Consider the following 72,089-nt stretch of genomic DNA (forward strand, 5'->3'; position numbering starts at 1 on the left):
TATGTGTGTGCGCATTCGCGTTGGAGGATCTTATGCGTTCACACAAGAGTAGTAATATCGTAAACCCGACCAAATTGAAAAGTCAAAAAATGTAAGAAATATAGATTTGATTGGAATCGCAATATTCTTTCTTTTGTTTTAGTTTCGGAACGCGTCATAAATTGCATCATTTTCACGTCGTTGCACATCTGTCAAACAAACCGCGTTAAAAAGCGTTTTCTTGCTTTTTTTTTCTGTTACCTTATCTACTCAGTTTTCTTTTGTCAACTTGATAAACGAAACAAATTCTTCAGTTTTCTTCGATTTATTTTTGATTGATTGTGTTATATCGTGTTTTGTGCAAAATGTTTTAATATCTGTGATTAATAATTATTAAGTATATTCGATATGCCTCCTATAAGACGAAGTAATTTAGGTATACGAACCCGAAATGCTACAAACCAAACTAATTACCGATCTAATCATACTGCACAAGAACGTGACGACCGAAATGAACGTGAAAGAATTCGTATAGCACGAACGCGGGAAGCGAAAGATTCAACTAATAATCGCGCTGGTTTCAATTACGATTTGTCAATTGACTACAGTAACTACCAATGTGTTACTCTTGGATCTAAGAACTTGGTTTGTTCTCATTGTAAGGCATTGGAATACAAAAATGAAGCCAATGGATAATTGTGTTGCGCAAATGGGAAAGTGAAATTGATACCATTGGATCCACCAGCAGAGCCATTGTACTCATTGGTTTCAGGAATAGGACCAGATTCCATACACTTTTTCTCAAATATCCAAGAATATAACAATTGCTTTCAAATGACGTCATTTGGGGCAACAAACGTAGTTCGGGAAAATTTCATGCCAACATTTAAGGTATGTATTATAGCAGTTAATCATTCAAAAGGTGTTTCCAGATGTTGCTCAAAATTACAGAAACCATGATTGGTTTAGCAAACGGGATATATTGGCTGCAAAAAACATAGATGTAAATGAATTAAATTTCAAAATTCAAGAACAAATTACAGGCGAATTGAGGATATATAAATCAGTTGATTCGGCTACTAACCAAGATGATGTCGTCAACTATCCGCCTGAATTTTTAAACTCGCTGGATTTACCAGCATTGCCACCTCGCAATCTTCAATTAAAGGTTGGATCGGTAGTTATAATGTTGAGAAATATCAACCAACCGCGTCTTTGCAACGGCTCACGGTTAGCGATAAAAAATTATTGAACAATGTGATAGAAGTAACTATACTGAAAGGAAAGTATAAAGGAGAAGACGTTTTGATACCACGTATCCCAATGATTCCGACTGATGTACCATGTGAATTTAAACGACTACAGTTTCCAGTGCGACTTGCTTTTGCTATGACCATAAATATGTAGGTCCCAGGGGCAATCATTAGGTGTTTGTGGTATTAATCTAGAAAACCCATGTTTCTCACATGGTCAATTGTATGTTGCGTGTTCCCGTTTTGGAAAACCATCAGATTGGTTTTTATATTCACCAGGTCAAACAAAAAACATTGTAAATCATAAAGCACTACAATAAAAATAAAACAGATTTCTGTTAATAGGTTTTAACCTTAAGTTCCCCTTTTAGTTTGAAGCCCTCTGGCAGACATCCCAATCGGAGTTTTTAGTGGGTCCAAAAGGGTGGCCAAAGTTCATGGAAGCGAAGATACTTAGGTCACCCGAGCTGACCCTCACACACCGCCCTATCATCATGGTGACGGTTCTGTTCAGGAGAATTAAAGAAATAAACTGTCACATTCCAAATCTATTTGACAGAAAGAAGTCTGTGGGTCCGTTAGTTTTAAATAAAATTTGTATTAATTCGACGATAAACATTCGATATCTTTTGATCAGTGTCCTATCGACAAAAATCAAAAAGCGTTTTGAAAATGAAAACTTTTTTATGCAAATTTGGCCGCAATTAAAGCCAGTTTCTAAAAAAGTATTAAATAAATGAACGTTGCGCGATTTTTCCCATTTTTTACAATTCTCATGAGATCATTAAAACGAAAATCATCTTCTTCTTCTTAAAGTTCCATCTCCTATCGGAGGTTGGATATCATAATGGCTATGGTCACTTTGTTGGCTGCTGCTCTGAAAAGTTGTAGTGAACTACAGTTAAACCATTCTCTAAGGTTACTCAGCCAGGAGATGCGTCTTCTTCCTATGCTTCTTCTTCCTTGGATCCTTCCTTGCATAATAATTCTCAGCAGCTCATATTTTTCTCCTCTGGTTATGTGACCCAAATACTCTAGTTTTCTTCTTTTTATGCTGTTCATAATTTCTAACTCCTTATTTAGACGTCGTAGTACCTCAACATTGGTAATCCTTTGAACCCACTGATTTTTTAATATCCTTCTGGAACACCACATTTCGAACGCTTCTATTTTTCGTATGTGTTGTTTCTTCAATATCCAAGCTTCCATTCCGTATAGTAAGATAGAAAATATGTAACATCTTAGAGCCCTCAATCTGAGATGCAACTGAAGGTCTCTGTTGGTAAGAACTGTCTTCATTTTCACAAATGCTTGCCTTGCAGTTTCAATTCGAACTTTGATTTCTCTGCTTTGGTCATTTTTGTCATCAACCCAGGTTCCCAGATATTTGTATGTCTCTACTTTTTCTATTTGGGTTTGCTCTATCATTAATCTTTCATTTCCATGTTGCGTTTTTGAGACAATCATAAAATTTAGTTCTTCTCTTATTTATTTTTAGTCCGTATCTAATGCAATAAGCGTTAATTCTATTTACCAATTCTTGTAGAGATTCCAGGGTGTCTGCCATTATAACGGTGTCATCAGCGAATCTTATGTTATTTACTATTCTTCCGTTTACAGAGATTCCATCACCCAGATCCGCTATCGCTTCCTGGAATATGGCTTTACTGTACACGTTAAACAGTAATGGTGACAGAACACAGCCCTGTCTTACTGCTCTCTTTATATCTATATTTTCGGACTTTTGTTCTTCTATCTTTATATTGGCCTTTTGATTCTAATACAGATTGATAATGATTCGTAAGTCTCGTCTGTCTATATCTTTGTTTCCAGAACTTCTATTAGTTTTTCATGTCGGACCCTGTCGAATGCCTTCTCGAAGTCTATGAAACAGGAATAAAAATCTAGGTTCATATCTAAGCATCTTTGAGAGAGGACATTAAAAGCAAACAATGCCTCTCTCGTTCCCAGTCCCTTGCGGAACCCAAACTGAGTATCATCAAAATCATCTTCTAGTTTTCTATATAATCTTCCATGAATCACCTTTAGAAATATTTTGAGGGTATGGCTTATTAGTGATATTGTCCTATAGTCTGAACAATCTTTGGCATATACTGTTTTTGGTATTGCTACAAAGGTGGACACCAACCATTCCTGTGGGATTTTTCCAGTTTTATATACTTCATTAAATAGGTCCAGAAGTATAGGGTCTGGACCTACAGTTTTTCCGTTTTTTGCGTTTCGTATTGCTTGTTCGATTTCCTCTATTATGATCTCTGGTCCCGTTTCGCTGTCGATTTCTTCCGTATCACTTTTATATTAACCGGTCACTATGGAATTTCCAATTTTCAAAACCTATGGCATGAAATTTCGGTTTTAAATTTTGGCAACAAATGTGAGGCACTTGAAAAATGCCGAATTTAAACTTTCGTCACGTGATAACGGCTGCATGCGCAAGAGCATATATCGTAAGTTCTATCAATTGTGGTTATGTCACTTTTAGGACAATTTAAACTAAAATACAGTGAACCTCCCTTAACCGAAACGGCTGACAGTTTCAATTATTTTGTCAATAAAAAGTAAATGTTTATCGCAAAACGTAAACAATTCCTTTAATTTCACTCACTGATTAATGTCTAGATGTGTTGGGAAATCACAAAAACCAAGAGCTCTAAAAGATTTTTCCGAAAAAGCACTTTCGGTTATAGAAGCCAAAAAAGGTCGTGGATGTCGACCACTTTATTTTCCACCGACTGTCACAAGCTTAATTCAGCTGTTAGACCAGGGAGTAATAGAGACATTATAGAGGAGCATTCTTAAGACATCTGTTATTACAGGAGACGAATTAATCCAAAAGTATTCCCGAAATTCTCAAATCTTTAACAATGAAACATGTTTATTGGTGAGCTGTCTCGTGGGCGAAGATCAAATCTTCAACTTTTAAAAAATGCTGGAACAAACTTTTTGATGGGATTTTGATTGACGATCCTGAAAAAGAAAATGGTAAGGAAACGACAGAAGAAATTAAAGCTTTCATAAAAAATTTGTCGGAATCTGACGAAATTAACCAAGAAGAGATACGTGAGTGGTTAGCAGTCGATGACTCAGAAAGTGAATTCATCGACCAGGACATCATTGATATGGTTCTTTATCCAGACAACCTGAGCATATCAGACGACGAATATGACGAACCAAAAGGCAACAGGCAGCAAGAAACCGCCGACGAGATTTTCAACGGCTTAGAGATAAGAATTTTATACAGTAGGCCTAATTAGTTAGGTACACGACCAGGTTCTTAATTTTTGTTGTCATTGCATAAAGTTTTGTCCTTTTCAGATTACTTTACGTTTTGTCGAACAATCGAATGAGGCAAACTCATGACGTTCATGAGGCAAACGATGGAGAGAGAGAAAAATATTATTGTCAAAGGAAAACGCAAAAGAAAATAGAAGATTTCTGTAAAAAACATGTTAAACTTGTTCATTTTCCTTGATTTTATTACTTTATTCTGGATTTACTTAGAAAACATTACGAAATCAACTCATAGTATTTTTTAATACCATTTGATCAAGAACATTATAAAAGACAATGTTATTTTTAACCGAAATTCTTGTTATCCGAAACGACCTCCCCCCCAATTATTTCGGTTAACGGAGGTTTTACTGTAGTAAGAGAAAAAAAAAAAGGAAAAATATGGAATAAAAAAATAAACATTGTCGAATAATTTATTTCTAAAAGAAATCGTTATTAACTAAAAAAAATTGTTTAATGGTGGTGTCGTAATAAAATAATGGACGCATCGTAAGCTCCGTATTCCAGTCTTATACAGTGTTGATATATCTGGTTGGCAGTACTGGCTATAAACATCGGATGCTTCACGTTATTAGATAAATCCAAGACTAATTTCATATCTTTCTGTAAATTGGTCAGAGACTGCTCTACATCGCGGAAGTTTTCTTGTTGCAACAAGCCGCATTTTCTTAGAAGATATAAACTGGACAAATTGGTACGCTCCAATATCTCACATATCCTTTTTATGCCCACACCGTTACGTTCTGCTAAATTTAGAGCTTCACATAGTGCAGCCAGGTTAACGCCTTTTATTACTTGTAGTATCAAGTTAATTTTAGAGGCATATCTGAAACAGAAAAATTAAGTTAAAACACTGGTTTTCTAATTTGTATCGTGCAATTATGAATATGTCGGCTTTTTGAAGAAGAAACGCATGTGTTTTATTACTGTAATTATTTAATTCATTTATGTATGTTTGTCATCATCATCAGTTGGCGCTACAGCCCTTCGTGAGCCTTGGCCTGCTTCAAAACATTCTTCCATCCTTCCCTATCGAGTGTCTGTCTTCTTCACTCCCTCACTCCAATCTCCCTCAGATCTTCCTGTACATCGTCTAGATATCTGAGTTTAGGTCGCCCCCTTCTACTTCTTCCGACCGGCCTGTTTAGCATAGTTATTTTAAACTCGGTTCGCTATTCCCAGTCCAAACTGTCTAGTGCATTTAGTAATTATTTTTTTGCGAAGTTAGTTACTTTTTGACAGACTAAAAGTGGCTGGAAATTACTATACAACCAAGCACACGTACTCACAGCCAATATTAATAGTAAACAAACTAAATAGTAAATAAAATAGAACTTTGCGAATTACCGACAATTAATATTTATTTATCTGCACCATATAATAAATGGTTATTTTAAATTATAACGACTAAAATATATTTTTTAAATATATACTACCCAAAATTTGATGAGTTTAGTATACACTTCCACTATTTAGAATAATTCTTCTTTTTTTTTTAAGAAAGAAGTCTGCAATAGTAGGATACTTGAGCTATTAATACTGAGAAGTAGGAATTGTTGTGTTGTAGGTTTCCGACAATGAATCTGTCAAAATATGCCCGAGCTAAGCGAATGGAGTTTAGAGGGATCACTCTTATCCATCAGCATAACGTGGCCCACCCACCTTAGGCGGTTTATTTTGATGGTCTTCACAATATCTGCATCACCAAAAAGTCTATAGAGTTCAAAGTTATATCGCCTTCTCCACAGACCCTGTTCGTTTACTCCGCCATATATGGTCCTCAATACTTTTCTTTCAAAGACTCGCAGCAACTCTTCATCTCGGGTCGTCATTGCCCATGTTTCCGATCCGTATGTGAGCACTGGGCGTATTATTGTTTTATAAAGTTTGCACTTCGTTGCTATTGACATACTTCTCGCTCTTAGTTGAGGGCCCAGGCCAAAATAACAGCGGTTAGCCACGCATATTCTTTTTTTTTATCTCGTTGGATGTGTTATTTTTGTAGTCTACCAGTGATCCTAAGTAGCAGAATTCTTCTACCATTTCTATCGTTTCGTGTTGCACCTCTAAGTTATTTTATTGAACTCCTGATATGGCCGGCATATATTTAGTTTTCTGTATGTATGTTTGTAATATGTTAAAATAAAATATTAAAAACACTTTGTCACCGATCAGCGCAATACACCCCAGCCGTGTTGTTTGTTTCCTTCTCGGTATCGATGACTTGCTGTTATGACAGATTTAGCGTGTAGGTGGCCGCATTATCCGCATCTCATTCCTCAGTCTGTTCTTTGCGATTCAACAGAAATTAGAGGCTATCCGAAGGATTCAAAATGGAGAGATTTTACGGACAGCCGCAGCAGATTTTGTCGTTGGCGTTTCTACAGTTTCCGATTCGGTTAACATGAAAAGCAAATTTGAGGAACATACTTCGAAAATGACAAACAAGAAAACTATAAAACTAAGTAAAATTAGAAGGTAAATGAAGCTGTCTATTTGTAGTTCACACAATAAAGAGCCAAAAGAGTAGCATTATCTAGACCAATAATTCAAGAGAAGGCGAAAATGTTATCCGACATGATGGGCGATGAAAGTGGATGATTTAAAGCAAATTCGAAAAAAAAAAATAGCTATTCGTTAATTGTGGAGAAAAAAAAAACTATCTGCTGACCACTATGCTGTAAATATTTTTAAAACTTAAAAATTTTTAATACCAAAAAATTTAATACCAACTTTAATATTGGATTTGGTACACCCAAGAAGGATGCCTGCTCTACCTTAATAAGCTTGACAGAAAATTAAACAAGAATGCGATGGTGCTAAAAAACAAGAGCATATTACAGAGAAACGAGTTCACCCGTTAAAAGCTTTAACAGATATCTTAAAAACAGACGAGAATGTTATTATTTTCAGTTTCAATTTTCAAAAAAACTTAGTACTGCCAAAAGTGGCGGATCAGTCAGCATATTATAGCAGACAACTTTCTATTTACAACTTTTTAATGATTCAAGGATCGTCCAAAGACCAACTGAGTCAACAAAATGTATTCTCATATTATTGGACTGAGGATGTGCATAGCAAAGGATCCAATGAAGTAAGCTCAGAAGTTTAACACAGACTTAATGCGACGCATTTTGGAGATGCAAAGATATTAAAGCTGATAGCGAATGGATGTGGAGGTCAAAATAAAAAATCTCAGCGAGAAGATATATTAGTGCAAGAAGAAGTAACTTACAGAGTAGAGCTCGGTATACATATCTAAAAAAAGAGTAACACCTGTAAAAAACTGGAAAGAAGATGGAAGATTAAGTTATTTTGGAAATATCATAAACCCATCAAATCCTCAAACTTCTGAGAGCAATACTAGAAATGAGAACTGTGGCTTAGAGAATAGGGAAGAATTTTTTATATATCTTGTATAGAATAAAGCATTTGTCAATTTACAACTGTCTTTCATCATCATCATCATGCAACCTCCTCTGTCCACAGTTGGACATAGACCTCTCCCATTCTTCGCCACTCTTCACGGTTCTGTGAGTTTTGTTGACATTAGTTGGATATTCGTTTAATGTAGTCCATTCAGCGTGTTGGTGGTCGTCCTCTGCTGCGTTTGTCTTCTCTTAGGCGCCAGTCAATTAGTTTTCTGGTCCATCTTGAGTCTTTTAGTGTCGCTATGTGACCTGCCCAATTCCATTTCAGATTGGCTATACGTTCGACGACATCAGTGATACCTGTCCTTTTCCTTAGGTCTTGGTTCCTTATTTTGTCTTTTTTTGTCACGCCTAGAATTGATCTTTCCATGCGCCTTTGTGTCACTCGCATTTTTAGTGCTGTTGTTTTTGTGAGAGTGAGAGTTTCTGCTTCGTATGTCATAATAGGAAATGTCTTCCGTTTCATAGCTATCGGGATGTTGCTCTTAAAGATGTCTCTTAGTAAACCATACGCCGCCCAAGCAAATGTTATTCGTCGTTGAAATTCACAGATCTGATTAGCCTTGCTTATTCTGATTTCATGACCAAGATATATGTACTTTTCTGCCAATTCTAGCACTTAATTTTGGATGGTTAGGTGTTCGCTGGGAACCAAATTTGTCATAAATTTGGTCTTACTGTTGTTCATTTTTAAACCTATTGTTGAAGACACGTTATCTAATTCTTGTAGCATTTGTTGTGCTTCACGCAGATCTTCGGTAATAAGTACTATATCATCGGCAACACGCAGATGATGGAGAATTTCCCCGTCTATTTTTATTTCTCTATTTTCCCACTTTAGCATTTTAAAGGCGTATTCGAGGACCGTTATAAATAATTTAGGTGAGAGAGTGTCGCCCTGTTGCACACCTCGCTTTATATGAATTTCTCTGGTGGTATCATGTAGTTTTACACGCATTGTGGCGTTTTGGTACAATGTACTAACTTTGTAAGCCGGTAATCTATTCTACTATTGTTCAGAGCAGTTATAATGCTGTCTAATTCCAGGGTATCAAAGGCTTTGTGAAAGTCTATGAAGATAAGTACCAGTGATCTGTTATATTCTATCGATTTTTCTATTAGGGTTTTTACTGTTTGTAGGCGATCGTTTGTTCCGAATTTTGAACGGAAGCCAGCTTGTTCTCGGAGTTGGTAAAAATCTAACTTTTTTTCTAGTCCTTTCGCCGGGTAAACATTTTATAGACGTGGTTCAATAAGCTGATTGGTCTACAGTTTTCTAGGTGCGACTTGTCTCTTTCTTGTGTAGTAAAATTGTTACTGCATTGTTCCATATTTCCGGTATGCAACAATCTGTTAGACAAAGATTAAACAAAATTTTTATTTGGTTGAGAAGGGCACGTCCGCCCATCTTTATGGCTTCTATTACGACTCCATCTTCTCCTGGTGCTTTGTTGTTTTTCATCTTTTTCATTGCGTCTTGGATTTCGCTTAGTGTGATCTCTGGCATGAACTCTGAACCCTGGTTGATGATTTTGTGTGATGTGGCGACTTCCAAGTTCGTTTGGTCTTCTCTTTGACTTGTGTATAGTTCTTGATAGAAGTCTTCGTCTATGTGTAGTAGTTCTTCTCTATTTGCTATGGGGACTCGTATGTCCTTTAGTTTGTGTATTTTACATTTTCCATTGTTTAGCCGTCTTCTCAGGAATTTCTTAAATTTTTCCTTATAGCTTTTGATACTTCTTTATTTATTTTTCGTAGTTTTTATTCATCAATGCTTTCGTTTCCTTTGATTTCTCTTCTAGTTTCCATTAGTTGCTTTGTTTCAATGGTTATTTTTTCATCTTTAACAACAACTGTCTTTAATTTTATCTGTATTGTATATTGATACACATAATTTTATCGCCCTGAAATGATAATAATTGTTATAATACAATATTCCATGATCAGATTTAGACATTACTTGATATCAAAAACAGCAGTCTTTACTATGTTTTGTTTCATAACCAGAAAACTCCAAATTTGACTATCAAACTCAGAAATCTCCATTTTATTATCAAGAATTTTTGATTTAATTGTAACTAAAACATGTTACAACTAACGAAAATCGTTAAAGCAATTCCAATGTTATGCCCTGTCAAGAAATTTTTAATAACAGTAAGTGATAAGTTGACAATATAATTTATACTTCACTGTGGAAAATGTCATTGTGAGAAGTTGTTGACTTTGATAATAGATGACTCAAATATAAAATGAGTGTTGTGATAAATCAAATTGTTTTTGGATTTTCAGGGTTTAAAATTATTACCAAAAAATAAATAATCCATTTGAACACCCCAGAATTTTCCTAAAGGTACGCTCGTCAGTCTTAAAAGGGATTAAAGTAAGAATCAGCTATTGTTAATAAGGGTCAGCTATTATTAGTCTTAAATTCACAACATTTTTAGCTACAGACTCTATTAAAAGTATTGCATTTTTATTGCATGCTTTAATCTAGAAGAGCTAGAAGATACATACCCAACTTCTCCTAAAAATATAACAGTATTTCCTATAGCTTTAAAAAATGTAGGGCATTTAGAAAACAGTTCCGCATCACCGGCCACTAGTGTAATGAAATTTCCATTGGCTGCTTCCGTTTTACTCCTTTGAATTTGAGCTTCCAAATATTTACCTCCTTTCTTTTCGATAACTGAATTCATATCTTTTGAAAATTCTGGACCTGTAGTAGTCATCTGAATTATGCCTGTGAATTTGTAGGATAACTTATTAGCCTAAACATACAGTACAAAAGAATATGTTAGAAAACAGATATAGAATGATCTCTTGTCCAAATAAAATGAAATAAAATTTATTGGGTAATGGCCTAATTACTTTGTGCCAGGCATTAATTTTTCTTTTTGTTTGTTTTACAATTGTTGCAGTTAATAAAAGTATTAGATATTGTTGATTAATTGACAAAATCACATAGTAGCAAATAAGGATATCTGTTTATTTAAAAATTAAACATTGTAACAGAACAAAAATGGATTCTAACCTAGAATCTGGAATGCCAAAAGGTTTTATTTTATCATAACTTTATATTTATATAGATTTGTGCAGATACAGTTTAATTACTGAAATAAAGAATTAGTATATAACAAATACCTTTATTTTTTAAAGATACATCTTCTGGTTTGTGTATACCAAAACTTTTTTCAAATAAAGCCCTCACTGCTTCTTTATCTGATAAACAAACTAGTATCACATCAGAATTTTGTAGAAGTGCTCGTGGAGTATAATAATGTGTAAGCTTTTTCTTGAATTTGGGATCAAATTTGTTCATCAGGGACTCACATTTACCAATTGATCTATTCCAAATGTTAACCACATGACCAGAATGGATTAGGTTACTGGCAATATCTGCTCCTAAATTACCTGCAAAATAAAACAAAATTTAAGTTTTACAACTATATTGCCAAAATACATAATTTGTAAAAATATTACTGTATCACTTACCAATGCCAAGTACTCCAAAAACCAATGTTGAGGTAGTAATATTTCTATTAAGGGGTATTTTAGATTCAAGATCTTCATCTGTACTTACACTTACAGATCTTGATCTAACCATTAGCTTTGCTCTGTTTTTCATTCTACTTTCACTTCTTTTAAGTTTCCTCTCATACTCCTGTATATTAAACTTTTCTTTAACTGGTACTTGGTAGTTTGAATTCAATTTTTTACGTTCGAGGTGCGTTTCAGCCTCTTTTATTGCTTCTGAAAAATTAACATGTCCTTGTTCTTGTCTGTATTTATACCTGTTACCTTCATATGCACAGAGTCTTTCTCTAGATATCCAAGAATAATTCTTAGAGCCAAAAAAATATACCCAGTAATACTTTGTATTCGGATCTTTGGAAGGTTTTGGCACTTTAACATCTTTCAAAACTACACAGGGCCAATACGGAAACCCAACCAGTTTCCCCCATGCAATATCACCTACATTTATTTCAGCCATGTCATATAGAAAAAAAACCATTGGGATTTTATAAATATTAATCTAATTCAACTTATGAAGACATATAAACAAGAACACAAACAAAAAACAATAATTAACCAACATATTAAGGTGTAAGTTGTTTTGATTTCTGATCTGTCAAATAAAAAATAAAACTGTTTTAGGCCTAAAATGCAACCGCCTTTACACTTATCTCTATGATTTTATTTTTAAATATCCCATACACTCTGAGCGTCCAAATCCTTGTATGTGCAATGTATATAACTCCTATGAGACACGTCTAGATTCATTACTCGTACTTAAGTTGATTAAATTGATAGTATTTTCTTTTCAAGTCGTTTACTTTATAAATTTCGCCTACCATTACCATGACAGCTTAAGCTTGTGTCACAGAATAAAGAAGCAATTTGTCCATTGTTCTGTGCCTGTGCTTGTGTTCTATAAATAAAAGAAAAAGAATTTATTACAGCTGCTATAAAAGTGCTATACGTACATCAGCTAGTAAAGCCACAGAATAAATAACAATATAAATACAAAATAAATAAATTGTTTATTATTCTGTGGTAAATCTGTATAGTCCATAGATACTTGTAGAGATTGTAAAGCTTTTATGCATATTAAATTTCTTTGTGGGGTGTGAATAAAATAATTTAGATATCGTCCAACAGGACCGAAATAAATTAACAAAAATTGGGTATCATAAAACATAAAATTGCGCTACTGTTCGTTATATTACCGTAGTAACTGCAGTTCTATGTTCTAACGTAGAAATTATTGCTGTCATCTGTCACTACTGTCAATAATCAGCTGTAACTGTAATGGTTTTAAAATGCTGAATTCAAAACAATCCTTTAAAGAATGAAAAAAATTAGCATATATGTGTTTGTTTCGTTAATTTTAGCATGTAGTTACATTATCGGCATTTTAAAGTTTTTGTCTGAAAATGAAGAGGATAGATGTGAAATGACATATATGTTTGAGTATCCTCAGTATGTGGTGAGTTGGGTTATCTTTTTATCATTTAATTCAAACAAATCAATCAAATTCACGTAAGTAAATATTTTAAGATATGATTTCATGTGCTCTATTTTAAGCACAACTATTGGCACAATTTCCTCAATTGCGGCAAGTACAAATTTTATGATCTGTATTTTTTTTTTAGAAAATTTCAAACAAAGCTGATAAAGAGTTTAGAAAATATGGATTGTACGCTTATAGTGAAGGTAGACTCACTGAAAGAACGCGAAATATGTATTTTGATGGAATACCGGTACTTTTTATACCGGGAAATGCGGGATCGCATAAACAAGGTGAATATATTTTTTTAAAAACTGTTGGAAAATTATATGTATTGGTCATTTTCTGGTAAATCCCTTGCATGTCATCCAATGTTGATCTCATTTTCATACATGCCTGAACATAAGGGATTATGAAACAATAAATTAGTCACTGGATTTTAGTTTTAAAACTGTAAAATGTATTTGAGAATGCAATGCAATTAAAATGCTTTGGACTAATATGTATAGCCGACAATAGAGATATAATGTGTATGGTAACAAGAAAAGTTGGGAAAAATAGAAGACACTCCTAGAATAATATATGAGGGATTTCGACCTTCATCTAATCTAAATAAGAAAATATATTTTATAATATTGTTTTCTACCTGTATTTAAAAATTAAAGAAAACTAATGCTAGATCATCTGAACTGTGTATAAACTTGTATGTATATATGTAGTTAATTTTTAGATAATTGTAATAAGGGTCCACAGCATTGTCTCATAAGCTCTGAATATTAGTTTTGGTCAGAACACTAGCTTGCAATAACAATAACAATACTTTTTAGAATAAAGCAATAAAAAAATAATAGTTTATATGCATGTACTTATCTTGATACACTCTTTGAATGCTTCATAAATAGCATTGCCAACTTAAAGCGTAAATATTAAAATAGGTTGCTAAATAGAATATTATTTTGACAACTTTCAGAAATGACTTTTTTACTAGTTTGCGCTTACTGACCTTATAACCTAACCTCCATATGTTAAAGGCCAGACATTTCTGTTAGGGTTTATTACCCTAGCCCAAATGTTAAAGTTTTTAGGTGCCAACGATTCACCTTATCCTCTATCTCTTACTGCTTGACATACACCCAACATTGTAAGAGTAGAATTTCTTTTTAACATACATTTTCTTGTAGTTCGCTCTCTATCCTCGGTAGCATTAAGAAAATGGCTGAATTCAAGGACATCTTACCATTTCGACTATTTTGCAGTTGATTTAAATGAGGAATATAGTGGCCTGTATGGCCCTTTACTTTTTGACCAGTTGCGTTATGTTAATGCTTCACTACATAGAATTTTAGAGTTATATGAAGACAGGCAGCAACCTCCTGAATCTGTGGTGGTAGTTGGACATTCCATGGGTTAGTAAAACACTTAATACTCCAATCTTTCACTGAATGAACGTTTATATTTTAATTATTTAAATTTTTAGGTGGAATTATTGCAATGAAACTGCTCTCTGAACTAGAACAACCCGAACTTATATCTGTATTAATAACCTTGGCTTCTCCATTGAAAAGACCAGCATTGAGCTTAGACTACCACATGAACAAATTCTATGAAGGAATATTTGACGAGGATTTTAGTAAAACCACTATTGTTAGTTTAGGAGGAGGATATAAGGATATTTTAATGCATCCACATTTTACTAAAAGAAAAAATAATGATATAATCCACGTTTCAGTAAGTCATTATCATCATAAACACAGTACATTTTGAAGGAAGTAATAGTTTTACATAAAACTATAATATGTATTTGATTTTTAGACATCACACATTCCAATGTCTTGGACTGAGAGCAATCATGTACAAATACTGTGGTGTAAACAGGTTGTTATGGCTCTCAATAGAGCTTTATTTGATAGCGTTAACATGAAAACACGACTGATTTCAACAAATGCCACATACCGTAAACATGCGTTCAAACATCATCTCATTAAGGTAAGAAAAACAAAGTAAAATGTAAATTTAAGTATAATAATAGATTAGGTAACTGGATGTGTGATAATAAAGGAGAATTTGGATAACATGAATCTATACAATCAAATCAAATATGGTTTCGTCTGGCAGTTCTTTGTTAATGTAGTTTATTTTCTACTGGCAGCAACTAAACCTCTCGCCCTTCCACAATCAAACCCAAAATCAAAGTATATATTTAACCATGTTAATAAACCATGATTAATTTTGGTATTTCTTATTGATTTTGTTCTAGAATAGTGGAACAAAAGTTAAAGACAGCGAACAGTATTCTAAATTGGTCACCATTAATACAAAAGGCAAATGGATAGATGATATACGTAAAATGTACTCGATAGAGCACGCACGAGGACTCAACGAACCTCACTGGAATATGATAGCGCTATCCGACCTTCCTGGTTACGAGATTTTGTCCATATTGGCAGTTAACTTGGAAGTTACTGATTGGATCTTCGCATGCAATGCTTACTATATCAAACAAACTTCTAGAGCTTGGTAAGTAGATCTATTATATAAAATTAATCTCTATCATGTCATGCCATAACGTGAGGACGTGTTGTGTGGAAATTCAATACAAAATCAGTGCAAACTCGTTACTTGGGGTTTTTGGGGTCATTGAACATTAATATCACGTCGGCGATGATCTGCGAGGTACCTTTTTACGGTTTTGCGAGGCACCTACGATTTACAAATGTATCATTTTTTATCACTTCGAATTACACTTTGGAAGATGCATTTTCCTTGTTCAATAATGTAATTTTTATTTCAACACTCATAAGAATCGAATGAAGTTTCATTGAGATCCATCCTACTGCAGAAATTTGGTAGGTTTATTGCTTCATTGCCTGAAAAAAATATTTTTCAAACTGAATAATTAATCAATTTTACATAACTTACTTTTACTTAACATCAGAAATGTCTGAGTCATCGCTATCTGCACTAAAGTGAACAACAATGGGTTCCATAATGATATCTGCCTGTATATCTAAATTCCACATCTTTTCTTCTTTTTTTCTGCGTGTGAAAGATGCACTTTTGCCAGTTCTCTGGGGTAACGTTATTTAGGTCTTTGTGGAAGCCATAGATCACGTAATTTAACGTTAGTCTTTCGACTTGCTACTTCTTATGCCCAGATTAGCTCAATAGGATTAAGCTCACAATGGTATGGTGGTAATTGGTGAATAAAAACCACATGGTTATGAGCCATTTCATTAGCAACTTCTTCTTCTTCTTCAAGTGCCCTGTCCGTTGCGAACGTTTTCTATCAACATGGCAATTCTGATCTTGTTCGTGGCGCTTCTGAATAGTTCGACCGATGTGAGCTCAAACCACTTCCGCAGATTTTGGAGCCACGAGTGTCTTCTCCTGCCTGGCCCTCGCTTACTGTCTACTTTCCCCTGGACAATCAATTGCAGTAGACGGTACTTATCGTGTCTCAATATGTGGCCTAGATATTGAAGCTTTCTTTGTTTGATTGTGCTCACGATTTCCTTCTCCTTTCCGATTCTTTGGAGTACCTCTATGTTAGTGACATGTTCGGTCCAGGATATACGAAGAAATCGTCGGTACACCCACATTTCGAATGCTTCTAGTTTTCTCGTGAGCGTCTCTGTCAGCGTCCAGGCCTCCATACATAGTAATATCGGAAAAATGTAGCATTTAACTAGACGTAGTTAAATATTTATCGCCTGCCGATAATGCACCTAACGTAGGCACAACACTGCCATTACTTCAATCCAGTTGTGTTTAATATGTTAAATCCCAGTTTTCGTACTCGTCACCGTTATAATATATTATTATATAGCTAATGGAGCTTTGTTTTTACCTAATCAGTTATAAATCTTCCTAAGTACGTTGTTTAATTAATTACTTTTAATTTTAATTAATTAATTTTTTATATTTTCTATATCTCTCTTTTCAAGAACCCCTTTTTGTACCTTGTATAATTAGAAGAAATTATTTTTCGGATTATAATAAAGTACATCTTAATATTTATAATTTTATTTTAGTGTACCTACAAGCCATCACATAGTTCTAATACTAATAATTTATGTCCTTCTTGAAAAAAGTATCCTTCAAAGTATCCTAGGAAGTATCTGAATACATTTTTAAATGAAAGTATTCGTACTTTTTTAAAAAGTATCTGGATACATTTTGAGTATCCGTATCCGGTATCCGGATACTTTTTTTCAGTATCCGACCCAACTTTGCTGCCCAGTTATGTATTTTCATTTGGATGGTAATTCTTTATCTGTTGTCTGTTGCATAGTGATTTTCTGTAGCATGCACCTCTGCATCTCTGCATTTTTCTCAAGCACATGGCGAAATGTATGTTGAACTTAATCATCATCATCAATCCATAGTCGTCTACCGCTGAATACAGGCCTCCTATAAAAATTTCTATTTAGACCTATCTTGCGCTGTTGTAATTCAGTTGGTACATATCGTCAGTTCATCGTGTATGTGGTCTTCCCGGGTTTCGTCAATTCGCTGTCAGTCTCCACTCAAGATTTTTTTGGTCCATCCATTATTTTTCACTCTACAATGTGTCTCTCATTTAATTTTAGCTATGCGTTTTATAATTTCCTCTACATCACTTCTATGAATTTCTTCATTTCCCTCTCAATCTCTCAACGTTATGCCCAACAATGATCTTTCCATTCTTCGTTGCATCACTTGTAATTTAAGTGAATATGTTCTTATGAGAGTAAGTGTCTTTGCGCCATATGTAAGAAAATCGGGTATGATACCTTTAATCGAATAACGGAGCCGGGAAACAATATACAGTTATATCAATTGTTTTATTCGACTTCCATGAGTGTAAACTAACATAAGCTGACCACAATTAACCTAGATTTAACAAATTATATGCATCTCTATTCTAACTTCATTTTAGCCAAGAAGGCTTTCATCTGAGCCACAAATCCGAAATAGCTCCTTCGGTAAAGTACAAAAGGAGGTTTTTACACATCAATATGAAGTATCTGAAGCAGTACCGGAATGACCTATCCCACATAGTTTTTAGAGCGCTGCCGACAAACGAGCCTGTAAGTAAACTGTTATTATTATATCAGTGATCTTTGTCACGACTTTAGTAAGTCGTATTCATGTTTTACACAGTTTTTTATGATATTTAAAATTGTGTTATAAGTATGTTGTTTAGAAAAATCTGTAAAAAAAGACTATATATCGAAGTTTGACTAATCTAGGTATCTGACCTTTTGATAAACTCTTGCTACAAGTAAACAGTTCTTCATCTAATACCCATACCATGTCTACCAGCTTTTCATAAAATACAAAACGGCAAAATAAGCATATCTGTCAACGATAACCTTGTTTATAGTTTGATTTCAATATCTCTTTAACACTTACTTTAACAAATGACGGTAGTATCTAGGTTCAACATATAATGAAAAGAATATTATTTAGTTGAATATACTATGTAGTAATTAAGCACTAAGTTAACATTTGGCTTCATTTTTAAAACCAATCATTTATCCATTCACTCATATATGAATAAAAAATCAGTTATCAAGATTATATTTTAGTAAATATCATAAATTTATATATAATTTATTTTAATTTTAATTAATGTCATCAGTTTATGTTCAATTCAGTATAAATCAATTATACTACTATATTGTAATAATTTCACCAATATTTATTAATTGTGAAAATTATGTTTTGATTTGAAACCGGTGCAAGAGAGTATAGGAGACAAATGGATGAGGAAATAGAGAGACTGGAACCAGGGGAAAATGTGAAGGAAGTGTAGACAAAACATAATTGTAGAAACATAATAACTGAGAAGGTATGGGAAATATTGGGGAAAACCAATAGAGTTAGACAAAACGAATGGTTTGACAAGGAGCGCAAAGAAGCAATAGATAACAAAAATAGAGAATACCTAAAGACAAATCAAGCTAGATACACAAGAAGAGCAAAGAGGAATACCGGACCCTAGAAGGGAAGAAAAAGATTACATAGAAGACAAAAAAGGCAATTTGAAGAAAAGCAGTTAGAAAACATAGAATGGCTGAAAAATCAAAACGAAACTCTAAAGTTCTACAGAAATGTAAACAAAATGGCCAAGAATAGGGAGCTGTAAGGATAGAGAAGGAAATATCTAAGCGATATGGCTTCAATCTTGAACCGATGGGTTGAATTTTTCGACACAAAATTTATATCGCACAAGCAGATAACACCGTAGCAGATCGAAATGATTGGAATCTATTCAACCAAAACGAAAGACCACCTACCACTGAAGAGTTTGCCCAAAGAATTAAAAAGCTTAAAAATAATAAACCACCAGGAACTGATCAAATTTATAGTGAGCTCTACAAGAATGGTGGCGACGCCCTGCTACAAGCAATGCATAAACTTTTACTTCTGGTCTGGCAAAATAAGACCATGCCCTGTGAATGGTCTCAAGGCGTGATGTATCCGTTACATAAAAAAGGCGATCAGCTCCAGTGTGACAACTACAGAGGTATAACCCTGTTAAGAACTGCTTACAAAATTCTGGCCTATCTTCTCTATGAAAGGCTGCAAGTTTACACAGTTGGCATAATTGGAAAATACCAGGCTGGATTTTACTCCAGAACAATCAACAACTGACCAGATTCATTCAATAAGACAGATCCTCGAGAAAATATTAGAATTTAACATTGAAACCCATCACCTATTCGTCTACTTCAAGGCCGCATACGACAGTGTCAAGAGAACAGTACTATACCAATCAATGCGTGAGTTTGGTATACCAGAAAAGCTTATCCGATTAACGAGAATGACAATGTCTAACTTAAAAGCCAGCGTTAGGATACAGGGAGAAAATTCTCGATCTTTTGAGATAAAGAATGGACTCAGTCAAAAGGATGCCCTGGCTTTCCTCTTATTGCCTTGGAAAAGGCAGTCCGAGACACACCAATTAAAGATGGCGGTACTATTTACAATAGATCGATACAAATCTTAGCATACGCCGATGACATTGACATAATAGGGAGTAGCAAGCGAGATGTTGAGCAATACTTCCTAGAATTGGAAACGGTGGCGAAACAGGTCGGTCTAGTTATCAACGAAGACAAAATTAAGTACGTGTTGCTTACTAAGGACCCTATAGCAAATGAAGAACGGGAAACAGCATTTGGAAATCATATCTTTGAACGTGTTGATAGCTTCACATACTTTGGCTAGCTAGTGACTACTACAATGGGATTTGTTTTACTGGTAGTTGTTATTTTAAAACAAGATTAAATAGTACCCATACAGCGTAAAAACTTTCAGATAGACTATTCATTAAAAGTTACTGTTAAATATTTCAAAAATAATTCAGGAATGCTTTTAGTTGTTATTAAAAAATTATGGATGAAAAGATGCGTCGAAATAGAAAATTTCAAAATTTAGTAAAAAGTTTCATTAAATACTTTTTTGAACAAGACAATTGTTCAATGAAATAATTTAGAAAATAGTCCAAAAAGTTTAATGAAAAGTCTTGAGAAAATTGAAATTTTTGGTTGAATATATTTTAAAAATTGTTTAAAAAGTTTCGTAGATTTTTGGGCAGGAAAACAGTTTAATAAAAAGTTACGTGACGGTTTTTCATTGTGTTGATACAAACCTATTTTGAATTCAAAGTTATAAAATTTTATTTACATGTAATAAAAAAAAATAAATACTTTTAATATTAAAAATTTCATACCCTTTTAAGTTTTAAAATTAAAAATTTAACAATTTAATATATTAAAAATAAAGATTATATTGTAAAAAAAAACAGTTTGTAAATCAATGGCATCGAAATTTTATTAAGCCACTTCCCGCTACCTATATCTTTCATTAAGCCGACGGCCACGGTTTGAGTTTATGCAATCGCCCTCTTCAGCAGTGTTTTGAAGTATAATAACCGTGACCAAATCGCCTATTTGAAATGTCCTTCTATATGCATCTATATTCTTTGCCCAGACCTTCCTTATTTTATAAAAGTTGAAAATTGTACCCCTTGGGGGTAGTGCTCGGCTTTGAAATCTTAAATGAGAACCCCCATTTTTTATAAAAATATATAATTTTCCCCCTCATAAAAAAGTAAGTACCTTTTATAAGGAACATTTTTTTAGAATTTTTAATAGATGGCGATATAATCGGAAAAAACGATTTATCGTGATACCCTAGGAAAATTATGGAAACGGTTTAATATCTCGAGAAATACATTTCCAAATAAAAAACTAAAAAGCACTTGTTTAATATTTTTCAAAAAATTCATCTAGTACATACCCGCCAAATGCAACGATAACCTAAACTTCATGATGGTCCCATCTTTCGTATCTATATTGGGAGTATGCACTGACAAATTTTCATCTTTTTAAAAAAAAACCTTTATTAGTTTCAAGTACATTCGTATGGCTATGTCTTACCCTTACCTGCTGTTTTAAGATTTGCATTTATAACGAGCTGCCAAATGCGACCATCTAGACCAGCGGTTCTCAACCTTTTTTACTCAGCGACGCACTAACGTTCTCCTTACAGATTCGTGACACCCTTATATGTACATAATATAAACATATTATTTTTTATTTCGTAAGAACGTAACAAGCAAAAAACAAAACAGAAAGAATACATAAAATTAGTGTGAAATTTGACCCTGATGACTTTTGCAAAGTATATCTATCCGAGGACGAATTGTAGACAGACACACTCTCATCTCGCTGTCCACATCAAGTAGTCGAGACCGGTAGCTAGATTTTATATTTTTCATCGGCAGAAAATGCATATTCCCATAAGTACGAGGTCGAAAACGGCAGTAAAAGTGATACTGCTTTCTTTGCTAATTCTGGGTATTCATCCTTAACTGAAATCCAAATAACATCCGGAGCTACTTCTCTAAATTTTGATTTTAAAACTGTGTCAGAATACACTTCAAGAAGTTGTTCCTTTTCAGAACTGATTAATTCTGCCTTTCTTACGTTGTTCTCGTCAAATGCAATTAACCATTCACAGTTAGCACTCAAGACAGAGGGAAAGTATTTATTTATCCCTTCTTGCAACTTACATAAGTGCTCTTTCATCCTCTCCTTTAGTAGAGTTTGTTCTTCAGATTTCAAATTAATTAAAGGTATAGAGGTTTCGGGAAAAGCAGTCAAATCAAAAGTTTTTTGGAGAAATTATTTTATCAGTTGATGATATTATGGTTTCCTTTCGTCCTTGGATAGTGGGATTCAAAGAAGTTAGCTTATTAAAAATGTCAGAAAGGTAAGCCAACTTAGCACACCAAAGAAGGTTTTTACAAAAACCACTTTGTCCATCTTCTGTTTTAAAAAATTCGAGTAGTTCGTCTTTAAGTTCTAAAACTCTGTTTAGTATTTTTCCTTTCAAAAGCCAACGAATTTTACTATGAAATAACAAGACTTTATGATCTGCGCCCATGTCTTTACAAAGTTTCTCAAACACCCTTTATTTCACCGGACGAGTTTTGATATAGTTGATCATAGAAACAACAGTATGAATAACTTCACCCAGTTGGCTTCCATTCATAGTTTTTACTACCAGAGCTTCTCGATGTAAAAAGCAATGAGTAATTATTATTAACTGGTTTTTAACTTAAAAATCCTTTGACTTAAAAATCCTTTATTAACTTAAATTAAAATAATTAACTTAAAAATCCTTTGACATTTCCGGTCACTGCAGCAGCACCATCTGTACATATCGCAATACAATCCGTCCACTTAAGTCCGTGATCCTGAAAGAAGGTGTCAACAGTAGAAAATATATCAGTTCCAGTGGTTGTTGTTTCCAATTCACGACAGAATAGGAACTGTTCAATAATTTCCGGTCCGTACACAAATCTTACAAAAGATATCAATTGGGCCTTTCCCGAAATGTCCGTGCTTTCGTCCAGTTGTAAAGCAAATTTTGTATTTGCCAATACCTCCCTAACATTACTTTGAATATCGATTGACATATATCTAATATACGTCGATGGACTGTGTCATTTGATAAAGGTACCTTTGATATTTGTTCACCAGCTTCCGGGTCTAACATTGTAGCAACTAATTCTTTACATGCCGGTAAAATAAGCTCTTCACCAATAGTATGGGCTTTCTGTTTTTTGGCAATCAATTCAGAAACTTTATATGATGCTAAAAGTGCCTTATCTGGGAGTTTTATTCGTTTTTCCATTATAACTGAGAATGATTGAATGGAACAACGTAGACGTTGAAACGCTTTGATGATTTTGTTTCAAATGTCTTTTCATCAAACAATTACGGATTGGCATTTATTGATTGGTATAACGTGGAATATACCTAATAGTTAAACAAAATGGTTGAATGCATGATTGGTATATTATAACAAGTAAAAAAATATAAATAAAAATATCGTATTGGTAAATCTCGTGACACACCTGATAGGTTCTTCCGACACACCAGTGTGTCGCGACACGGTGGTTGAGAACCGCTGATCTAAACTATAATTAAAAAAATTGTAGATACCTGGATTATTCAAATTCCCGCAAAAAACTTAGTTTTCTGCTGTAATACGTTGATATAATAATTAAGCTAAATACACAATTTTTGAGCAAAAAGCCAAAGGAGTCTCATGTTTGGCGAAAAGTTGGTAAACGATTTAAAGGAGTCGGTTCTGAGTTGTATCGAATCATCAAACGGAACGAATAATTATTTTTGCCTTAATTTTAATCAATCATTTGCAGGTAAAGTTCCACGTTGACATTCACGGTGTAAACGACAGGAATATAACAGTGAGTCTGCCTGGTATGTTCTCGTTTTCGAAACAAACCATACTAGAAAAAACTCCCGAAAGCGCCGTCTATTACGAACTGGCTCTGCCGGCGCTCAATAATATTATTCAGTATTATAGATTGTTTTTAGAACCGATAGAGTGCTTGAAAAGCGATCATCATGCTTCTATCACATTGACAGTGCCTTGGAGCAATGAAGATTACCATGGATTTATAACGTAAGTTAGATTCGTTTAATAATATATATACATATCGCTTTAAAACATACAACAACGTCTTGAAATTCCTAAAATCCATTCCTTTATGATTTTCCACATGTCATCTTTCAGCTCAATCTCTCTTATCTCTTTGTCAATACCTTCTCTTTATCTTTTCCCGCTGTGTTCGTCGATTTTTTTTCCTTTTAGGTTTCATTCTAATCCCTTACTTTGCAGCTATACATTACTTTACTATAGTATTCTAAACTCGCTTTTTATTATTCTATCCCATAAGACCCTTTTAATATTGATATTTCTGTCCTTCCTTTCATATTTCTGTCCAATATTGCTTCTTCAAAAATTACAGTTTTTGTTATTTTCATCACCAGGTATTTTGTACATCGATCCGTTTATAATTTTTTAATTGCTTGCTGGTTCCCAAAATTCTAGGCCCCAAATTTTATATTTCTCTGCTATCTTGCGTGTCATATCTTCTCTAAATCCTGTGCTACCATAATTTGATCGTCTGCAAATGATAATGTATATATTCTTGAATTTAAGTCAACGCATAAGATGATTCTCTTCTTGTGCCGATTCTTCCTATTTCTTCTATAACTTTTCGAACAAAGTATCTTTGTTGTGTACTACTTCATCATCATTTATTTCATATATTCCCAATAAACCAATTCTGTATCTCTGTATTGATTGGTTAATTTTTATTATTCGCTCACTAATTGGTTCCCAAATTGTTATGTATTTTCTAAACCTTCTGTGTACAATAATTGATACTCCTTGTTTTGCTTTCTTGTCTTTAGGAACCCCGCTATAGAAGTGATCATATTTTCCCCAACTTTTTGATACTCTACCATTTTTCTTTCTGTTATTGCAACGCAATATCAATATTTAACATGGCTACTTGATTTTTCACTTTGTTTATTTTCTTTGAGATACCCTGTACATTCCATGTTCCACAATTCATAATCCTTTTCCATGGCTTAGTCTGTTTTAAAGTATCCTGTCTAGTCCTATGCTTTTGATTAGGTGTTTTAGCAATATTTTTACATAGAATAGGGTGCTGGACTGTCGCTATAACCCTCCTCCTTTAGCAGCGCTTGGTAACTGTTGTACTGTGTACTACTCTTTAGTACTACTACCACTACTTTAATAATAATACTGACAATAAATGTATATATCCCTAATTACGAGGGCGGATTGATATAAAACTAGCCTTTGATTGAAAAAACAAGTTTTTTGGAATTAAATCGATGTATTTCTCAACATAGTCCCCTTTTAGCCCGATACACTTAGTAAGACGATGTTCCAATTTTTTTATCCCATCCGAATAGCACTTTTGCTCGAGCTCTTCAAAATAGGCCGAAATTTCAGCGACGACTTCATCATTTGTTGCGAAACGGTGTCCTCAGAGCCATTTTTTTTACCGACGGCCGATCGGTGAGCCGGTGCATTGTCTTGGTGAAAGAGCACTTTTTTGCGTTCCAAACCGGGGCGTTTTCGACGCAATTCGACATCGAATCTATCCAATAATGCTGCGTAGTACTCACCATTGATTGTTTTTCTTTTTTCCAAGTAGTCGATGTGGATGATGCCCTCCGCATCCCAGAAAACAGTCGCCATCACTTTGCCGATCGAATGTGCACTCTTTGCCTTCTTCGGCGACCCTTCGCCGCATTTGCGCCACTGTTTCGACTGTTCTTTGGTTTCCGGTGTGTAATAATGTATCCAGGTTTCATCAGCGTTGATAAATCGGCGAAAAAAATCCTTCGGATCGCGTCGTATCATCGTCAAAAGCGTCTCCGAAGTGGTTACTCGTTTTTGCATTTGATCGATTGTCAGCAAACGCGGCACCCATCGCGCGGATAGCTTTTTCATGTCCAAATGATGGTGAATGATGTTGTGTACGCGTTCGTAGGAAATGTTTAGGACCTCTATTAACTCGCGGAACTTAATTCGACGATCTGCCATAATCATGTCATGGACTTTGTTGATCATTGAACATCGTACGACCACGAACAAATTCAGCTTTCCAAAATTTTACTGTTGCTAACGAAGGTGCAACCTCACCATAAACTTCGTCCAGGTCGGCTTTGATTTGCACATTCGGTTTACCCTTTTTGTGAAGGAACTTAATCCCCGAACGATACTCGACTTTTTCCATTTCTCCGAAAACACAAAATTTGCTTGATTTTGACGGCTGTAAAAACCAAAGTAATTGTTTTTAAAACTTAAAATTTTGACAGACGTCATGTCATGAATGGCAAATGTCAACACCGAAACCAATTCGGTGTCAAGTAGCGCCATCTATCAAATGCTAGTTTAATATCAATCTATCCTCGTATAAGCCTATACAGGGTGATCATAACATATATTTTTTTACTTTTTTGTGTAGTGTGCGAAAAATGTATAAGCTTAGAAATTTTACAAAATAATTGTACAAAAATGGTACCTCTAAATGGTACCATTAAAATACAAACTTTTTAAAAATGTTTAATGAGCTATAGTTAAATTATTAGACAAGCTGTTTTATATCAAATCCACATAAAATGAACTTTGAAGCATTTACAATTTTTGTTTGTGGAAAGACATTTCTTTTATAAAAATATGTGTGAAGTACCCTGGATATATTTCTTATATTATATCTTATTTTTGCATATTTTTCATACGTGTTTTAGGAATAACATGAAAAAACCGTTTATCATGAGGCTATATAGTTCTAAACCTTCTAAGAATTTCGATAATGCAACAGCAAAACTAAAATTAATTTTAGATCCATCGTGTAGATATAAAATAAGGTAAGCAAACGTTATTATTTAATCGAGAACAACGCATCTTGATGCTACGGGAAGGTTACAATAATTGATAAAGCTGTATTAAAATAAATCAATAGGTACTGGAAGTGACATGATTCTCGTAAATCACTATTTATAGGCGTACAGTTTAGTATATTAATTTTTATAACTAAAATGATCTATATATATATATATATATATATATATATATACAGGGTGGTGAATTATCAAACGGGTCATAGGAAACTCAATGGAAAATGCTAAATTGTTGAATTCCTGCTTCCCTAATTATTTTACACCAAAAGTCAACAAACACTATTTGTAGAGGACTGAAATCTGAAAACTTATTCCAAAATTTTGCAAAAATATAATACATTTTTCAGGCCACCCCTAAAAGTCAGGCCACACACAGTGCAAGACTGTGTACGACGTATTGCGTTTGGTCATATTAATGTTTCTGATATTTTTATTTTGTGATTTATTGTTTTAAAAAATATATTCAGTTGAGGAGAAAGTAGCAATAATAAAAATGTTTTATTCAGGCAATAGTGCGCGAAGTGTCAGCTCTTTATGTTCTGTCTAATACCGTCATTATGTTTTATTACTTACTTCGTTTGGAGTACCAGAAACTGAATTCACTACGAATTTTGACCAGGATGAACGGCATGTGGAATGCAATTTTAGATTCCCTTACCGAGTAATTTATCCAACTGTTTGTTTCGCAAGTTTTAGGAAACACAGTGGTAAAAATTTGAATTCGGTTTCGCTAGGTAGAAATCGTTTGATTTCTCTTTTTGTCAGTTCTTTATTTAGCGTAAGATTTCCCAACAGACCAATTCAAAGTCGTTCAACAATTTAAAGGATTTTACAAAATTTTGAAAATACTGGGACTGTGATTTCTAATTGTACCTGTACCTTAATATTCATAATTAAATGGTCTTAAACATTTTGACAAGGAATAAATTCCGTTCATATAAATTTTAATGTCATTAAGAACTAAGAGAAGATGCTGAGAGACGAGCGGAATTTTGTTATGAAATTCTAGAGAGGGCTAATGCAGACAGGAAAAATTCTATGAAGAACTAGAAGCTACATACCATTCATGTCCAAAGAATGACATCAAAATTATTTATGGTGACCTCACCGCAAACATAGGGAAAGAGCAACAATACCTACCAACTATAACATAACAGAGAGGAAAAATAATGCATATCAACGACTACAACAACGATATAGAACACGAAAGGCAGAGGAGGAATATAGAATGCTAAGGAGGGAAGAGAAGAAAATACATCGCAGAAAGAAAAGAGAACACATAGAAAAAGAACTCCAAGAAATGGAAGAACTAAATAAACCACCAGAAAACAGAAAATTCTACCAAAAACTTAACAAAAGTATAAAAGAATTTAAACTAAGAACAATGATGTGCAGAGACAAAGAAGGAGATATAGTAACTCAACAGAGTGAAATACTACAAAGATGGACAGCATTCTTCAAAGAAAAGTTTGAAAAAAACGAAGATCCACTATATGATGGAATTATACTGGATCAAACAGATACCAGAGAAACAACCCCTCTTCAGTAGCTGAAATTGCATTGATATACTAAAAGAAACACTTAAAGTACAAAGCAAAATTCGAATTCAAAACGCACTAACAGATACAATCCATGTGAGAACGGGCCTACGACAGGGAGATGCCCTATCCTGTATTCTATTCAACATCACATTAGAGAAAATAATTAGAGTCAAAAGTGAACACCAGGACCAGAGGAACAATAATAACAAAAAGTGTACAAATATTGGTATTTGCAGATGATGTTGATATCATAGCTAGAAGCGAAAGAGAGATGATAGAAACTTTTAATGCGATACAAAGAGCGGAACAAAACAGTGGCCTAAACATTAACAAAATAAACACCAAATACATGAAGGCCAGCAAATCGACAGGCCAAAGAAACCTACAGAATCTGACAATAGGAGACTATAACATCGAAAGCGTGAAACATTGTACATATCTAGGTTCACTAGTTACCGCAGATAACAATGTCAGTGAAGAAGTTAAGAGAATACATATCGCTAATAAAACATATAATGGACTAATTAAACATCTAAGATCTAACATCACAAGAAAAACCAAATGCAAAATATATAAGACCCTGATAAATCCGGTCCTTGAATATGCGATGAGAACCTATTAGGTACGTTTGAACGAAAAATCCTTAGACACATATATAAGGGGATGAAAGAAAATGACATATGGCGCAGAAGATATAATTTTGAACTATACACAGCATACAATGAACACGAGGTCATAACATCCATAAAGATCGGACGTCTGCGCTGGATGGACCATGTTGAACGGCTGTTGGCGACCACCAAAACATATAATGAGGCAAACACCAGTAGGGAGAAGGCAAAGGGAAGACCCAAACTTAGATACATGGAATAAGATCTGAAAACACTTAAGACTACCAACTGGAAAAACAAAGCAAGGAACAGAACAGAATGGCGGAAAATTCTAGAACAAGCCAGGAACCAGAAAGGGTTGTCGAGCTACTGATGATGATGAATGCAGACAGGCGATGTTTAAAAAACATTTTGTTTAGCGATGAATATACATTTACAGTAAAAATGAACCAAATGTTCAAAATTATAGGATTTGGTTGACAAGAAAGCCTGAGGATATTATGGAAAGCCATACCCAATATCGTCGAAAAATAAATGTCTGTTTAGGAATATTTTGACACAACATTATTGGACCATTTTTCTATGAGAAAAATTTAAATTCAAAAAAGTTTTTAGATTTCCTTCAAGAAGAGATTTTACCGAGACTTGCAGAAATAGCTCTAGATGAAGAAGAAATTTGGTTTCAAAAGGATGGATGCTTTGCGCACAATGACTGGAAAGATAAGGAAATTCTTAAAAACAGCTGTAATAATTGTTTAATTGGACCTAACTGTAACATTAAGTGACCTCCGAGATCGGGAGATCTAGCTCCAAAAGATTATTTTATCTGCGAGTATTTAAAATCAAAAATTTATTCTGAACAAAAATTTGATTGAATCATTATTAAAAATGTTAATTATTGAAGAGTGTGCAAAAATAACGAGAATTTTACAATTGATTGGGATACTGTTTAGTACAAAATAGCGGATTGTTTGAACATTTGTTATAGTTTTATGGTTAGAAATTATCATATAAATTATTTTTAGGAATAAGGATCACAGTAAAACTATATTGAAATTCTTTGAATTTTTGTGTAACCTGGAATTGAATTGGAGTGTATTAGAATATCTTACGTTAAATAAAGATTTGGCAGTGCTCGCACATTTTTATGTGTAATATTAACAGTGCAAAGTTCTTTATGGCATGTCGCTATTTTTGATTTTTCTTTGTCATTGTATTCTATTACTGTTAAATACTGCTATGTTACATATCGCACGGTCCTGTATGTTAGATTGTTTAGGTAATATAAGCTTAAGGTCTTTTTGACAATTCACCCTCTGACCCCAACCCTTTATTATTTACTTCTTAAGCTACTTTCTTTCCAACGTCAGTGATGTCACGATTCGTCACAATCCAACTAGCCCATCTCGAGCCAAACGACGTCTAAGTGGAAGTTGAGGAGGTGGCCCAACCGCTGAACATCTACTACAATAATTTAAACAAATTAAGCTAACTCCACTTCTATTAGTTGTAGAATTTTTTTTTAAATCTTTGTCTTGACTTAAGCTATAAGATTCAATAAGTTAAAAATATGTGTAATGTATAGTGAGCGCCGTAGCTTAATTAATTTATAACATAAAAGTCTCCCATCCCTCCTTCAAAGAAATAAATAAGTGGTGGAAAAATTTTTTGAGCAAATATTTTTATTCCTACATAAAAATATAATCGACGAGAATCCGTTAGAATTAGTTCTTTATTTTTTTTTAAGATCTGGCCATGCAAAATTTATAAACATTTAAGAATTTTGAACTGAATCCTTGGGAATAAAACTGTCAAGCTACGGAAAAGTGGAAGAAGAAGTACAAAAACAAGTCAACATGGCAAACAGAGCAGTAGGATGTCTCAAGAACACAATCTGGAGAAACAAATACCTCACAACGGAAACGAAAACCAGGATATATAAATCAACAATAAGACCGATAATGACGTACACAGCGGAAACAAGAGCAGATACGGCGAAAACACAAAGACTACTGGAAACAACAGAAATGAAAGTCTTACGAAAAATAACAAACCAAACTCTAAGAGACAGAGTAAGAAGTGAGGAAATACGAGCGAGATGTGATATAGAGGAAATAAACGCGTGGACCAAAAGAAGAAAAGTGGAATGGAATCAACACATCGAAAGAATGACAGAAAATAGAATAGTGCACGAATAGCAAGAGACAAATCGCCAAATGGAAGAAGATCATTGGGCGACCGAGGAAAAAATGGTCAGACAACGTCAATTGAGGCTAAAAACCGAAGTAAAACAGGCATTTTGCCTATTTATAAAGTAGGAAGAAGAAGAAGAAGAATTTTAATAAACAATTAAACGTCTCTCAAACAGGAATTGATCGATCGGATGTTACGATTAATGCTTTTTTCATAAAAAAAAACGAATATTTACGAAAGTTATTTCAAAAATTTAAAAACCAAAAATTTAAATTTTTGAACATTCAATCGTTAATATTGCATAACTTATTCGCTCAAATTTAATTTCTCACAGCTCAAATTCAAGCTTTTTTATCTACTTTCATAATATTATACTCATTTTGCCCTAAAGTATTGATTTGATACAATAAAAATAATCAAGACACATTGTTGTCGTTTAAGTACATTAAAAAAATTATAACCAACAATTTGGAGGTTAGTTCAGGCAATGTCCTTCACAACGCTGTGCTGGTTTCAAAATTCACTAATTTATGCACGTTTTTTTCTTTCTACAACTTGGACTATTAATAATGGTCAGAAATGTACTAAAATAATGGAAAGAAAATATCTCATTATCTAACCTTTCATTATTAACTAAAGCAATATTTATTTATAATTGAATTATTTTGTAGTGTCCAGTCTTCTTTGTTTGGTGTTCTCGGGCAACTAGCTAGGACGTACACACCATTGTTGATAGCCAACCTGGCTGTAATAGCTTTGATGTCGTTGAGACATCAACTAATAACTTTGGAAAACGGATATTGCTCAATTATATTTACTGCTATTCAAGAAGGCGCAAAACCTTACTACGTATTTTGCGCTTACGTATTGTTGACCCGTTTATTAAGGTAATATCTTTGTGCGCAGACCTCATTGTAAACTAGTAAATATTTATTTAAACATTGATTCAAATTAAGCTTATATTTATTTTTAGTCTTCCCTTTTTGCCTGATATTCTGCTCAAACCGGACCATATACATCTGGTAGGCGATGGCGTTGATTTTTTCCTGGTACCGTTGTTTCTTTACACATGCAGTGTTGGATTTTTCTGGATACTGATCGTGCTTTTCAGCATTTCTTTAATTGCCATGGAATCTACAGTACACAAACTTTCATTAAAGTAAGTATTTTCAAAACGTCAGAATCATCTTGACAAAACAATTGTAACGTAGCGCTGTTACCGATATAAACTATGCTATAGACCTACCAGAGATCTAAGAGAGTCATTAAAATTTATTATCGATAAGTGTCTACCGCAAGGCAGTGGGGGATCGCCTCTGGACAGGACCGTACTTTTATTTTCGATTTGTATTACTTATTCGATTGTTAGGTGTGTTTAAAAGCCGGTCTTTATCATTGTCTACTAAAAGTTATAATAGTTGCAAAAATATTTACATACACTACATTCACATATTTACAAAACTTTATCATTTCTAAATTCAGTACAAAAAGAACAGAGGCAAAAATATTTTAAAAATTTATTTTCAAAATTGAGATATGTCTAAGAGCTGGTTTTATACAGGTATCAACTGAATTTAAAAATATTTACATAAATTAAATTTAAAAAATTACATTCACAAGTCAGTTTCACTATCACTGTCGTTATCTAGATCTATAATAATTGTTTCTTTGAGCAACCTATCTGTATTTATATAATATCTTTCCATCTTTAAAACATGGGCAACACTATTTTTCCAGCTGCCATTGGCTATTTTCTCCATTTCTAATTCAATTAGACAAACCACAGATGAATTCAGGGTGGGCGAAACATTACTTCTCCTTATCGATGCTTTTAGCTCATGCCATATGTGTTCAATCGGATTAAATATGCAATAGTAAGGAGGAAGTCTTAATACTGTATGACCCATTTCTTCCGCCAAACTGTCGCAATAATATTGTTTTCTGATGGAAAATGATTTTAAAGTTTCAAGTAATTAATCCGTAAAGTAATTTTCGAAACCAAATTCAGATTTATGCTTTAATATTTACCTTCTAAGAATTGCAAGGCAAAACAGACGTCGATAAAGATGTTATTAGAGACATGGGGAATCTAAAATTGCATTTCACAACATATCCCCTCAACTAAGCAAAAATCCTTAGCGAATTGTTTTCTAGTACTCATAAAGAGTATACCGGAATAAAAGCAAAAAGACAGTTAAGATTTGATTTCACGTATACTGCGTCTGTATATCCGCTTATATGTATTTCACCCTAATAGGGATTATCAGAGACGGCTATTCACAGACGCTCTGAACGTGAAAATAAATCTTTCCTGTCTTGGGAAGCAACGTTGAATTTCACTACAGGATAATTAACCGGAGAGTTGAGCGATGTTCTCAAAAGATCGAAAAATGGTAGAGCAGCAGGACCTGGAGACATTCCAATTGAGTTGTTAAAGTATGGACCAAAAATATTACATGAGATGTTGGTTCAACTATTTAACAAATGCTTAAAAGGCTAAAATATACCTGATGATTGGAATGTTGGATACATCAGCTCAATATTCAAGAAAGGGGATAAACGCAAATGCTCTAATTATAGGGGAATAACTGTTATCAGCTCAGTGGGGAGATTGTACGGTCGAATAATAAAAGAAAGAATAGAATCAGAATATGAAGACATAAAAGAACAAAATGGATTTCGTACAGGAAGATCGTGCACTGATGGTATATTCGTTCTGCAGCAGGTAATCGAAAAACGGAAAGCAAGGAACCTATCTACCCAGTTATTGTTTGTAGATTTAGAGAAGGCATACGATACGGTACCTTTGAAAAAAACTGTTTCAAACATTGACGAAAGTAGGTCTCAGTAGAGAGTATGTGGATGCTATCGCAAATATATACAAAAATGTAAGAAGTGTCGTTAAAGAAGGAAACTTTATATCTGAATCATTTCCAATAACAAACCGCTGCGTTGCGGTAGACACTTACCGATAATAAATATTAATGACTCTCTTAGATCTCTGGTAGGACTATACCTGTACTATTTAAACAATTCAATCCAATATTAAATAGTATAATGTTTAGTTCTTTGACTTCTGGCGATGTAGAATTAACTATCTGTTTTTATTTCAGGTTGTTGGCTCGTAGTGTTAGCTTCAATATGGCTTGGTCCGACTACCTTATGAGCTATTTACATAAGGTACCGGTCGTTGTAGCTCTAACGTTAATTTCTTTGTCTCTAACCACGTGTGGTGGACTCGCCCTATTTTTAGGAGCAGTGTTTTACTTTTTAAGGGTAGGTAAATGAATCTTACTACATACTGAATCATTTAAAAAGCGGTTTGCCAAAAAATATGAAGTGTATGTTCATATTTTTTTGGCAAACCTCGTATATGACTGAAAAAATTTATTAGCTGATGATTGTACTTTAGATTTTCGATCATTCAGAACTTTTTATAAAGATTAACTTTTTTCAGAAAACTAAAAGTAAAAAAGTTTCCCATATGGTCGAATTAAGTCGAACATTGTTTATTAGTTTTTACGGCCTGTAGTAGAAAGATGTAAATTTAAAGTTGCAACTACACGCTAAAATAAGAATATATATATTTTAAGCTTCTTCTTCTTCTTAGCCTTCTGTCGTCCATGTTTGGACATAGGCCTCTCCCAACTCCTTCCATCGGTCTCTATCCTGAGCAACATATTTCCAATTTCTTCCGGCTATTCTTTTAATATCATCAACCCATCTCATCTGTGGTCTTCCTCTTGGTCGTTTACTTTCGTAAGGTCTCCAATGTTGTAGTGTAGTATTCCAACGTTGGTCTTTTTGTCTAGCAGTGTGGCCCTCGAAGCTCCATTTAATTTTGGCAATTTTTGTTGCTATATCCTCGACTTTTGTTTTGGATCTTACCCAGTCGTTCCTCTTTTTATATGACAAATCGTATACCTAACATTGCTCTTTCCATTGTTCTTTCTGTTGTGGCTAGTTTATTCATGTTTGCCTTGGTTAGGGTCCAGGTTTGACATCCAAATGTCATGATAGGAAGGATGCATTGGTTGAACACTTTGCTCCTCAAGTATTGGGGTATTTTACGGTTCTTAAGTATCCAACTAAGTTTTCCAAATCCTGCCCATGCTAGTCTTGCTCTTCTAGTAATTTCCGCACTTTGGTTCTCTTTGTCAAGTCTCAGGATTTGGCCTAGGTAGATGTATTCCTGGATTTGTTCTATCTCACTGCCATTTATAGTTATACGTCTGGGGTCATCTGTGTTTGTCATTATTTTTGTTTTTTTCATATTCATTTTTAGGCCGACGTATTGGGAGCTGGCTGCTAGTTCCCCCATCATAATTTGCAGTTCCTCGAATGTGCTCGCTATAATCACTATGTCGTCAGCGAATCTGAGGTGGTTTAACTTGTTGCCATTAACGTTAATACCATAGGTTGACCAATTTGTAGTTTTGAAGACGTCTTCTAGGGCTAGGTTGAAAAGTTTTGGCGATATTACGTCTCCTTGTCTCACTCCTCTCTTAATGGGGATGGGACTTGTATTTTCGTCTAGTTGTACTATCATAGTTGCATTTTCATATATATTATGTATTAGTTGCCTATATCTCGAATCTATTCTACAATTATTAATGGCTTGTTCTATGGCCCAAATCTCGATACTATCAAACGCCTCTTCATAGTCGACGAAGGCAAGAAATACGGGTAGTTGGTATTCATTTGCCTTCTCTATCAATGTTCTCATTGTCAGCAGATGATCTGATGTACTATATCCTTTGCGGAAGCCAGCCTGTTCAACCGGTTGGTAATTGTCCATTTTGTAGGTTAACCGGTTGTTAATAATTCTCATAAATAGTTTGTATACTTGACTGAGCAACGATATAGGTCTATAATTCTGTAGATCATATTTGTCCCCTTTTTTGTGTAAGAGTATTGCTAGACTCTCGTTCCAGTCTCTAGGGATCTTGCTATTATGGAGACATCTATTAAATAGCTCTGTTAGTACAGGGATTGTTAATGTCTTGCTTGTTTTCAAGAGCTCGGCAATTATACCGTCGTGTCCTGGAGCTTTATTATTTTTTAGCTGTTTTAAAGCTCTTTCAATTTCGAATTCCTTTATATTTGGTAGTACTTTTGATCCCACGTTTTTTATTTTTCTTTTGACGTTCTCCTTTGTTGTTTCATTAGGCTGGCCTTGCGAGCTGTACAAGGATGTGTAGAAGTCTTCGACAATATTTGTTATTTTATATTTGTCCTTCTCTTCCTTATTGTTAGCGTCTTTAATTTTGATGATTTTTTGAACTCCCAGTGCGGGTCTTAGACATTTTAAGCCTCTGTTGTTTTCAATGACTCGCTCTATTAAGTTCTCGTTCCATTTTTGTATGTCGCGTTTTAGTTCTTTTCTAATTGTTTTATTAAGTTCTCTGTATTCTTGAGTATGGCGTTTGTTTTGCGCTAGTAGTTGTCTTCTTTCCGTCATTAGCTGTTTAGTTTCATTGCTTATTTTGTCTTCTTTAGTCCTTGTTTTCTTTGCGACCTGTAGTCCCGCTGCGAGAAAATTTTTATTTATGTTTTTATTAATCTCCTCAATTTGATCTTGATTATGTGAAGGATCAGATTCGAACTTATCTGTTAAGACCTCTCGGAATTGCTCTTCATTTGTTCTTAGCTTAAAGGCATCTATCCTCGTTGTTTTTTAAAAAATCCTTTTTCTCTCTTCTCTCTCCTTATTTTAAGCATCTACATAAATATATAAAAAATACATTACATACTTCCCTAACAGCAGTCAACGGTAGAGTGGGGCCGTTATTATCACGTTCCTGATCAAAATAATGAATCAAAGAAGCTACCATACCTTTACAACGACTATTTCTTATGTGACATTTTGGAATAAAATCATACTAATTTTGTTCTAAAAAAAAACAGAGTTTAATTAATAGTAACTAATAAAAACAAGTCCGAAGTCTCAACACCGCAACTGTCAAATAAGTGTTACCAATTTATGCCAAAATGTCACCTTCTTTCAAACGCAGTTAAAGTGTGATACGGACAAGTGTGCTTCATAAAAACGCTTATAATCCACTTATACAAATTAAATAAAGCAAGTTATGGTGTGTTTCTTAAAGTTTACATTAATAGAAATCTTCAAATATTATTTCTACGCGAATATACACAGTACGTGAATCTTTCAGCTGGACATAGGTAATATACATTGAGGTAAGTGTGGCAACTGCGCTTTCTCAAGCCCACTGCTGTCTACAAGGCCGCAAACGTTTTAGTTTTAACTGTTAGTATCAATTAAGATTCTATTGCGTATGCATCGAGCGAGTTAATTCTGCTACGTAAATATACGTAAATAATGTTATTATACGTAAATAATGTAAGTTATTGCAATACAGTTAAAATCTTACAATAAAAACATTTATTGTAGACTATGCCCACCGAAAAAAGAAAAACTATTATTTTAAAAGTAGATAAACAAAAATAAATAATTCATTTAAAGAAATTTAAAAATAAACAATAAATTCTATTGTATAAAATAACAAGTAAACTAAATAAAAGTTTCAAATATGTCAACTTCTTTTGCAAGACCTAGTCTATTACCTTATTTGAAGGCTGTTGTGCTGTAATCGTAGCACATGCATTTCTTATTTTATTTTCTAAGTAGATTATGTGCTCCTCGAGATCGTAGTCACAGATGGTGGATTTAATATGTCCCCAGAAAAAGAAATCCGTGTGAGCCAAATCGGGAGATCTCGCATGTCATTTAATTTGGATTATTCGGCTTATAATGCGATCCTGAAAAATTGTGTTTAAATAATTTCTCACGATACGCGCATTATGAACCGAGCAGCCATTCTTTTGATACCAGACATCTTATAAATGTACATCTGGACTCTAAATAGCTGGAATAATGTTATCTTGTAAAAGAGCAAGATATTTAGCTGAATTCAGAATCCCCTCAATGAAAAATGGACCAATTACATGGTCACCTAAAATGCCGGTCCACACATTAAGTTTTTGAGGGCGTTGGGTGCGATGTACAATACTTCGATATCATTTTTCTGAGACCAATACTGTGTTCTAGAAGGATTGTAATGACCCCGTACTGAAAATAACGATCCATCGGTGAAAAGGATATTTTTTATAAATACATATATCATTTTTGTGAGATGCATTCATTTCAGTTTCACAAACCTCCGTTATACGAAATTGATTTCCGGGAAATAACTCCTGAGTTTTCGAATATTTAAATTTCTGAAGCCATATTTTTTTTAAACTTTATTAACTGTGATATGCGAGATTTCCAACTCCTTGGTAACACTTCTATACTATAAATTCAATAGGATTGTCAGGTTATCGCTTAGAAATGATAGATCCTCGATGGGTCCGAGATGAGAGACGCGTGTAGTTCAATGGTGGCGTGTATATTTTTAAAATAAGGAAAATAATAGGAAACTTGCCATAAAAATATTTTTGCGTCAACGGTAAAATTGTTAATTTATGTTAAATATATTTTGTTAAAATGTTATGTAAAAATATTATATTCAAAATATTACGTCTTAACAATTAATTGTGTAATCCAGATGTACACACAATATTTTCATTCATTTATATTATTTTTAGTTTAACAAATATGTACATGTTTATTTTACAAGATCTCAAATGCTAAATTATACTTACTTACTTAAGCCGTCCTTTTGTACCTTACGGTGTCGAGGTGCTAAATTATATTATATTTTAAATCCAAAACTTTCTCCCTTATAATAATGAAATGTCACGAATATACTTTTGGTTCGTAATAATTTGTAAAAAACAAAACCTATCATTTATAAATATCTTAAATTCATAACAAACAAGAAAGAAAATAACTTAAAAATATAAACGAAACTTTTAGTAGTAAACGTAAGAATAACTAATAACTATTGTATCGCCTTGCATTTCCCCAACAGAATATCTTCCACTGCTTTTTATAAAATGTGTACCGTTAAAATTCCACCGTTAAGACATCAAACTGTAGATGAATTGTCAGATTAACCTTTTGAAAAACCCTCGTTAGTCATAATATGCGTTTTAAACTAAACACGACGTAGCATTCAAATTGAGCAATTTCCAAGAACACAAATATAATACCTGGAAATTTCCAATTAAATACGATTAAAATGGAAATAATAGAATTCCCGAAACAGCCTTGTTTTTTCTTTTGAGCTTTTATTTACAATCAATTTCTACATGAGAGTTTTAAGTAAATGTGAATGAATTTGTAAATAGGTAATAGTTTCGAAATAACTAAAACAAACTTGCCATAATAATAATAATATAGTTATTAGGTACATACCTACTTAGAAAATTATAACCAGGTAGGACGAAGGATCTCACAGGTAGTCTCCGAATGTAGCAACAAAAAATCTCTAGAATTGTATCTATTAGTTATTATTTTAAAGAAATATTTTTATTCTGAATCACTTCCTGTTGTTAATTCACTATCACTACTATCTTCTCCTGGAGTAATGATAATGGGCTCGATAAGAACATCAACACACGTGTCTACGTCCCACATTGTATCTTCTTCTTTCTGTGTATGGTTAATGCATGACTGCCAGTTGGAAGCGGTTATATTTTGTATGGCTTGGTCTAATAATAATTTGACATCTTTTAATTTAAAGGTTGTATTCTTTTGCGCTACCTCATTTTTTATTTGTGCCCATATTAGCTCGATGGGATTCAATTCACAATGATACGGTGGAGTTCTTAATACGGTGATGCCATGCTCGCGTGCCATTTCGTCTACTGCAAATCTGATGTATGAACTCTTATGTTCGCGCACTATATCAAGTAATTGAACCTTTATCATGGATTCATCAAAATCTATATTTTTACTTCTTAACCAATCTATTATATCTGCCTTTCGAGATGCAGAAGTCGGTATTTTTTCCATACGACGGCTGTGATAAGGTGCATTGTCCATTATAATTACCGAACCAGGATCTACAAGAGTCAGTATAGACGAAAACCACTTTTCAAACACATCCGAATTCATATCCTCATGATAATCGCCCGTTTTGATTGAGATAAACACATTTAAACCATCTTGTAAAAAACCTGAATCACTTCCAATGTGCGTTATAATGAGACGTCTTCCTTTGCCCGAGGGTGCTTTTAAGCCGATTGAAAGTCCCTCAATGAAAGCCTGTCGCGCACTTCTAATATTCAAGTCTTGCCATACTTTGGATTTCGTATGACCCTCATTCAACCACGTTTCATCCGTATAATAAATTTTTTTACCAAGTCGTCTAAAATCACGAATTTTTTTGCAAATATTTTCTCCGCCATATCACTAATTCGTCTCTCTCGATCAACAAACTTTTCCGATTTCTCTTTACATACCGAAAGTCCATTTCATGTAAAGTTCTTTGTAATACTCTCATGGATATAAGTCTCATCTGCGTCTGTATTAACTTCTCGTTGAATAGCCTTTAACGTGGGCAGTTCGTTCCTAAAATAAAATCCATGAACTTTTCTTCGGATTATACTTTTCGTACTATCGTCCAATACAATTTTTGCACGTCCTTTATGGATTGGTTTTTGGATAGGTTTGTTACCTTGAATTATTCGGAAAAGTATAATACTCCAGACAATGTCGCGACGTCCTCTATAAGCATATCTGGAAATCTTCTACGCAATCCCTCATAAATCGATTTTATCATTTGCTTTTCTCTCACAGATAACCACCTTTTTTTATTTTGTTTATTAACAGATGTACTGCACGCTGGTTTTGATGCCATGATGTTACCCGACGGTACGCTCATGAAATACTACCACCCAGCAGATTTAATGGTTATTTGTGGGTGAGTTTTCACAATGTTGCCGTATTGCATTAAGAATATTACTTTCGAAAAGAAATAACGATGTCCGCCTGCCTCTCTATTGGCATTCAGGGTATACCTCAATGGCACGGATAAGCTGCAAGCGGTACTAAATAATACATTTCGCAACAAGGCGAGTGTACCTTCTCTAGTTCGGACTTCCAACAGATGTAACCGTCAAAAATGATAATTGAGAAGTGGTTTTGTGTGCTAATAAAGAAATAAATATATAGCCGCTTACCACCGAGTGTTAACGAACTACAAAATGTCTGCCCTGACAATCCTATTGAATTTATAGTATAGTGGTTCTGGAGTTATCCACCTCAATACTTTCATCTCTTTTTTCGATTTCCTGCTGTCTTTACAGGGACATATCTTTTCTTTTGTGACATTTTATACAATCTTGTAAACAATAATGTGTTTCAAAACTATTTACAATATTTGCAATTGTTTGTCCAATTACCAAAAGGATCTACACATTCTGGCAAAGAATTGCCTTGATAATACCATTTATTTATTTAGACCTTTTCTGGAGGAGTGTAAATAAACATTTTAAAACGATACTCTTTGCTTAACGGTTCTTTGCGATTATAAGGTGCCGATTATCGAGTTATCAATCTCATTGTAGGCTATCGCTTATGCTTAGTGTGGTAGGATATTGTCATAGACTTGAGAAAGCGCAGTTGCCACACTTACCTCAATGTGTAATCCCTAAGTCCGCTGAAAGATTTACGTACTGTATAATAAAATATGTCTAGTGGCTGTAATTCTATTATACTTGACTAAAAGATTCTAAGAAGGAACAGTCCTACGACTTATACTGTTATACTATAATATTTATATATATTTAATGTTGGTAATGTTTTAGTTAACACAGATGTCCCAAGACTTTGTGGAAGAAATCGTATGGTTTATAGGAAAGAAAATAGCTAGAGCAATCAAAATATTCTTTAGTCGGAAGAAGAATAAACCAGAGAATCAGATAGTAGCAATAACACAAATAGAAGATACCAATAAACATATATCAGTACAACATAACATCAACCAAATAACAGGAGCTCAAGGAAATGAATCCGAAGAAGACGTTACGGAAGATGATACAGAAAAACATTTAGAATCAGAAGAAACCGAAGAAACTGATATAGAGGCCTTAGAACTAGATATAATAGACAATAATGTGGAAACCGATGACCAAAAACACAAAATTGTACAAGCCCAGTGTGAACTAGAAGACAAAGAGACAGAGACTAATCCAGAGATTGGAGTTCAAGTGAAACTTGAAGAAAACGACGGGTTTCCTAAAGATGCAGCTACAAGTAAATCGGAAAATCCGTTTACAGAAGAAAATGCAATTAAAAAATGCCATTTAAAAGAAAAACCAGTACAAAATATGGGTGATGGTGATATAACCAAAGATTTAAATCTAAATCAAAGTTCAAATAGTAATGAGACTGAAGAAAAAACTAATATAGATAGTCAATTATTACAGATAAGTGAAGGAATTGGCGTTAAACACGAAACCAGTGCCAATAAAGTTGAAGACAGATCGAAAGATAAGAGAACCGGAGATCCCGAACTCTCTTCGGCGTATAATGCCATATTTTTCCACTCGACTTTATTCTTTTTGTGGTGTATTATCACGGTTATCAACGTACCTGCAGTTTTAACGTGGGCTCACAATTTCAAGTAAGTGTTCTTCTTTAAATATAAATTTAAAAAGTGCATTTACAACATTAAAAGTTTGTACTTAGATCACTATTTATTCTTTATCTAGATTTAGCCATACGGCTCACACTCCCTCGAAGGGGAAAATTCACTCATCCCAGATACTTACGGTATCAAAAGTATTGAGCTCTGGTGGGACTCTTTCCGTGTTATCGAGCCCTAGGTGACTTGGTATGCTGGAGTATCTCCTAAAAATTTTCCTACACATCTGGACGTTGAGAGTAGTACAGCTTTCTGCATGCTGTTGTAGATATGTTCATTCAGACCTAGCTTTTTTACGTTTTCTAGGAGGTTCTTTGCAATGACTAGTAGTAGAAAGAATAATAGGTATTGTCTGGGTACTTTCCATTCTCCACTGTCTTCGTATTTGAATTTCCAGATCCCTGTACTTGGCGATCTTTTCGTTCTGTTTAACACGAGGATTATTGTTGTTGGGTATCGCCACATCAATTAGTTTTGTTTGTCTCTTTAGTTTATTAACTGATAAGATCTGATCTATTATGTGCCACTGTTTAATCTGTGAGCACAGTGCGGATTACAGTGCGGTAATCGGTACTTGTAGTTGTCATTCTTAAGTATACTCTCAGGAACGTATTGATAATATGGGAGATTGTTTGTTTGGAGACGACCCAGTTTGATAACTATCTCTTGATGAAGATTCTTTCCTACTGAGTCATGCCGGTTCCCACCTCTATTAAGTTTTTTGATGATTATCAGTTTCCATTTTCCGCAATTGGTGTTTTTGTTTTGTTTTCGTAGAATATAAAAATATAGCAATTTATTATTGTATAGTACAGAGTAGAAACAATTTTAATCACTAAGAAAAATATGTTTAATAATCCTTTCATATAATCCTAAATAACATTCTATATACAATGAACCGCAAAAAAGTGGCCACCTACAAATTTCCGAAAATAAAAAATTCATTGGAAGTTTTATGCACTCTTTTATATTGCATTTCAGTGTAAATATTTATTATGATCATGTATGCTTGTTTTTGACGTTTATGTTGTTATTTTCTATAGTCGCTGTTTATCCTCTAAGTTGAAGACATTTAATGAAATATTAATTTAGCATTTAAAACGTGGATTCCGACTAAGTGAATAATTGAGATATGGTGTTATCTACAGTAGATGTTCCTCAAATTATTGCATTCCTATAAGTCAAGTTTATGTATACAAAATCTTAGGTATTCCGAAAACTTCAGTACGGAGAGCTTTCCATCGCTTTATAGAGACTGGTACATGATACCTGGTTCCGGTCGTAGAAGAGTTACCTCGTAAAGAGATGATCGTTTTATTATGATAGAGCTTTTAAGAAATGGACATTCCATTGCAATTACTACAAGAAACTGTCTGCAGGAGGTTCGAAATATAAATGTAAGTGAGAGAACGGTTAGAAGACGCCTCGATGAAAGAGGACTAATGGCAAGAAGGCCGGCTATTGTTCCCGAATATAGTACCCAGACACTGTAGGAATTAATTAATTTTGGCTCGACATCAACAGTGGGATATACAGGATTGGAGCCGAATTCTTTTTACTGATGAATCGCGGTTCTGTTTAGCGATGCCCGAGAGAGGGTTTGGAGACGGAGCAATAAAAGACATGCCCAAGCTTGTATGTCCCAGAAAAGAAAGTTTCTAAACTGGCAACGATGTCGTCGCTTTATGGGATTCACATCTCTGAGAATCTACTGCCTACAAATTTGATTCTCAACTATACACTGTGTCGAATAGTAAAAGTAAATAGAAAATAGAAAGTAAATAGAAAAATATTTAACAGTACAATTATACAGTCGTAATCAATTGTACAATAAAATGAACTGTATTTAATATTTTTTAGGTATAATACGGTCCTGGAAGCTGATGATTCCTTTATACCAGGGTTTACATTAAGTATTTGTTCCTTAATATTATGGCAATTTGAGTTTCCCAAAACTAACAGGTAAGCTTTACTTTTATTATTAAGTGGAATTCGAATATTGTCTTAAATTGTCGATTCTATATTTATGTTTTGTTTTTTTTTTTCTATCTCTAGTCTTTGTTGCTTATTACGTTTCCCAGTTTCATTATTTGTTGTGGTTTATGTAAGATATGGTCAAGTACTGAGACAGGCCTATTATATTATGCCTTAATGTTCGGACTAGACCATAGTAATAGCCCAATTTCGGTGTATAAGAAGATTTAACTTAACCAAACTCTCGTCTGTTTGCCTCTGGGCAAGACTTTTGGCTCACACCGTCTTCCTAAGAATATAATACCTTAAACGACTGCCATAAAGCCACAACCTTCCTAAACGATATCTCCTTCATTTTATTTGGCTGTAAATTATAATACAAAATATACCAATGTACAGTTTACTATTACAGACAAAACGTATTACATTATGACAAAGGTGGTTGTCTAACTTGAAGTTGTTTCACGCGTATTTGTTTTTGGACTTTTGAGTAGCACAACGGACACTACGTATGACGTTTACCTTCTAGATTTTCCTTAATTTAATTATGAGTTTTAAACTATTTAATTATACCACATGTGAAAAATCAAAAGATAACAATTCCAGTTCAAGAATGTCTAAGTAGTTTAAATGGCTTGATTACGTTTAATTAACTTTTAAGAAAATAACATATATAAACCTTTTATTACATGCGTTTATTTTACAGGAAATGGATGAAAGAACTCCAAAACTTTGTGTTGTTAATGGCGATAATATGTTTATTATTCGCGTCACTGTCGATCTACAGAATATCTTATATACTGATGCTAACTATAGTTGTGGTCACCTTACACCAAGTTTTTGCTCCACAAGAGGCTGATAGCGTTAGCGAAGAAGACGATGACGAAAGAACTAGGTACTCTGATCTCAAAGCGAAGATGGAGTGATCAGTATTAAGATTGAGTTGTCTCTTTTTAAGTTGTTTTGTTTAGTTAGCAGTGTTTGATACACGAATAAACTAACCAAAGAATATAAATTGTGTTTTCTAAATAAATGCATTAAGATTTGGACAATTTTTATTTCGAAACCTATTTACAAACCTGCTAAATTAAAACTGTAACGTTTCAATGGACTGATTAATCGTTACGCTAAGCTTTGTTTGGTGTTTTGGCTCCATACTATATTATTCACACAAAATTTTCATTCTTGAGCCACCAGACTAACATCAGTTTAATTGATTCCGTTCTTAGTTACTTTTAGTGACTGACTCGTTATATACGAGGACCCTAGAAGTAAAGGGGTGTACGTGACATTTTTGTAAATATAGAGAAAATTGCATCGCTGAACTGGAAATTTTTCATTCTATTTGGAGGTAAAGAGATCTAAGCGATAAGTCTAACAGGTGCTGTAACCAAAGCACTAGTTTCCACTACCAAAGTAGACTGGCAAGAAAAGGATTCGGAGGCCAGATAAGTGGAAAAAAACAGGGCTAAAATCGCAAAAAATTCAGATGAAGCTTACATGAACAAAAAACACAATTCTCATGAAGCTAATAAGTTACCAGAACTTGAAAATCATCATTGTTGGAGTAAATGTACCAATATTATTTCACAAAAACAAAGACTTTCAATTTTTAAAGAGTATTAGGCACTGGAATCTCCCAAACAGCTTTTCTAAATCGATTCATATAGACTAAGTCTATAAGAAGCAAAAAAACTAAATGCAGTTAGCAACAAAGAGGTGTCATATCTTTATAATCTGGGAAGTTGAGTATGTAAACAGCTTATAATGAAAACTCTTGATGGCTTAAACAAACGTTTACAAACTGTAGTTAAAAGCAAAAAAAGTCTCATCAGGCGTATCATAAATAGACAAAAGAGGGAAGAAATCACCTTCGAACAATATTTGTGAAAGGACAATTGAAATCGTAAAAGAGCATATTAATAAGTTTCCTACGTACACAAGCCACTACACTAGAAATAAGACTCCGAATAGGAGGTATCTTCCTCAGGAGTGTAATTTGAATTTGAAAATAATGTACAAACTTTATTTTAATTTCTTTCTAAGAAGGAAAAACCTGTAAGCGAAAGCTTTTACAGGAATATTTTTAATACTTAATCCAACCTTAGTTTCAAAAGGCCAAGTACAGACATATTATGTGATAAATGTGACAAATTTCAGGTAAAAATAAATCATGGTTTGGCAGAAGAAAATGCTTTAGCTCAGGCAGAAAAAGCCTTTCACTTGCGGAAGCCGTAAGAAAAGCAAAAGATGAGTGTCATATCCTAAAGGATGCTAGCAAAGTTGCGATCATCTTCAAAGTTCAAAAAATTATGAACTCCTGATCTATTAACTTCTAAAGCATATTATTTAAGCAGCTATGGACGTACTACTTCGGGCTCCATAACCTACAGACTGGAACGACCCATTTCTTTATGTGACACGAAGACCAGGAGTCACGTGGATGTCAGGAAATATCATCTTGTTTCCTAAAATATATCAGAAGCCTTCCCCCATCTGTGAAATACATCTCCATTTAGCGACAAGTGTGGAGGCCAAAATAAGAGTCATCTGACAGTCAAATTTTGGTTTTACATTATCAGAAACACTAATATTCAAACAGTAGATCATCGCTTTTTTATAAGTGACCATTGTTATAATGAGTGTGACCAAGACTGTGGTTTGATAAAGCTAAAAAAGAACCTTTATGTACCTCAACATTGGATGGAGCTGATAACTTCTACAAATATACAGTTCGGATGGAAAATGACGACTTTTTAGACTTTCAAACACTTACGCCATACTTTAAGAAGAGAGGAAGTGGAATACAGAGCATGCAATGGTTACATTTTCAACAGGACAAACCTTTAACCCCATTTTACAATAAAACAGCTGGAGGTATCATAGAAGAGTTTAGAGAGCTATCTATGAAACCTATTCGAGCTGTTAAAAACTCTGCCCTTCTGCCAGTACCGATTGACAAAAGGCCTCTCATTAAGCAAGCTAAATATTCAAATCTTCAACAGTTATTCAACTACGTACCTCCAATTTACCACGAGTTTTTGATAAATCTGCGACGTGATGGTCAACAACGACACTGATGTCGATGAATCATAAGTTAATTATGTATTAGAGTTATGGTGAAGAATAAATTTGTACAACTTTATGATCTTTTTACCTTTATGTTGCATTTCTTAGAAGTAAAAGGGTACAAGTGCTACTTAGCAACATAAAAATAGCTCCAAAATAAGTAAAGTCAATCAAATTATGATTTTTTTGTTACCAATAATAATAATACTGCCTACAGTTACTAAACCGGAGAAAAAAACTAGCATTAAATCATGGCAATTACAGTAAAGGCTCAACTTTGAACGGCATTTACTCAAAATTTACTTTTTGTCACTTATACTCCTTTACTTTTAGTGTCCTCATATAAACTTGTACAAATTCGTATTTTTCTATACACAATAAAGCAGCAAATAAATTAAGTCAAATTGTGTTAGTGATTTGTTAGTAATCGGATAAGTTTTTTCTGGTTAAGACCTTAGTTTTTTACTCGTTTTTTTTTGTACAGTACGTGCTTTCTTTTCTTTTCAGAAATTCGTTAACTCTGACTAAAAGATTTCCAAATTTATCACATTTATCCTTGCAGATATTCACCTGACTTTTGTGCCTCGACCTTATTTGCTCTTGGTATACTTACTGCAAATGTTTATCACCATGTCTCATTTAGAACTGGGACACTAAGCTCGAAAAATTCGTGTGCCGCTTCTCAGATGGTCTGTAGGACATGGAGGAATGCCCAGAAGGAAATTACAAATGATATAGTTTATAGTTGGTTTTTGAAGCTGCCATAAACGGCTTTATATAAACGGATCGACCGTTTGTACCATCGAATGTTGGTGATATAAATTTAATAGGGGTGGAGTGAGGTGTTAATTGAAGATTATTTGGCTGGTTCAAAGAATCGCATCTTGCATATTATCTAAGCATAATTCAGCCTTTCATCATCACTGGCTCGACAACCCTTTTTGGGTCTTGGCCTGTTCCAGGATTCTTCTCCATTCTGATCTGTTTCATGCTTTTTTTCTCCAGTTTTTTTATTTTTAAGGTTGTTATATCATTTTATATTTGTTCTAAGTATCTCAGCTTCGGTCTTCCTCTTGTTCTTTTTTCTACTGGCATCTGTTTGAATATTTTGTTTGGTATTTCGTCTTCTTACATTTTTTCTACATGTCCTATCCAACGCAGCCGTCCTATTTTAATGAATGTTATAATATCCGAATCCTGGTATATTTTGTAGTCAGGAGTTGTATCTTCTTCGCTATATTCCGTTTTCTTTTGTGCCCTTATATATGTGTCGCAAGATTTTTCTTTCGAAGGTGACTAACAACGTTTCCTCTCTTTTAGTGAGTGTCCAGGTTTCTGAGCCGTATGTGAGTACCGGTCTTATTAGGGTTTTATATATTTGGCATTTTGTTTTTCTTGCGACGTTATCTGATCTTAGTTGTCTAATTAAACCATGGTAACATTTATTTGCAATAAATATTCGCCTCTTCACTTCCTCCGTAACGTTATTATCAGACGTGACTAGGGATCCCAAGTATATAAAGTTTTTTACCCCCTCTATGTTGTATTCTCCTATTGTTATATTTTGTGGCTGCCTTTTTACTTACCCGCATATATTTTGTTTTGGTCTGATTGATTTTAAAACCACTATTTTGTGCAGCTCGTTCTATTTGGTTGTATGCCTCTATCATTTCTCTTCTTGATCTTGCGATTATGTCAACATCATCTGCAAATGCTAGTATTTGCACGCTTTTATTAATCATTGTTCCTGTGTATTGACTGTTGTGTCCCTCAGTATTTTCTCGAGTACGATGTTGAACAAGATGCATGATAGAGCGTCTCCCTGGCGTAGCCCCTTTTTCACATCTATTGTTTCCGTTAATTCATTTTGTATCCGGATTCTACTTTCTACTTTTAGAGATTCTTTTATCAGTTCTATTAGTTGTGTTGGTATATTAAATTCTTTCATTGCTGTTATTAAGAATTCTCGGTTTATATTGTCATATGCGCTTTCAAAGTCTATGAAGAGATGATGTGTGTCGATGTTATATTCACTTGTTTTTTCGAGGATCTGTCGCAGAACAAAATATCTGGTCTATTGTTGACTTCTGTCTACAGAAGCCACTTTGGTATTTGCCAACTATTTTTTCAGCGTGTGGTCTAAGTCTTTCATAAATGACGTTGGGCATTATTTTGTATGCTGCATTCAGCAGCGTGGTTCCACGGTAGTTTTCACATTCTAACTGATTTCCTTTTTTATGTAATAGTACAATAACTGCTATTCCACTCCGCCGGTAGCTGTGTATTCGACCATATCTTTGTTATCAATTCATGTATTGTTTTTTGTAGTGCGTCTCCTCCTTCCTTCAGTAACTCTGATGCTATTTGATCCGATCCCGGTGCTTTATTGTTCTTTAATTTGTCTACTGCTGCTCTAATCTCGGCTATTGTTGGTGGAGTCTTTTCTCTGTTGTCTGCTTGGTCTAATGGTATGTCAGGGTTCGTCTCTCTCCGATCTCCTTCAAACTTTTCCGAACAATGTTCTGTCCATCTACTTAGTATCTCTTGCTATTCTGTCAATATATTACCTTCCTTATCTCAACACATCGTTGTTCTCGGTTTGAAGTCTTTTCTGCTTTTGTTTAATCTCTGATAAAATTTTCTTGTCTCTGTTGATTTACTTAGTTCTTGTAGTTCACGAAGTTGTTTGTTCATATATTCTCTCTATTCTTCCTCTGCTTGTCGGGTTCTGTGCCCCGGTTGCATCAGTAAATATGCTGTTTTTTTTGTCTGTTATGATCTGACATTCTTCGTCAAACCAGTCATTCGTTCTTTTTCTTCTTTCTCTACCTTCTATGCCTAGTACTTCTTTAGTTGCATCTTTTATGATGTCTCTGCATTCATTCAGCATAATTCAGCCTTTACACCATTTAAATGATTAACAAAAATGCCCGATTTTGTTTTAGCTTTTCATGATTATTTTCTAGCAAATCTTGCATTTTATTCTAATTGTTTCCATTTAATTCTGGGTTTGTTTGAGTTTTTCTTTCATTTTTTTTTTCGCAAGTTTCTTCTGTCCAAATTTTTATTCCCTTGCAAGTTTTTTTATTGTTTCGTCGGTGGATATTCCCCTTTTACCCTCTTGCATCAGTTGCATCTTTTTCTTCACGTGCCATATCACAATTATCTACTCTTACTAATAATTAAACACCATTATTAAAAATAAAACATTTAAACGTATTCATATATATTTATTTTATGTACACATATATAATTCGATTATCAAGACATTTTTAACTAATACAATATTACACATCTTATAAATATAATTGGGCTCTGCTTTTTATATTACATTTGGTTAAAAAATTACATTCTTTCTTTTATAATTCTTTATCAATAAAATATACTCTCGGGAGATCTACGTAATCTAATATCTAAAAATATACACTGCTTTATTCGCCAATAAAATGTGAGATTTCTGGTTAAGCACCTAAAAATGTTCATATCATAGATATCATTCAAAACGACTCATCAAATACCATTGGTTTGACGATCTGTTCAAAACATATTCGAAGTACAATGCTAGAATTTGAAATACCTCTATCTTCCAGAAAAAAATGTCCCTATATATATAGTCTGATATAGAAGGCAGACATCATTATAATTGCTACCCGGAAAAGACATGCGGTTGTTTGTGTCCCAGGCATTTAATCCACGATGCTTTTCTTCTTCTTAGAACCTTATTCCAAATATTTCTTCTTGAATTAAAACACATAAAACGCTCCCCGTTTCATTTTCATTATTTTTTAGTACATTCCATATACACTCAGCCGTTTTCTAGCTAATTATTTAAAAATTTCTATAAATCGAATCAAACATTTGCACTCTTCTAAAAACCTCGCCCATATTAGAAAGTTTTTTTCCTAGAATCGTCTTAAGATATCCCTGTGCAGCTAGAGGTTGTTTGTTGTTTCAAACTATTCCGAATCAGATACTTTTTCAGCATGTACACCAGTTCAGTGCCAATTATGGTTGCCGAAAAATATTCCAAATTATCGTGGATAAGTGTTTCATTTCAAATCATTCATATTTAGGTTTCTCCCGCGTTTCTTTTTTGTCGGGTATCTTAATTGTAGGGTTTTGACTAATACCGAAACTTCTGTTTTGTGTTTTTTTATCAAATAGTTTTTATAGATGATTGTTTTTGGATCATTTGGAACTTTCAATCATTAATCGTCCATTGAAGAATGCGTTTTAAATCTAAAGTAACAGGGAGTAGTAAATCTTTCTGTTGGTACCAGACTAAGACTGCAGATTACCTCGCCTGAGCGAGAGATCATATTTTATTTTGATTATTCTATTAATAAAAAAAACAAACAAAAAGAGAAATCAAACGATTTCTACCTGGCGAAATCGAATTCAAATTTTTACCACTGTGCGTTCTAAACTTGCAAAGCAAACAGCTTGATAAATTAATCGGCAAGGGAATCCAAAATTGCATTCCACATGCCGTTCATCATGGTCAAAATTCGTAGTGAATTCAGTTTCTTAAAGTAATAAAACATAATGACGGTATTAGATTTTTGTTTCGATACAGGGCAGCGACAAGCCGCTTATACGTATTTCGACCTCTTTATGTCTCCTCATAGCGGTATAGCCACTGCTCTGAGGAGACCTAAAGAGGTCGAAATACGTATAAGCGGCTTGTCACTGTCCTGTATCGAAACAAAAATCTAATACCGTCATTATGTGATATACTCTTAATACCATGAAATGTCTTCTTCTTCTTCTTCAGCCTTCATTCATCCATTGTTGGACATAGGCCTCCTCCAATTGTTTCCACGCTTCCCTATCTTTTGCAATTCTCATCCATTGCTTTCCAGCTACAGCTGTTATATCGTCTATCCATCTCTTTTTGGGTCTTCCCACGCTTCTTTTTGTTTCTCGAGGTCTCCAGAATGTCACTTTATGAGACCATCTGTTGGTGTCTTGTCTTGCTACATGTGCTACCCATTGCCATCTCAATGTCGCTATTTTTTCCATGATGTCGGTTACTTTAGTTCTTCGACGTATTTCGGTGTTAGGAATTTTGTCTCTGAGGCTTATATTTAACATTGCCCGTTGAGTTACTCTTAATTGTTCTGCCATTTTTCTTGTTATTGCCATAGTTTCCAATCCATAAGTTGCAACTGGTAGTATACAAGTGTCATAGGTTTTTCGTTTTAAGTGTATTGGGATTTTTCTGTCTTTTAAAATGAAGCTCAACTTCCCAAAAGCAGCCCATGATAATTGTGTCCTTCTTTTAATTTCTAGGGTTTGATTTTCCTTTTCGTTTTTAATTGCATGTCCTAGATATATATACATATATATATATATATATATATATATATATATATATATATATATATATATATATATATATTGTTCTACCTTTTCTACATTGATGTTATCTATCGTGATGTTTTCTAGGCTGTTGCTTAATATCTTTGTTTTGTCGAGATTCATTTTTAATCCTATTTGATTCGATTTGTGATTTAAATCTTGTAGCATTGATTTTAGTTCATGGATATCTGTGCTTATTAGTACTATGTCGTCTGCGAAACGCAAATGGTTAAGATATACTCCATCTATTTTTAATCCCTTTTCGACCCAATTTAGTTTTTTGAAGACATTTTCTAATGCCAAAGTAAATAACTTGGGTGAGATGGTGTCACCCTGTCTCACGCCTTTGCCAAGGTCTATTTTCATAGTTTCCAGATCATCATCTATTTTTACGTGAAAAGTAGCATCATCGTATATATTCTTAAGGAGGGCAGCATATCTTAATTCTACTCTGGCGTCGTCCAATGCTGTTAAGAAACCATGAAATGTGCCTTCTACGAAATGTCTCCTGCTAGATCTAAAAAGTTTGGATATTCAGACGACTGGGCCCTTATATCTCAAAACTCGTGAATCAAAAACTCGAAAATATCCGAACGCATGATTTTGAACGGCTGAGTCAGAAAGATAGTACTCTTAAACAGATAAACACTAAGGAGTGTGACCGGAACACAAAAGAAAGGACATTCGAGTGCATAATACGCCGCTCTCTATAAAGCGAGTAATAAAAATTTGTTTCTGGAAGATAGAGATGTTTTCAAATATTTCAGTGGGCTTTACGTATCTTAAAGAAACGCATATATCGCCTACTACTCCATAGTGAGACATTTGGTTAACGGGATTTTCCGTTCCGAGTTGGTTTTCGACCTACAACTAACTAATAACCCACAGTATAGGACGAAACATATCGTGATCGGAGCACAAACTTTTAGACAGAAAGGACTCCTGCCTTCTAGCATTCTATAAATACTAAAATTTACTTCAGCAGAAGGTTAAACATTAAAAAATACAAAACATTAAACATTAACAGTTATCTAATTTTGGAAGAATCATAGCTTTCTTCTTACTGAATTATGTTAACACTTCTTTTGTTAAATTAATTTATAAATGGAGATGATTTTTACAATTGGCAGTATTTGTTTATACGAGTATATGGCAAATAATTATTCACAACAAATTTAACATGAATTTTTTTTATTTCATTTTAACGCGCAGGATTTTTTTACTAATTTCAAGCAGGTTTTAGAAACTTACTATAGTCGATTCACTAAGTTTGGGAATATTTTGACAGTCAGTGTCGGAAAAATACAGCATAAAAAGTTCTACCACTCATTATGAATAGCTTTAATAAACTTACAGTTGCAGACTTCTTTCATTGAAAAAAGTCGAAGAATCATGAATAATGAAAGTGTATTCATTAATTTTAATTTAGAACTTTCCGTTTATAATAATAATCTATAAATGACTTATAAAATGTTAAAATAAACATTTAAAAATTTATTTTATTGTTTTAATTAATGCAGTTTTATTTTGTTAATAAACTGCGTATGAATAATTTTTTACTTTTAAGTTCTATAGAGAACTAATATTCGTTATTAGCACATGTGCTTCTAACAAATTCCAGTGACCAATATAGCACAAACTTAATTACTAAATTTACTAGACGATTGAGTCAAGAGCACACATGAAGATGGCATATGTTAAGCACATAGAGTAGATCTATACAACATCTATAAAAAAAAACAAAGTCGAAGAAGAATATGCCTACACTCTGACCTCACTATTGGATCCTATATTGACCCTATATTGGATCACATCAGATAGTGGTAAGTAAAATCGCAGATAGAAAGGGAGGCAGACAGAATAGGGTATTAGACAGAAAAGACATCGCATATATGCCTTCGAGTGCCTAATATACTGCCATATATTAATCTTGGACGGTCCACCTGCTCTAGATCTTCTGCATTCAAAAAAATAAACGAGTGAAAGCATATCTCACAAATTCTCAATGAGTTTTAGCTCGGGACTTCGCGGTAGCCACATCATCATCATCATTTTGGCTTTACAACCCTGCGTGGGTTCTAGCCTCCCCAAAAATTTCTCCCTATCTATCGTCTTTCTGCGTCAAGCACCTATTCCCATATTTCTCATGTCTTCATCGATGTTATCAAGGAGCCTTGTTCTGGGTCTTCTTCTCTGACCAATAAGTCTATCAAGGAGCGTTTTTCTAGCTGGGTCATTTTGTTCCATCCGCATTACATGCCCTATCCACCTCAGACGTCTTATCTTGTTGTTGTATCGTCTTCTTCACACTCCATTGTCATTCACTGCTCCATATATTCGCCTTAGTACTTTTCTTCCGAAACATGTTTTCATTACTTTTTTGTTAGAGTTCAAGTCTCTGAACCATATGTTAGGACTGGGCGTATTATTGTTTTGTAGAGTTTTATTTTTGTACTTCTCGATATAATTGTGGATTTAAGGAGGAAATTGGGCCCAAAATAGCATCTGTTGGCCGCGCATATTCTGCGGTAGTATTATTTTCAGTGTTAAGGAGCGCTCCCAGATATACAAATTGGTGCACTGCTTCGATAACGTTGTTTTCTATAACAAACGGTTGTAGGATTTGTGGTTGCGTACTTATATTCATATGCTTCGTTTTGTTGGTGTTTATTATTAAACCCATTTTTGTAGCTGATTCTTTTTGTAGCAGGATTTGCATTTATTTATTATATATTAAATCAGTGGTTGTGTTTTGTGACATACGTATTACTTTTTCCAGAGCCAGATTGAAACAGTATACAGGAGAGAGGGTCTCCCTTGCGCATCCCGTTATTTTTATTTAAAAGTTTCAGACAGTTCCCCTGAATTCGTACTCTACATTTAACTTATTCAAGAGTTAGTTTTGTTAAATTTTGTGATTTAGTTTTCCTAGTTCTTTCGTTACTTTGAACATTTCTCTTCTATTCACAGAGTCGTAGGCTGCTTTGTAGTCTATAAATATGTAACGAGTATCAATGCCATATCCCAGTGTTTTTTTTTAAATTGTTTCAGGGTTGCGATCTGATGAATTGTCGATTTACCACCAACCGTCGATTTGAAACAAGCCTGGTATTTTCCTACTATCCGTTCTGCATATGGTGCCATAGTACTGTGGAAAATATTTTATACGCTGTACTTGAAAGCGTAATTCCTCTGTGGTTAGAGCATTCAAAGATATCTCCTTTTTTGTGTATGGTGCAAAGTATTCGAATATTCCAATCATTGGAGAGGGATTTCTGTATTCATATTTCTAAGCTGCTGTAATGCCACTATGGTACCAAGACCACCTTCTTTATATAGTTCAGCTGGGAGATATATTCCGGATGATTTCTTTCTGGCTAATTTTTTTACTGCATCTTTAACTTCAAGAATCGTTGGTGGTTCCTCTTCCCTCTCGCCTGCTTCCTTTACCTCATCTCTTTCGTCTTTCAGGTTTTCTTCTTCTTCCTCTATATTAAGTGCCTCGTTAAAGTATTCCGCCCATCTATTCAATACATCTTTCCTTGTTGTTAATAGGTCGCCGTTCTGATTTCTGCATTGTCTTGTGGTTACCTCGAATGCACAGTATGCTCTGAATTCTTTCTCTCTGTTGAGGTTTTCTATATAGGGAAGTTCCTTATTTAGGTGATATTATTTAGTTTCATGTTTTTCTTTTGTGTATCCTCTTTTCTTCTCTTCTCTTTGTCTGGTAATTCTCTAAAGTTGTTCTAGTTCGCCGGGTAAGCATCTTTCTGTAGGTTTTATTTTTTTTTTGTTGCATTCTAGCATGGCCGTATCACGGTGACCACATCTTAATTTAAATTTGGCATTGCGGTAAAAATTTTCGGTTAATATGAGCGATATGTCACTGTGTTACAATGCATTGAGACATGCAAATCTGGGACAATACTGTAACGAGCAGTCATTAAGTATTTGTTCAGGACGTTTCGAGAATGTCACGGTTACTTTGGACGACCACAAGATCTGTTCGATTTTCAAAATCGATTCCGACACAAAGCTAATCACCAAATCGGATAACTTCTTTAATAGTAATAGATACACCAATAGGCCTATATACACCAAGACTATCATCAAAACGGCTTTGACCAAACCTAGATTCATTTGTGAAAAGTAAAAGTCTCTAAATCATGCGTGGAGTGAGGCAAGGCTGTATTTTGTCTCCTCTAATCTTCAATCTGTACTCTGAAAGAATATTTATCGAAGCTTTGCACGAAACTGAAAAAGGTATTCTACTAAATGGTTACCGGTTAAACAACATCAGATATGCAGATGACACCATAGTATTTGCGGACAACTTAGAAGACCTACAAGTTCTTATGAACAAAATCACGTATTACAGCCAACAATGTGGACTCAATATAAACGTTAAGAAGACAAAGCTTATGATAATTAGCAAGAAAAGAATAACAGAAGGTCAACTCTACGTCAACCAATCCCCTGTAGAAAGAGTGACGCACTACAACTACCTCGGCACCATAATAAATGAAGAATGGACCAACAACCGGGAGATTAGAGCACGCATCGGAAAAGCTAGATCCACCTTCAATCGGATGGGGGCCTTCTTCAAGAGTCACAACCTCTCTCTTGATACAAAAGTAAGAATGCTGCGATGCTACGTCTTCTCTGTCCTTTTTTATGGTGTTGAATCGTGGACCTTGAACGAAGATATGTACAGAAAACTAGAAGCATTTGAGATGTGGCTATATCGGAGAATGCTTAAGATCCCGTGGACTGACCGAGTCACAAATGAGGAGGTCCTCAGAAGAATGAATAAGATCCGAGAGGTACTGACCACCATCAAATCTCGAAAGTTACAGTTCTTCGGACATATTATGCGAAATGAATCCAGATATGCTCTCCTTCAAGCCATCCTGCAAGGAAAAAGATTTGGAAAACGAGGTCCAGGAAGAAGAAGAACATCTTGGTTAAAGAACCTCAGAATCTGGTTCAATACAATATCTGTGCAGCTTTTCCGCGCTGCTGCAGATAAGATAAAGATTGCCATGATGATCGCCAACATTCGTAACGGATAGGCACATCAAGAAGAAGAAGAAAAGTCTCTAATGTCGAAATTGCCAACTATCTTGATTTCTTTACAAATCTCAGTCAGACTAGACTCTTTTTTTTAAGTATCCATTAGACGGGGCATTTTCTCCACCACTCTATTTGTCATTCAACAGATCCTAACCATAGATTTACGACAACAGTCCTACAGCGGAGTTATATTCCTTTTGTAACATTGCGCCCGGTTGTCCAGACTCCATAGTGTGTACGCAATCGGTGAATAACTGACACGCTAGTTTGAGGATCAATGGTAACAAAAAGAAAAGATTTTCAACTAAGGCAACCGCAGGTACTTCTTGAACTTCGTCAAAATGTATTTTTTAGTTTAACCACACAATATTTTGTGGATCTCGTAAATGGAAGAAATATTAAAATATTTTAATGATGCTTCTAAAAGAACTATCATATAAGGAAACGACGTAGAGGAAAACAGAAAACAGAAGAAATAATAAACGAGATCACCTAAAAAGTTTTTAAATGTGAAAAATCGGTACTTAAACTAAAAGTCCAATGTGTCTGCCTCTTTATTCCGACCATTCACTTAAGCAATCGAGATTTTCTCTAGCAGCCGTACTACTAAAACAAATGTAGAAAAAATTGGAACTATAAAAAATACCAAAACAACTGGACATGAACTGTAATATTGGGTCTCACATAAATGAAGATGAAAGACTCTAAGATCGCCACCGAAAATTTCAATACCGATTCGAACCAACCGACAGATCTCGGGAGGCAAACGATAATAACGTACATTTACAAAACACAACAGCGAAAGCCGCATATGTATTTTAAAATTTGCTTAGTTAATTACATAATTTTTTATAGAAAATTTGTGATATTTTTAGTAATATTTCAAACTGCTTTTTGGAGTTTGACACCTTTATTAAAAAAAAACTATCATCACTATAAAAATTATTGAAATGACTTATTATTTTATTCACACTTAAGGGGAGGAGTATACAAAGAATGGATCGATAAAGTCTCTGACAACATCCAGAATATTAAGGTGTAAAGTTTTATGAGCCCATAACAACTAACAAAACTCTGTTCCCTTATTTCCTCACATAATTGCATATACCTCTCACTATAAACCAAGGAGAAAAATTGTGAGAAGCACTTAATATCATCTAGTAAACTATTCAGTCAAAAAATTCCGCTTAAGTTGTTTAACTGCATGTAACTTCACTCTTGTCATTTTTTACAAGTATTTACTAAAAACATTCAATTCGAAAACATTTTTTTACTAATAGAAATTAGGGAGACAAACATTTAAGTTTGTAGATACATTAGAGCATGATGTGCCCGTATTTATCTTTCGAGTAATCAGAAATATCAATATTCTAGTCATAGACCCCGTTAAAGCCATAGAGGTATATATTAACATAGACCGAGCATACCGGCCACGCGTGCTGACGACAAGATTTCGAAAAAAACAGCGAACAACGAAAAAAAAGATGTTGTCGTCACTTAGCTTTACAGACTGTTAATATATACGTATATATTTAAAGCCTGTTGCACGTCATCGATGACATTTCTAAGCTGCCTCAGTAAAGCCGTCTGTTTACATGTACCCTAAGAAGAATTTTAGAATTATTTTGACTATTGTAGATCATATTTTCAATAATCTAAAATGTATAGACCAAGTTTGGCAATCAAAAACAAGAATTTATTTCAACTATGTATTATTGAAAAAACATTACAGCTATTCGCCTTTAATTTATTAAGTCCAAATGATAGTTTTACTTGGTATTACGTCCAGGGTTGCCATATGTAATTTTCATTAATATCACAAACTTTTATGTAATTTAAACAAACCTGAAATACTTTAAATAAGCAATTATTTATATAATTTCATAAACGTAATCTCAAAACAACACAACAGTTGTTAGAAGGGACTTATGTAATCATTAATTTAATATTTTGACGAGAAAGCATGATAATGGAGGACCACTGATACCAGTAACTGCTTTGGAAGAAGTAAATAAGAATACAATAACACTGTGATGTTTATAAATACGAAATTTTTATCTTGCGTACCTTATAGCAGCCTTAAATTAAATATTTCTACTATCAGCACCATTTTTTAAAGGTAACAAGAATAAAGAACTCTAAAGTCATATAAAAAACGTTTAAGCACAAAAATGGACGTATTTGTTATATTTCTAAATGAAAAAACTTCTCATTAAGTTTTTAGGCTCTTAACCACCTTCTGGCATAAATAAAATGGCCCAAACCCCATAATTAAACCAAGGAAAACCCAGAGAGATTAGACAAACTAACTTTCGTTCATAAAACATGAACTTAACTAAGCGTAAACCCGCAAATGTTCTATTCAGAGGAAAAACTTTAACATAGGCAACCAATTTTATAATTTATTCTTTTATTTGTAAGTTTATTATAAAAAATATATTAATAATTTTAAATATTTTGTCAAGTAAAAGTTGTTTTTGTATTTAAGTTTAATAATACCTTCATTAAAATTAATTATTTTTTGTCGTTGAAATTTTTCATCATGTATCTGAACAGATTTTATAGTAATAATAAAATTATATTTGCATCATTTCATAAATTTCTACTAACCCGACAATATGACAACCCTGTGTAAAAATGTAAACGTCAAAATTGGATGACGTGCAAGGGTTTTATAAACAAATATCCAACACTCGAATAATTGTTGTGCTTCGTCGACTGTCATTTGCTAACTTCTCGATTGTCAGTTGTCATTACAAAATTTGCCAGTGGGCGGGGCTCGAAATGGTAATGAAACAGAAAATGTTTCTACTGTCTACCGACGTGATAAATGTTAGTAAAGACGGTTCACAAATATAATTAATAATACTGATGACTTTCTGCTGTTGTCGTGTTTAAATCCTATGGGGACTTAAGAGGCATAACAGCCTAATATTAATGTCAAAAAATAGCATGCGCAATGGGCTGTGAAAAATCAGTGCTTGTGTTCTTTCTAAATGACTATATTTCTATTTTAAAAAATCTTAAATACTAATAGATGAACGTAAATTTGAAATAAACGCTTTTATCTCAAGACAGATCTCTAATGACAAATGACAGATGGCAATAACAGTTTTTAATGTAGGCAACATAAACGACGAGGCAAAATGACATCGTTACTGCAATCAAATAAAATTTAGAATGAAACTATTTTGCTATTTTTGCTAAATTTGAATAATTTTTATTACTTTTACTTTGATTATTTTGATTACTTTTAAGAAAAATGCCATTTATACCAACAAAATCAAATTAACACTATCGTATAAAAGTTTTTTAATCGTTAAAAATCCAAAATAACAAAACGTCACGAAGCAAGCACCTTCGAATAAAACAGAAGACTAGAGATAGATGAGAATTTTTGGTAGTTCAAGGGATAAAAAAGCTCGTTTTTTATAGATACATCTTTTTATTACTTATCACGTCGATCCATTAGAATCATAACCTCACGGTTATTCTATTTGTAGAATCATCTTTGGAAGACAACCAGAGTTTAGTACTTTGAGTGATGAGGAAGAAAACGAGCAAAGAGTTTAAAAAAACAGAAAAGGAAAACACGATTTTACAAGAAAAAAGATTATGCTTAAAAACTTTTTGTATCCCTTGAAGTGCACCTTCATTAACACAGACAAACCTTTAAAAGGGTGTTTTTTAGAGACTAGCATTTTCAGTCATAGAAATGAAGCTTTCGATTACTTCGTTTATTGGTTTTAACTCGGAATCGATTTGTACAGGAAGAATTTGCTCCCTCAACGTCTTCCACTCCCTCATTTTATACATATAATGGATCATATTAGACGTGTCCAGTAATTTGGTGTAAATATTTATCAACCCCCTGTAATCGTATTCCAGTCCGCTGTAGGCCTCGCCGAAAACTTTGAGATTTATATCTATGGAACGTAGATACAACTTTTCTGCGTCTTTGTGTCGTTTCATGTGATAATTGTACAGAGAGGCCAGATGGCCCACGCTAAGACCCACCTAAAAGCACAAAAAACGTTTTATTAATAACAAATGCATATTAAAAATAATACAAAATATTAAATACAAACAATTATGTGTAATATATATGTAATAATTTATTTTTCACATAAAAACAAATGAAATGACACAAAACATTGATATTATAGTTAAGAATCTAAAACATTATAGTATGAATTTATAATTAAATATTTTTTAAAATTTCCAACTAAAATTTTAAACTTTTGTCTTCTATCATTATTGTTTCAACTAAAGCATGATTCAATTATCGATGTATAAATAAGGGAGCTACATTGTCGAACTAAACAAGTACATGAAGAAAAATACTATATAAAAAAGTAAAATATATCAAAAACTCAGTGTCGATAGCTTATCTATATTTATCAATTTTCAATAAAGCTTCCATTGTAAACACATTCTTTGGGAAATAAAGATCATTACGAGAATCGAATCAGTTTTAATCCCCATTATCCAGGCAAAGCAAACATGCCTCTTTGTCGATTTGGGTACTGGCCATTAGACCAAAAACTATGAAAGCTCAGTTCTATTTTATTTTCGCAAGCGGATGAAAGTACCTACATCATGGAGCCGCTGCCAGTATCTGTCGTGAATTTCATATTATAAAATATGTGAATTTCGTTGTTTCGAAAATGTGCGGTGTGAATGCTCATTTGTTTTTTTTAGTATTGTACGTACAGTACATTTCAGTTATGATCTTGTGTATATTTTTTTTTGTATATATGTATATAAGTATTTACGAGGTATTAGATTTTTTATAGAATTAATTTGTTTTTTTGTTTATTCTCTTATTTAACTCAGTTAAATTATTAAGTAAAGGTTTTTGAAACCAAGCGCGTACGGTCCTGATTTCTCGGTCTATCGCCAAACTACCACACACCTACCACTGTGCCGACATGAGCGGCATTGCTGTGCGTCGTAAGACCAACACTGCGTTCTAACTGTGGCTTCTACTATAGACCCAGTGGATTTTCTAAACGGCTACGACAACACATTTTTATTTCCCACTGGTTAGGGCATATTGCATGTTAAAACAAGTGACGTTACACATGTGCTGCCACCAATTCTTAGTTGCAAGAGGTACAAAAGTTCAGAAGTTCTTTATTTCATTTGGCGTCAAGTTCGTTAACATATTCGTTAAGAATTTTGATTTAACTCGTTTTTTTTTATGTTTATGAATACAGATCACTACATTGTTTTATTGACCATACAACACAATTTCAATCGCTGTGACATGTTACACGTTTCCACCTCTATATTTATTTCACAGTAGGTACGAATTGTCGTAATTGTCACATTGACATTAAAAATTTCAAACGAAGTTCTGAAAGAATAAACAAATAATTAATAAAATGCCTATTACGTTGTATAACGTCCAAAAAAAATGTGCAACTTGTAACATGGAACTTTCAGCGTCATTCGATACGCGAAGTAATTGATTTATTTATTGTACCCTCCCTAAGTGTTACAACAGTTAAAAATACCATTAAACATTTTCAAACTTCGGGATGTGTAGTTGTAAAAAGTGTCATGAAGGTAATGAAGCACGTGTTAGACCTGTCGATGAGGAGCGTCAAAACAAGGATATTGATATTTGTGCTTTTGTGGAAGCTAGTGAACCCTGCAATAGTGTACAAATTGCTAGGGAAGTTAACGTGAATGCTCGAACTGTCCAGCGAGTTCTCAAAAGAAATGGGTATCCATCCGTTGCAAGGTATTATTATCGGAAAAATAAGCACCTCAGTGTTGCAGTGCGAACGCAGCATCCGCAAAAGTTAAATGTTTGGACTGGGATGTTAGGCGACCATATTGTCGGTCCATTTTTTATCGATGGAAACCTAAACGGGCCCAAATATTTACAACTGTTACAGAATGAGATCATTCCGGCAGTTCGACGCCTTCCCGTTAATTTTCAAGAGGTTTATTTCCAACAGGATGGGTGTTTGGCTCACAACTCTAGAGCAACTATTGACTTCCTCAATCAAACGTTTCCTGATCGACTGATAAGTACACGTGGTACAATTAAATGGCCCGCTAGATCCTGTGACTTAGCGCCTAACGATTTCTTTTTTATGGTTTTCTCAAAGAAAACATTTATAGGCATCAGTTTGAAAGGGCCACAAACCTAGTCGAATTAAGGGCAAAAATACTTCATTTCTCTGCAAGCATTACACCAGCCCTACTCCAAAATATGAGAAGAAATCTGTATGACAGATTTGGTTACTGTTTAGCACAAGGAGGTGGAATATTTGAGCCCTTAATTCATTAATCTGCTTTCCCAATTTTTATTTTTTGTTAGGTACATTTTACGAAGTTTGTAGGTTCTTAGGTAGTATTTTTTATGTTTAAGTTTGGGAGAATTTTGTTATTAAAACTGAAATAAATAAAAGTTAACGGAGTTCTTACTTACCTCATAATCATCTACACCTAATAATTCCTCCTTAATCGCTATCGCCCTTAAATGCATCTTCTCGGCTTCGTCATACATCTTCATACTTTGAAATAGCCTGCCCAAATTTCCATAATGTTTCGCAGTCTGAACGTTCTTCTCTCCGAAGGCTTTGAACGATAACGTGAGGGCAGTTTTATGTAAAATGTGTGCTTCTGTAAAATACTGAGTTTGTAACTGAATGTTGTTTCTTTCATCTAACGCTATTTCTTCTAGGATGAGAGCTTTGACCCGTTTGACGGAAGCCAGTAGTAAATGATCTGTAGGTAAAATTCTTTCCATAATCCTGATGGAACGTTCCACGTTTTCCCTACACAAATATATTTATATTAATTCCGTTAAATAGTTAGTATAACAGCTCGATAGACACATCGATAATAATCAATAAAAATTATATAGGGTGTGCCCAAAAACGCTGGACGGTGAAATATTTCGCGAAATTTATATTGGAGCGACAAACATAAAAAAACGTGTTCGATATTTTTCAAAAATCTATCGAAAGAAACCAAACATGGACCTCCCACGCATACCCGTTAGAGCAAAAAACTTATCTTCTACGGTTTTGTAAATTATTTCATCAAAAAGTTGACATTATAACAAAAAAAAAAAAGATCTTGTGAGTTAAAATCGGTCCACTGGGTTCAGAGATATGGCTCTTCAAATATAGGGTAAAAGAGCTTTTTGGCACTTTCAAGGGCCAAGAAAAAACTTATAGGCTAACTTTTTAAGGTAAAATGATATAAATACTATTTTAATGGGAATAAACCACAATTGAAGTTTAAAATGAGTTTATTGCCATTTCAATTTCCACTTCGGAAATCGTTCTCAAAATACAAACATTAATAAATTAAACAAATTTTGTTTTTTGTTACTTGGTGAAAAATTCTTCTAATAATTTAATTTTATCTGACTCATTTATATTGACAATTCAGACATATATTATACATTTTAAAGTAGACGACTTTAAAATGTTATTGCCAATATCGCTGAGTTGCGTTCGTGGGACGACAATATTGTAAGATAGTTCATTCGATTACATGAAATCATCTTTAACTTGAGAATATCCGTCAGAAATAAATCACAGCATGTAATTCGTCTTTAAAAAGACAACCACTTGTCATGATGACAGTAAAATTTTCCTGTTAGTAATTCCATAGTAAATTATGAGGAAAAACCAGGAAAAAAACCTCGTAATACTATCCTAACATGGTAAGTATTTGATCTTACATTTAGTTTACTCTCAATAAACACCAAATTCTGATTTTATGTGTTTGTTATTTAAAATACATAAATGATGCATCCTCGATATGTTACTGACTTACTAATACTGGTATTTTCTTTTTATTAAATTCGTCTTTTAATATGGGTAGACAGATCCTACTGCATTCTGTCGAGGAATTTGAGACACAATTGGTCTCATTTAGCATAATTAGAGCCGTTTCTTCGATTTTTCTCTTTTTATCATCTGTTTTTTTTTAGGAATATACTTGAATCATTTCATTGAACCCTATGTTCATTTTCCCATGCGTGTTTACATTGTAACCGTTTCAAAAGATTTAAAAGAAACTCATTATATATTTCGATTATATTTTTTTTTAATAAAACTAATAGCCCCATCTATCTGTCAAGTACCTACCTGTAGCCGACTCAAGGGTTCTTCTGTAATTCCCAAATATATCCGGTAGATGAGCATATTTTTCAACTTGTCACTCACGCCCAATTTCCAGATTCAGGCGCCATGACAGCGCTTCGCTCTTTTCTGTTAAGACCGTCCAACCGTTAAGACGTGTTTCCAAAGTGGGTCTCAATTCAGAGACCCTTATTGGAGAGGCTATAATGCTGATATTATATTTCTAATACTCGTCGCAAGATAGTATTGCTATGGAGTTATTCCAGATCATGGCCCAGTAGCAGTATCTTTTTTTGGAATCCCTAACCCCTCTTATCTAGGATGGTGGTAATTTTATATAGTACGTAGCTGAATTAATGGTTTATTTGGTGACTGATTAAATAAGAAGAGAAACAGAGCAGATTAAGGTTGTACCAATTTTTATTATACCTACTTTCAAGACAACAGAAATGATTATGAACTCAAAAAAAAATGAAAATATAGTGAAGTGTTCTAATTTAATTTAAAGGTTTATTTTCTTCATTGTTCCTAGTTGATAAATTACTATATTATTTTCAATGTAAACAAATTTCGAAATTTGGGGTTAATATATATATATATACATTCATTTTCTTTATAACCAATTCTTAATTTAATACGATACAAAGATTTTTTGTTTATGATAATGTTAACATAAAATAATATTTTGGAATCCCTTTGGGATGACGTAACTTTTAATGTTTTCTTTTTGTTCATTGCTAAGAAATAATAAAGAATAGTTTTCTTGTAAACTTTCAATAAATCTTAATTTTTTTTTTGCTCTTCCCCTTCGAGGATAAACCAGGGGTGGCGTCCAATAATAAATAATAATTTCATATTATCTAATTGTGCTTGAATTTAAAATACGATATAGTTTCTATAACCCCGCCCTATTCTCTTCGACAACGAGCGATTCTGGCCTTGTAATATTATTGTAGCACGGTAGCGTTACATAAATGGCGCGCCAATCGTGGAGCGTGTATCTTCAGTTTTTTTTTCAATATTATTAGTTGTTTTGTACCCCCCTGTATATGTGGTTAATTAAGTCTGTATGTTTTGAACCATTTTTTCGGTTAAATTGTGTATTTGTTTTATCCAATTTTTCATTAAATCAACACTGCTACTATTTTAGAATTTTTTGCAAAGTATTTATATGTATTCGTTTTTAGTCTTCGTAAAATTACGTAGAAATATTTCCGTCTACTTTCTGAGATCAAAATAAAACGTATTTGGAATGATGTGATGTAAACATTCACTGCTTAATTTCTTTTTGTCGGTATTCTTAATGCGAACGATATTAATTTGTGTATTTACAGACTCGTCTATAATAAACATTCCATGTTAGAGAAATTTTGTTTATGTCCATAAATTAATTCGTATCTAAACGATGGCTTTCTTTGCAGTTCAGTTTTATTTGTTGATAGAACCATAATAATTATATTCCTCAATGTGTTTATTTTAAATAAACGAAATGGCTCTTAGCGTTCGGTATTTGAAAAATCAATTAAGTGAATTTTATTTCTTAACCTTGATTCATGGTTTTTATTCGCAGTTGGGAAATATATCTATATACAGGCTGTCCCGACCTACCTAATTTTAAAATGTGTTATCTGGATTTTTGCAGAATACTTAGGCGAAATATTTTTTTGCGAGGATTTGAAGTTGAGCTCTTTACTCTTGGATGTTTTTAATATGTTTAAGTCTGTTACCTGTTAAATTTTCTTTTTAATTTGTCTTTCGTTTATTTTAAAAATTATTTTTTTCATAGTTTAACTTTTTCATACTTTGAAAAGAAAACTTTATTTCCTGAATAGGAAAATGCTTTCTATATTTTACAGTCCATGGTTATTTTGTTTTCCAAGTATAAGGAAATAATGATATAACTTCGTTTCTCTCTGCCTAAGGCGTCTTTGTTGAGAATATAGAGCGGAAATATTGTTATTTTCCTTCTGTTATGTTAATTTTATGTCTTTGTGTGGTCAGATGTAGTAGAAGTATGTTTTTGGTACTGGAATTTATTGTTATTTGTGGTTTTACCTTTTTTTTCTCGAGATGTCCTGTAGGACGTACAGGCACGTGACCTGTATTATTGTATCTTGAGTTATTTGTGTGATGTCAGACTGTTGTATACGCAGCAGCTTTCTTTTTTTGTCGTTGACATTTTTGCGGTCTTCTAATAGTTTATTAGACCACATATATCTTTTGCTTTGAGACTTTTGGCTAAGACTCAAAAGCTTTCATTTATTATCTTGTGTTCACGATATGGTACAAGTGAGGTTGAAGTAGTTTGCTGTTGTCTATTGTGACTCTTTGTATATACAGAGGTGAAACAACCCGCTGCCGCCTATTGTGAATTTATCTTTTATCTTTATGTCGACGTTAAGACCACGTTTGTTTAACAATTGAAATAGTTCTGGTACTACCGTTAAATGACCCACTGAGAATTAAAATTTAATATTATTTTGACTCTGTTGGAGCTCTGCTAAAGAATGGTAAACATTTCTTTGTGATTTGTATGACGACCATATTGGATTCAATTAGGTGTCAAAAATGTTTTACTATTCAACTTTTTTTTTATTGTTGTGGTGTGTTACATCCAACATCATGATTTTTTATTATTGACGATGGATTGTAATATTTTTCTATTTCTTTGGAAAACGGTAATGATTCTTCCGTTCCTTTTAAGTCTTTTCGTAAGTTTTTGTTTCGTGGAAGACTCTTATGATTTTTTTTTGTTTCTTTTGGAAACAACAGTTTTAGACTAAACTGTTTGTGTATCGATTATGGTTTGTATGCCATAAACCCATTTTCTTTCTTCTTCTCCAAGATTGTGTATTAACGGTTTGGATTTATTTTCTTCTTTTGTCCTTCTGGAAGTCTTCTTGCTTGGAAATTTTCCACTGTGATCAATCCCAGAGGATATTCTTATGGAACTATTGGCCATCCTGTCTTTCTTCTTTTGCGTTAGTTCAATTTTCAACCAGTGGTTGGAAATTCATTCATTGCTTGACTGTCATAGTCAACTTTATTATTGTTTGATGCTATTTAGGTTGTCTACCTAGTGGATAACCATAGCGAAGCTTGCTAAGACTACTTAGTTGGCCACCCGCCTTTGTTGAGCTGGAAGCATCCCTCTTTTCGCTCCCAGAAACTTTAACACTGGTCTGTTCCACACTTTTGGTTAGGTTAGAGCCATATTTATAGAAATCTGCCATTGGTCGTTGTGCCTAATAGCCAACGAACTGTACCTGATGTCGATTCATCAAATTGAGCATCCAGTTTAATTTTTCATGTGAATATGTCGTGATTTTTGTTTATTTTTTTGTTTTATTAAGACCTAAAGCTTATCAACCGGTCAGTGTTTCGTCGGACAATTCAGATTTGTCTGAAACCGACTAAATCGGTTTTCTTAAATTTTTAATACCTTTCTTCTAAAATGTTCAGTCCATTCTTAATTTTTTAGTTGATTCCCTTTACGCCTTTGCGTACTTAATCTTTGCTACCTTCTCCAGCGACTATTCAACCCCTCCGTGGCCCGTGTACAGGAAGAGTTGCGCTAACGCGAACTTTATCCTGGAGAGGATTCGTTTCCTTTCCAAATTTTTTTGGCGTGGGGTCAGTACAGCACTGATACCCTAGTACTTAGTACATTGAATATCACTTTGCTTCGGCAAATCTGTCCCTTAGTGCTTCTTTCCCTTCAGGAAGTTGACACGTTTCAATTTTTTTTTGAGCTGTCTCGACAACCCTTGTTTTATGTCGGTGGTGTTGACTATTAGTCAGGGAGCATCCTGCTATAGTCAAGTGGATTAGTGGACCTATCCCTATTCCAATTAATAATTTTGTGTATCTCAGATGTTGTCGCAAAGAGACGAGCCTCTGGAAGTAGTGTAGGAGACTCCGCACGTCGATCTCCAGAGCAACTCAGTTTGGCTCGCACCCCAGTTCGTTGAACTGTTTTACTTTTTATTATTATAATATTGATCATTTATTGTGTTCAATATGTCTATATATATGTATATATGTCGTATTTCTTTTCGACATAAATTTTATTTTTATCTTATCTTATTCTACTTCGGTATTATTCTCTCTCTAGTTTGTATTGATCGAGATCTTAAGTTTATGCTACCCCGACCAAGAACCTATATTGATTTTAAGGGTGTTTGCAAAATTTAATCTCATTTTATTTTTAGAATGCCTTGGTAGAATGTGATATTTTTATGCTTATGTTAGTTTATATTACAATAAATTGTACATACCTTTAGTTGTCTTCAAGTGGATACAAAATTCAATTTATCTTATTTTACGGATTTATAAATCCAAGTAATTTTTTTGGTATCTATACCAAAGATATCAAGATTCCTCTGTCTAGTTACCAATGATAGTTCATTATAGTATCTGTTCATTTGCCTAAGTTTTACTCTTAATGTGAAGACCTTCGAATTTCGACTCTCTATTCGAAACCCCCCAAAATAATGTTTGAAAAGATTATTGCTGTCTAACATCCTATATTCTGAATGGCCAGACACTGAGGAAGGCTAGGGATGAAGTAAGCGGATTCCCGCTAGTTGACTCGTCGGAATGATAAGCCATTCATAATTGTATTTCAGTAATAAATCTAGAATAACAGCCTACCGCGTCAGGAAACTTTTTTAGTTCTCCAATACCTGTTTAGTTATGTAATCTAGAATTATTTAGACCCTACCCGAAGTTGACCCTACCCGAAGTTGACCCTACCCGAAGTTGACCTACCGATGTTGTCCCTATTATAGGCGGATGATACACGTTAGTTATCACAAATTCTAGTTGTCATACTAATAACTAAACATCAGCCTTTTTTTTGTTTCTAAATATAGATGTGTCTTACAGAAATTCTGATGTCTACCTTTCCCAGTAAACTTATTAAGGCTTGTCTTTGTAGAACTTTAATGTACCCAATTTTGAACTATTAGTAACTCTTTCCTTTTTATTTGTGTATTTCTAAATGTGTCTATAATGACGCGCTGCGTTATTACCTTATGTTATTCGTGGATTAAGTCATAGATGAAAGACTCTATGCTTCCGAATAAATGATGACACATTTGTATTTTGTATCTTATGGCGTTAATGATACGATTGTATTATTATTCTTATGTTATTCGTGGATTAAGTCATAGATGAAAGACTCTACGCTTCCGAACAAACGATAACATTATTTTTTTTTGTGTTTTATTGTGTTAGGTCTCATAACGACTACGCAGTAAATTATCTGTTTTGTATCTTGGTGACAAAACTAGTATGTTTTGCTTTATATTACTTATGAAATTTCAAATAATAATATCTTAATTATATTGTTTCGATTGAATGCGAGCATTTGGTCTCAAATAATGATTTGTAGATATGTTTTGTTTTATTCCGCTTTGTTCATGATATTGGTTATATGTGAAATACCCTATGAATTTTGAGAGTGAGAATGCAATTTTTTTTTGTTTACATTTTTATAGTTGAGTCATTTCTATGCGTTCTGTTTCGCTTTGTTCTGAAATCTTTGAGTTGTTCCCACGTGAGTTGTGAAAGAAGGATTCTGTGAGTCCAGATTGTAGCTACATTTGTCCATTCTGTTTGTCTTACCTCTCCGTATATCTATTTCCACTTTTGAAAAGGTTAGTATGGTGTGCCACCATGCCTAGTCCGATTCCACGCTGGTACCCAGTTGAAATCGTGGGGAGGGCTGTGTAACCGTTTCAAAAGATTTAAAAGAAACTCATTATATATTTCGATTATATTTTTTTTTAATAAAACTAATAGCC

At 33.8% G+C, this 72,089-nt stretch overlaps 3 protein-coding genes across 3 annotated transcripts in view; 1 reads left to right on the forward strand and 2 right to left on the reverse strand.

The window, feature by feature from the left end:
• Positions 1–4,943: 4,943 nt before the first annotated feature.
• On the reverse strand, positions 4,944–12,435 carry LOC140447337 (cytokine-like nuclear factor N-PAC). Its single transcript, XM_072539940.1, has 4 exons — positions 11,468–12,435; positions 11,117–11,386; positions 10,490–10,715; positions 4,944–5,370 (listed from the first exon to the last, which is right to left on the reverse strand). Exons 1-4 carry the CDS (start codon positions 11,985–11,987, stop codon positions 4,998–5,000), a joined length of 1,389 nt encoding a protein of 462 aa, XP_072396041.1. The 5' UTR covers positions 11,988–12,435; the 3' UTR covers positions 4,944–4,997.
• A 307-nt stretch (positions 12,436–12,742) lies between these two features.
• Positions 12,743–45,711, forward strand: PGAP1 (GPI inositol-deacylase). Its single transcript, XM_072539941.1, has 15 exons — positions 12,743–12,962; positions 13,129–13,276; positions 14,165–14,389; positions 14,461–14,711; positions 14,796–14,969; positions 15,241–15,500; positions 17,902–18,052; positions 23,704–23,969; positions 26,639–26,758; positions 31,808–32,023; positions 32,110–32,295; positions 34,250–34,412; positions 41,853–42,670; positions 44,552–44,653; positions 45,372–45,711. The coding sequence occupies exons 1-15, from the start codon at positions 12,825–12,827 to the stop codon at positions 45,589–45,591; spliced, it is 3,438 nt and encodes a 1,145-aa protein (XP_072396042.1). The 5' UTR covers positions 12,743–12,824; the 3' UTR covers positions 45,592–45,711.
• A 14,932-nt stretch (positions 45,712–60,643) lies between these two features.
• Positions 60,644–72,089, reverse strand: part of Pat1 (Protein interacting with APP tail-1) — a 41,923-nt gene continuing 30,477 nt past the window's right edge. Inside the window, exons 6-7 of the mRNA XM_072539942.1 lie at positions 64,614–64,962; positions 60,644–62,185 (exon numbers count right to left, since the gene is read on the reverse strand). Of these exons, the coding sequence (XP_072396043.1) occupies positions 61,856–62,185; positions 64,614–64,962 (679 nt within the window). The 3' untranslated portion in view covers positions 60,644–61,855. The remainder of the gene's footprint in view (positions 62,186–64,613; positions 64,963–72,089) is intronic.

This window comes from Diabrotica undecimpunctata, chromosome 8, assembly GCF_040954645.1.
Source record: "Diabrotica undecimpunctata isolate CICGRU chromosome 8, icDiaUnde3, whole genome shotgun sequence".
NCBI lineage: Eukaryota > Metazoa > Arthropoda > Insecta > Coleoptera > Chrysomelidae > Diabrotica > Diabrotica undecimpunctata.

Coding starts and splice junctions, on each gene's coding strand:
- LOC140447337 (XM_072539940.1), bottom strand. CDS start 11,987: ATGGTTTTTTTTCTATATGACATGGCTGAAATAAATGTAGGTGATATT. Junction 10,716..11,116: donor TGTATCTTTAAAAAATAAAG/GTATTTGTTATA, acceptor ACAAATTCACAG/GCATAATTCAGATGACTACT. Junction 5,371..10,489: donor ATATTTTTAGGAGAAGTTGG/GTATGTATCTTC, acceptor TTTCTGTTTCAG/ATATGCCTCTAAAATTAACT.
- PGAP1 (XM_072539941.1), top strand. CDS start 12,825: ATGAAAAAAATTAGCATATATGTGTTTGTTTCGTTAATTTTAGCATGT. Junction 14,712..14,795: donor ATGATATAATCCACGTTTCA/GTAAGTCATTAT, acceptor TTTGATTTTTAG/ACATCACACATTCCAATGTC. Junction 32,024..32,109: donor TTGTTGACCCGTTTATTAAG/GTAATATCTTTG, acceptor ATTTATTTTTAG/TCTTCCCTTTTTGCCTGATA.